Consider the following 72,089-nt stretch of genomic DNA (forward strand, 5'->3'; position numbering starts at 1 on the left):
AAACACGCGACCAGTTCGACCAGCCTATCACAATCAAGAAATCAACCTGCTGCAAAGAAGGATGCAATCACAGAGGATGTGGGCAACAGAGAAAATTTAAGGGTTGTATCTTTCTTTGACTTTTTTTATTCCAAATTTTGCACCCCCGCATCTTATTTTAACATTGGTAATTTTATCATCGCATCCTCTTTAGTTTGGCACAATCATTGAATGTTGATTACTTTATTTAATCATCGCATTTTTTTCCGTACTAATTATGATTTCAATGATGAAATTCATGTCTTTATTTCTCATCGCATGTACTAGAATCAACTTAAATTCAGGACAGTCAATTCATGAAATATTTCTAGAAGTTAGCGGTCCACCAACTTTCTTTCAAAATGATTTTTATGAAATTTTCCAACAGCATCGCATGAGTCATTTCAGTCTATCAGCAATGAGAACAATGCTGCGTATAAATTTGGGGGTGCCAATATTTATTTTCAACCTTGCTACTTTTAGAGATATTTTTAAAAGAAAAAAAAAAGATAAGAAGCCCGACGTTGAGATCGAATCCTACTTGTAGTTGGATTTTTGCATTACACCTGTGGGGGCAAGCCAAAACGAAGTTAGGAATCGTGATTAACGCATAAATCAAGTGATCGCAACTCCACTGCCAAATAAAATGGGCATGAGTTTAGACTAAGAAAAAGCGCCTTGCTCGTAGTTGGATGCTCGCATGACACCCGTGGGGGCAAGTCAAAATGAAGGCTAGGCACTTAGATCAGTGCAAGGTCACAAAAAGAATATCTAAACCGCGTAAGGATAAAAATCATTTGGAAACACCCCGGTTGGAAAAAGTTTTGAAATAAATCATGCGATGTCCTGGAAACAAGTAAAGTCTTTTTGAAGGTTAAAATTGCAGTCCCTAAGTACTAGAAATATTTTAATAAGAGATCAAGATAGAAATTAAGAAGATTTTGGTTCATAAAATTTGAATAAGGCACCTCGAGAAATCTAGGTAGGGAAAAGGCGGCTGACTCTCTAAAGAAAATCTTTAGTTTATGCTTGAGGACAAACATTGTTTTAAATTTAGGGATGTGATAATGGGCGGAAATGCACGTTATTATAGTGCAAATAAGTAAAAAAAATGAGGGAATGCAACGGTAAAATATACAATATCATGTCCAAAAGTGTTAAACTGAGAAAATCGCGATCGCATGCACTAAACACATAAAAACAACTAATTTACTTCTTTTGTGCAAGAAAAATGTGTTAGCGCAAGTAAAATTGCGATCCAAGGAATTTGGCGTCCACGCACATTATAAGATTGCGATCCCAAAGTCATGTGATCGTATGCAATCGTAAGAAGTTGCTCAAGAAGGTGGTTGCATAAAGACTGTGCATCAAGGTGACAGCATAATAAATCATGATGGGACGGAAAGCTGATGACGGTCGAATCCAAATTTAGTTGACAAGTCGTTAACGACACACTGTAGCAAGTACACTCAACTTTCAATGACCATTAATCGGTACATCAGAGCAGAAAATTTAATGACCGCCCATCATTGCAATCATTAGAGAGAAAAGCTTCTTCACCTTGAGCTCTATAAATACCAAAGGCCATCATCGTTAAGAGAGGATCGCCACATAGAGAAAAAGTGAGATCATATACAAGATAGATAGTCGTTAGTCTATTCATAGTCATTCTTATACTTAGAAGACGGAGACGAGCGAAGAGAAGAAGACGCTGAGAGATCATTCCGGACAGCTCGAAAGACTGCCGGGAAGCTCTACAAAAGGAGAGAGGGCCAACACTTGCGAAAGCAAGGATATTCATCTGGGCAGAGTTTGAGTGAAAAGACAGTGTAGAAGGCCACGGGAAGCAAGGCATTGCTACCAAGCTTCTTATCTCTACATTCTATTGCTATTCTGTATTCTGCACTTAATTTATAGACAATGGAAATCTCATTTCAACTTATGCCTTACTTCGCATCTCTCCTTACTTCGCATGAGTAGCTAAATCTCCGAATGGGTTAAGAAGTACTTAGCTAGCATGACCTAAGATTTACACTTTATGCGATCATCTTGTCTTATGTATGCGTCATTCACCCTTTAGAGATACTTGAGAGAGTAGTCTAAAGAAAGAATCTAGGCTTGAGAGAGTCATATTAGAATCTAGGCTTGAGAGAGTCAGATTAGAACCGCATAAGCAAGAGATAGAAAATTAGGCATAAGTTCTATTTGCTATTACGCATCGCATGCACCCTAGAAATAGGATATGATAGTAGGCAGTGTGTATGCATTCATCATCGCATACACAAGAATAGAGGCTTATACATAAGTCCTATTGACATTTTCGTATACATCGCATGTGCCCTAGAAATAGGATCTATGGCATTTGCATTGAGAGATGACATGCTGTTGTTTGTGTGTAGCATGATTGCATCACTTGTACGCAATCTTAGGAAGTGTTAGCTAAACCCCTTCTCAACTTGTTCATCGCATACTCATTCTAATTCTCGATTTCATAAACTCTTTATTCGAACTCCGTCACATAGGAAATATAGTTAAAACAACACACCATCCAACTTTTTTAAGTTTGCCACCGCAAAGGAATCAAATTTACTGTCGCATAATGACTCAGTAGTCCCTGTGTTCGACCCTGGACTTACCAAGAAACCTAGTAAGGCTTATACTTGGGTTTTACTAGGAAAAATTGCATGTAAAGCACATATCACATCACCGCAACTTCACATCATAATCGCATCACATTTACAATGCATCAGTAGACGATCGAGTAAGTGGCAGATGAAGACTGTCTATCGTATAGACGATGTACTCAATCGTTTAGAAGATGAAGCCTATCGTATAGACTTTCTACTCGATCGTGTAGCAACGATCCAGTGAATAACTATCGTATAGTCAATTCGTAGCTCGATCGTGTATGCTTTCAATGCTATCGCTTATTAAAAACACTTTTTACTTGATAGTCTTTTTCGTGAGATTAATTCTAAATGAATCAACTAATAATTTTAAAAAATAATTTTCCTTTTTATCTCACGGTTACCATAAAACTTCCAATAACCTCCTACTCAATTCGGTTATTAGAGAAAAAGAATTAATTATCATATAATTAATATATTATAAATAAATACGATAACCAACTTATCATATTATAATTATAACTTATAACTTTAATATTTTATTATATAAAACATATAAACCATAGTTCTTTTTCTTTTTTGTGGTATTTAATATAAATCATATTTATATTAATTTCTTCAATTAATATATCTAATACATCTTATCAATTATATCACATATAATTAAATTTCCTCTTGTTAATTTGAACAATTCAAATCAACCCAAAATCTGATTCTCAACTTGAACCCATTGAGCTACCAAGGGGACTTTATGGACCTATAGCTTGAAGCTCCAACGGTACATGCTAATTAAACTCTTTAATCACGAGATCCACCATCCGTTAACTGTTGGTCACTCCACTAAAGACCGAAAGCTACACTCTTCGCGCTACAGATATATTTCTGTGTCCATATAACCGATCAACAGTGCGATGACCTCTTCACAAATCGCTCATAAGTATAATTGGGCCAATTTACCATTTTGCCCCTGTAGTTACATCTAACTCCTTAAGTTCCACTGATTCCTCTAATGAACAATAAGTCATAGTCTACTATGACGGAGTCTTCTCTTCCAAAGAGAAAGTGTGGCGACTATGTTCAAGACTTGGAATCATCCCTTAAGGGAGCAATTTATCTACTTACCCCTGCTTTGGGGAATGAGTGAATTTCATCTTATGTAGCTGAGTTCCTAGCTCCCCAATCAAACGAAACCCCGAAAAAGTAGGCTTGTTGAGTTGGCAATCTGGCCACTCCCACCCATACTAATCAAATGACCGCCCTCATGAGCAGGAGTTCCCAACTCACTCAGGATTAAGGTCATGTCACCTATGATCATTTTAGTGAAACGTAAGTCTCAATTATCAACGACGTTATATAAAGCGACTAATCATCTCGTGGTCCGATCTTATACAAACTCTTTGTACAGGATACCCCCGCTTGCATGTCTCCACATGAATGATCAGGATTAGACAATTTGTAGCACTTCACAACATTTGTAACATCTACAAAGCGGGTCGTATCCGTAATGTCACCAGGATAAGGTATCCCTCCTTTATCCATCTACTATATACCGTTTAGGTTATTACTTAAGGCATGATCCACTTGTATGTCTCATATACATGCTTAAGTTACATGAAATAACCACATATCTTAGTTTATTGGATTTGAGTAAATGCATATAAAATAACATTTATTTTATTAATAACAATGTGTGTACAAAATGTTTACAAACTATGAGACCACCAGAAGAATTAAGACACCAATCCCAACAATCTCCCACTTGTCCTAATGCCTCGGGAGACTAATGTACAATATATAAAAATAGTACAATATACAATAAACTAGGGCATACTCTATACTTCAGTATCATCTCCCACTTGCACTAAACAAGGTACCGTATGTGATGACCCTCGAACATTTTAGCCGTAAGAGCCTTTATAAACGAATCGGCAACGTTATGCTCCAAAGCGATCTTCGTGACTATCACATCACCGCGGTGCACAATCTCCCTAATCAAATGATACTTCTGTTCAATATGCTTGCCTCTTCAATGACTCCAAGGTTCCTTAGAATTTTCCACAACCCCGCTGTTATCACAATAGAGTGTGATCGACAAAGACATATTTGGAAAAACTTCCAAATCTGTAAGGAACTTCCTAAGCCAAACAACCTCTGTAGCAGCTTCACAAGTGGCTGCGTATTCGACTTCCATAGTGGAGTCCGTGATACATCTCGGCTTGATGCTTTGCCAAACTATAGCCCCTCTATTCAGAGTGAACACTGACCCTGATGTCGATTTCCGAGAATCTCTATCAGTCTGAAAGTCAGAGTCTGTGTATCCTGTAAGGATTAAATCCTTATCTCTATACACGAGCATATAGTCTCGTTCTCCGAAGATATTTGAGAACCGTTTTAACCGTCATCCAGTGATCTAATCCTAGATTGGACTGTTGACTAACAATCCTTAATGCATAGCAAATGTCAGGTCTAGTACATAACATTGCATACATGAGGCTTCCAACAGCCAATGCATAGGAAATCTGTCTCATTTCCTCAATCTCTTGAGGTGTCTTAGGACATTACTCCTTAGACAAAATAATTCCATGCCTGAAGGGTAATAAACCCCTCTTGGAATTCTGCATCGAGTACTTGATCAACATCTTGTCAATGTACGATGCCTGAGACAGGGCCAACCTTTTGTTCTTACGATCCTAAATGATCTAGATCCCTAGAACATATTGCGCCTCTCCTAAATCTTTCATTTGGAATTGGGTGGCTAGCCACTTTTTAATGTCAGTCAGAAAACCTACATCATTCCCAATGAGTAGGATATCATCCATATACAGCACTAGGAAAGCTACTAGGTTGTTGATGATTTTCTTGTAAACACAAGGCTCATCAATATTCTAATCAAAGCCAAATGATTTGATCGCATTATTAAATCTAATGTTCCACGATCTAGATGCTTGTTTCAACCTATAAATGGGCCTATTAAGCTTGCAAACTTCTTGCTCTTAATCTGGAACAATGAACCTGATAACGGGCAGAAATGCACATTATTACATATCTAAGTTATTAAACAATGAAGGTTTGCATTGATAAAATATGTTAGATTGCGTCCAAAAAACATTACATTCATAACATTGCAGTCGCATGCGTTCCTCGCATAAGAACAGTTAACATTGGTATTTTTATGCAGAATATATGTTAAAGCAGAGCGAAAAGCGCGATCACAAGAAATCAATGGTCGAGCGCAACATTACCGCAAGGCTTTGCGGTGATTTATGTTCGAAAACATTTTCTCAAGAAAGATTGTCGCATACAGCCAGCGCAACTTGGTGGGCGCATCTGGGTGAAAGGCATCATTAATCACGATGGGATAGAAAGCTGATGACGGTCGAATCTGAATTAAGTTGACAAGTCGCTAACGATAACAAGTACACTCAACTTTTCGGTGACAAATATTCGGCGCATCAGTCAGAGAATTAAAGCTTTCTCATCTGTGCAATCATAAGAGAGAAGCCGCCCTTCACCTCGAAGCTCTATAAATACTGAAGCCATCCTTCAGAAAAGAAGTTCGGAGAGTTAGAGAATTTTCCATAGTAGTTCAGCCTTGTCCATAGTTTTCTTTTATTTTTAAGAAGGCAGAGCGAGAGAAGGGAAGAGACGCTGGAAGATCGCTCAGGGCAACTCGAGAAAAAACCCGGAGGTGCAGAAAGCAGAGAGTGGGCCGACTCTTGCGAGAGCAAGATTATCTTTTGAACAATAGTAGAAAGACAGTGTAAAAGCTGGGAAGCAAGAGATTACTACCAGGCTCTTTATTCTCTTCTTGCATTATTATTTTGTACTTCATATTTATATTTATACAATCAAAGTTCTTATTCTATATATGTTCACTCTCTTAGCACGTATGAGTAGCTAAACTTGTCGAATGGGTTGAGAAGAACTAAGCTAACATGACCTAGGATCTTCATTGCTTGCGATTGTCTTGTTTTATGCTATGCCCAACTCCTCTTTAGAGCTACTTGAGAGAGAGTCTAAAGAGAGAACCTGAGACTTAAGAGAGCTAGGTTAGAATCTAGACTCGAGAGAGTAAGATTAGATCTGCATAAACAAGAGATAGAGACTTAGAGATAAGCTCTGTTTAAAAACACGCATCGCATGCACCCTAGAGATGGGTTATGATATTATGTGGTCACCTTATTTGTGTGTGTTTGTCATCGCATAAATAAGGATAGAGGCTTATGTATAGGTTCTATAGACTCATTGCATATATCGCATGCGTTCTAGCCTTAGAAACCGTAGCATTCGCATCGAGAGATGGTTTACTATTGTATGTGTGTTGCATGGTTGCATAGTATGAACGCATCCTAGGACGTGTTAGCCGAACCCTTCTCAACCCGTTCACCGCATACTCATCACATCTTCCATTTTATCAACTCTTTTCAAAACTCCGCCGCATTTGTTTATTTTCATTACCGCAACAACAACATCAAACAACTATTTGAGGTACCGGTTACCACAAAGTTTTCTTGAAAATTACCACCGCATATTGTTTTCCCAAGTCTCTGAGTTTGACCCTGTACTTACCAGGAAACTCAGTGGGGTTTATACTTGGATTCCAGTGAGAAAACTTGATTGCTCAACACATTTCATCATCGCATTTCATCCATAATTCTACCTTATAAAATAGCGCATCAAGTTTTTGGCACCGTTGCCGGGGACTTTGGCAAATCAGTGTGCTAAAGGTAACTTTCTTGATTTCTTTGCAGACTCTCAATCTCTGGCAAATTAGACCTGGAGATTGAGAGAACGATTCGACGAAGAGTAAGAAATAGTCGCCAACAACAACAGCCCGATAAAGAAGATATGGCAGAGTAACATAGAAATGGAGCACCAAATGAGAACAACGTTATGGAAAATCCAATCCTACTGGCAAACGATCATAATAGGCCCATTAGGGACTATGCATCGCCAAACCTCTACAATTTCTCTCCAAGAATCATGAGTCATGCCCTTGATGGAAGCCGATTCGAAATAAAACTGGTGATGCTGCAGATAATCTAGACTACAGGACAATTCAAAGGACGGCGTGGCGAGGACCCGCACGCCCACCTCCGTTAGCTTTATAGAAATCTGCAACACTTTTGTGTTCCCGAACATCTCTGCCGAAGAAGTTTGACTAACTTTGTTTCCATTTTCTCTATGTGATCAGGCAATAAAATGGGCGTATTCCATCAAGCCCGGATAGATCACTTCATAGGAATAGGTCGTAGAGAAGTTCATGAAGAAATATTTCCCCCTACTAAGAATGTTAGACGAAGGAAACTAATAACCAATTTTGAACAAGACATAGACGAATCGCTCAGCGATGCCTGGGCGAGGTTTAAGAGGTTGGTCAGGGACTGTCCACACAATGGATTACTAGACTGCCTGCAGATGGAAATCTTTTATCATGGTTTAAATCCCACTTTGTAGACCGCTGCCAATGCGGCAGTCGCTGGTGGTCTGCTAGACAAAACGTATGACGAGGCTAAGAACATCTTGGATCGCATCTCTAAAAACCACAAGGATTGGAGAGAGAGTGATCAAAGACTGAGAATCAAGGATAACGACGCAAATAATGGTGCTATTGCTTCACTACAGAATCAGATGACCGCAATGATGAACCTGATTCAAGAAATTGCAATCAACAGTCCAACACTACAAACTGGGCAAGTAAATGCAATTAATCAGAACACCGCAAGTTGTGCGACTTGCGGTGACAGACACGCAATGGAAGAATGCCCACAGAACCCACAGTCCATTTACTTTGTGAAAATAAACCATTTTCTAACACCTACAACCCGGGTGGAGAAACCACACTTACTTTGCATGCAGTAGAATTTCCAATCTGTGGTGCAAAAAGAAGGGCCACCTGGATTCTTCCCGTGAAATAATGGTCAGACAAGCAGTCAAGCCAGTAGCTCGCAACCGCCGCAATATTCCTCCTTAGAAAGCTTGTTGAAGCAGTATAGAGAGAAACGAAACAGTGCTTCAAAGTCAGGTGATGTCTATCCGCAATCTAGAATTACAGATGGGCTAAATTGCGAGCGAGCTAAAAAACAGACCGCAGGGGGTCTGCCGAGTTCGACAAAACTCCCACGCAACCCGAGGGGATTAGATAAAGAGCAATGTCAAGCTGTGACATTGCGGAGTGGAAAAACTGTGGAGGGAGAAAGAAAGGAGCCTAGCTGGACTACTCCCATTGCATTGGAACCTGAAATTGCAGTGACTCAAGAAGAAGAAGGAGAAAAAGAAGTGATGGAACTAGAAGTTACGTCCACCTCAAAGCCAACAGAGAAGGGGACCGTGAGAGTGCAGTTACCACCTTTCCCGTAGGGACTCAGAAAGAAAAAGAATGACGAGGTACAATACCAACGCTTCATGTCTATGTTAAAACAATTGCATATTAATATTCCATTCAGTGAAGCGATTAAGAAGATGCCTGCATACGTGAAGTTTCTGAAGGATATGGTAACCAAGAAGAGGGGCACTGGTAAGTTTGCCACAGTGGCATTAACATAGAGCTCGAAATCAATAATTCCACCGAAGATGAGCGATCTAGGGAGCTTTACTATATCTTGTTCCATTGGAGGACTGTACATCAGGCAAGCATTGTGTGACCTTGGAGCCAGCATCAACTTAATGCCTCTGCCGATCTTTAAGCAGCTGAATGTGGGGCAACTTGCACCCACGACCATGACTCTCCAACTTGCAGATAGATCTTTGGTGCATCCAGAGGGGAAAGTGAAGGACGTGGTGATCACCATCGACAAATTTATCTTACCAACCGACTTCATCATCTTAGATCATGAAGCCGACAAAAATGTGTCCATCATCTTAGGGCAACCATTTTTATCAACAGTTAGTGCCCAGATTAATGTGCATAAAGAAGAGATCATTTGAGCATAAATGGACAAAAGCTCAAGTTCAACATCATCCGTGCCATGAAGTTTCCTGACGAAGAAGACCTACATGAATCTGACAACGACCAGAGTTTAAATGAAGAAGAAAAGCTTGAAGAAGAAAATGAAAAAGAGGATGCAAGCGCATCCATTGTGACATGTAATACGATCATAGAAAAAACAAGTAAGGAAGTTGAGATGATCGCAACCCAAGAAGAAGAGCCAATAATAAAAGATGAAAGAAAAAAAAACGCAACCATCCTTAATAGAACCACCAATAATGGAATTGAAGACCCTACCGAATCACCTAAAGTATGCATTTTTGGGGCCGAATGAAAAGCTGTCAGTCATTATTTCCTCTGAGCTTAATGAAGACCAGAAGAATGCGTTGATGAGCATTCTGAGGAAACATGTGCGAGCAATTGGCTGGACGCTCACAGATATTCGAGCAATTAGCCTCGCATATTGTATGCACTACATTCGCCTCGAAGAAAACCACAAGGCATCGATCGAACATCAGCACAGACTCAACCCTGCGATGAAAAAGGTTGTTAAAAAGGAGATCATTAAGTGGTTAGATGTGGACATTATTTATCCGATAACAGACAGCACGTGGGTTAGCCCCATGCAGTGCGTGCCAAAAAAAGGCAGCAGGATGGTAGTCCCCAATGAAAATAATGAGTTGATACCGCAAAGGACCATCATTAGGTGGCGTTGCATGGACTACCACAAGCTGAATGTGGAAACGAAGAAAGATCAATTCCCTCTACCATTCATTGATCAAATGCTAGATCGTCTAGCTGGAAATAACTTTTACTGCTTTCTAGATGAATATGCCGACTATAACCAGATTATGATTGCTCTAGAAGATCAGGACAAGACCACATTTACATGCCCATACAGGACTTTTGCTTTTCGTCGCATGCCATTCGGCCTTTGCAATGCGCTGAGCACGTTCCAAAGGTGCATGATGGTCATCTTTTCAGACTATCTTGAGGACTCTGTTAAAATCTTCATGGACAATTTCTCTATCTATGGGCATACTCATGAAGTCTGTCTTGTCAACCTGGAGAAGAGACTGAAAAGATGCGAGGAGATGAATCTCGTTCTTAACTGGGAAAAATGCCATTTTATGGTAAATGAGGGCATCGTGTTGGGGCACAAGGTTTCTCGGGACGTGTTGGAGGTGGATAAAGCAAAAATAGAAGCAATTGAAAAACCCCCACCTCCAACAAGTGTGAAGGTTGTAAGAAGTTTCTTGGGGCATGCCAGATTTTATAGACGCTTTGTCCAGGACTTTTCGAAAATAGCACGACCACTGAGTGCGTTGATGGAGACTGACAGAAAATTTGACTTTGACGACAATTGCCTCAACGCATTCAGGATTTTGAAGAATGCACTGATGACCGTGCCCATGTTAATTGCATCTGATTGGACATTTCCTTTTGAAGTAATGTGCGATGTAAGCGGGTATGTGATAGGAGCAGCTCTGGCACAGAAGAAAAGACAATCTTACATCCCATCGCATATGCGAGTAAGACACTAAATCCTGCTCAGACTAACTACACCACCACAGAAAAGGAGCTACTTGCAGTAATTTTTACGTTAGAAAATTTTAGAGCATCTCTGCTGGGAACAAAAGTACTAATCCACACTGATCATTTATCGATAAAGTATTTAATGACAAAGAAGGATTCGAAGCCGAGGTTGATCAGATGGGTTCTCCTCCTCCAAGAATTTGATATAGAAATAATTGATCGCAAAGGGGATGGAGAACCAAGTTTCGGATCACTTGTCCAGATTGGAAAACCCTGAGGTTGACTCCAATGAGTCAGAGATGAGTGTGGTGTTCCCAGATGAGTAGCTGTTCCATATTGAAGAATTGCCATGGTACGCTGACATAGTCAACTATCTGGTTTGCGTGAAATTTCCATAGGATTATACTAACCACTAGAAGAGGAGGCTCAAATATGAATGCAGATCATATTTGTGGGATGAGCCGAATCTATACAAAAGGGTGGCAGACAAGATTCTGCGACTATGCGTACCAAATGCTGCTCAACAATGCATATTATCGTAGTGTCATGACTGATGGGCACTTTGGAGGACAGCACACCACAGTTAAGTTTTTACAAAGTGGATTCTTTTGGCAAACATTGTTTAAAAATGTAGCTGACTACGTGATGAAGTGTGATCGGTGCCAACGCATAGGTAACATTTCATGGAAACATGCAATGCCTATGAACATCATCTTGGAGCTTGAGTTGTTTAACGTATGGGGTATCGACTTCAAGGGACTACTCCCTCCCTCGAATGGTAAAAATTATATTTTGTTAGCCGTCGACTACATATCCAAGTGGGTTGAAGCAGTGGCATGCGCCTCAAGCGATGTGGTGGTAGTTTCTCAATTCCTGAAGAAAAACATTTTCATTCGTTTTGGTACTCCACTTGCCATAATAAGTGATGAAGGGTCTCACTTTATCAATCATACTATCAAGGAACTACTGCGCAAATATAACATTCTCCACAAAGTGGCCACCATACCATCAGCAGAAGAATAGTCAGGCCGAGGTGTCCAATCGAGAGATCAAGCTGATACTTAAGAAGGTAGTAAGGCCTTCGCGAAAGGATTGGGCAACAAAGCTCGACGATGCGTTGTGGGCATACCAAACTGCATTTAAAACACCCATAGGTATGTCCCCGTATGCATTGGTATTTGGTAAGGCGTGTCATTTACCTCTGGAGCTGGAATGATGAAACACATGTTTCTATTCTTTCGTATATACTAGAGCCAACTTAACTTTAAGATAGTCACCTCAGGAAATATTTCTAGAAGTTAGTGATCTACTAGCTTTCTTTCAAACTGGCCCTTTACCAAACTTCCTAAGAACATCGCATGACTTCTTTCAATCTTTTGGCAATGAGGACATTGCTGCATTTTAAATTTGGGGGTGAGGTATTTATTTTCAACCTTGCTATTTTGAAAAAAAGAAAAAGAAAAAAGAAAGAAAAAGATGAAAAATGGGGAAATTTTGAATAACAACTCCACTGTCAATGAAATGGGGAAACCCTTATTGATAAGAGTTAAGTTGTGAAAGGCACTTACCCGTAGTTGGATGTCCGCATGACACACGTGGGGGCAAGCCAAAACGAAAGTAAGTTGCCAGGATCAACGCATAAATAAATGACCGCAACTCTGCTGCCAAGTAGGTATGAGTTTAGTTTGAGAAAGAGCGTCTTGCTCATAGTTGAATGTCCGCATGACACACGTGGGGGCAAACCAAAATGAAGATAAGGCACTTGGATCAGCGCAAGATCAGAAAAAAATAACCATGTCAAAACTATGCAAGGATAAAAATCATTTCACACCCCAGTGAAAAAGTTTTTTGTGAAATAAATCATGCGATGTCCTGGAATCTAGTAAAGTTCTTTTGAAGGTTAAACTTTCATTCCTAGGTCTTAGAAATATTTTAAAAAGAGACTTGAATAAGACTTAAGGAAATTTTGGTGTATAAAATTTGAAGGAAGTATCCTTGAGAAATCTAGGAAAAGAGAATTGCAGCCGCTAAAGAAAATCTTTAGCTTATGCTTGTGGACAAGCATTGTTTAAATTTGGGGGTGTGATAATGGGTAGAAATGCACGTTATTACATATCTAAGTTATTAAACAATGAAGGTTTGTGTTGATAAAATATGTTAGATTGCGTCCAAAAAGCATTACGTTCATAACATTGCGGTCGCTTGCGTTCATCGCATAAGAATAGTTAACTTTGGTATTTTTATGCAGAATATGCGTTAACTCAGGGCGGAAAGCGCGATCACAAGAAATCAATGGTCAAGCGCAGCATTACCGCAAGGCTTTACAGTGATTTGTATTCGCAAACATCTGTTCAATAAGGATTGTTGCATAGAGCCAGCGCAACTTGGTGGGTGCATCTGGGTGAAAGGCATAATTAATCACGATGGGACAGAAAGCTGATGACGGTCGAATCCGAATTAAGTTGACAAACCGCTAACGATAACAAGTACACTCAGCTTTTCGGTGACAAGTATTCGGCGCATCAGTCAGAGAATTAAAGCTTTCCCATCTGTACAATCATAAGAGAGAAGCCACCCTTCACCCCGAAACTCTATAAATATCGAAGGCATCCTTCAGAAAAGGAGTCCGGAGAGTGAGAGAATTTTCCTTAGTAGTTCAGCCTTGTCCATAGTTTTCTTTTATTTTTAAGAAGGCGGAGCGAGAGAAGGGAAGAGATGCCAGAAGATCACTCAGGGCAACTCGAGAGAGAACCCAGAGGTGCAGAAAGGAGAGAGCGGGCCGACTCTCGCGAGAGCGAGATTATCTTTTGAACAAGAGTAGAATGACAGTGTAAAAGCCTGAGAAGTAAGAGATTGCTACCAGGCTCTTTATTCTCTTCTTGCATTGTTATTTTGTACTTCATCTTTATATTTATACAATCGATGTTCTTATTCTATATCTGACGCATGAGTAGCTAAACTTGTCAAATAGGTTGAGAAGAACTAAGCTAACATGACCTAGGATCTTCATTGCTTGCGATTGTCTTGTTTTATACTGTGCCCAACTCCCCTTTAGAGCTACTCAAGAGAGAGTCTAAAAAGAGAACCTGAGACTTGAGAGAGCTAGGTTAGAATCTAGACTTGAGAGAGCAAGATTAAATCTGCATAAACAAGAGATAGGGACTTAGAGATAAGCTCTGTTTGCAAACACGCATCGCATGCACCCTAGAGATAGGTTATGATATTATGTGGTCGCCTTATTTGTGTGTGTGTCATTTTGTCATCGCATAAATAAGAATAGAGGCTTATGTGTAGGTCCTATAGACTCATCGCATATATCGCATGGTTCTAGCCTTAGAAACCGTAGCATTCGCATCAAGAGATGGTTTACTATTGTATGTGTGTTGCATGGTCGCATAGTATGAACGCATCCTAGGAAGTGTTAGCTGAACCCTTCTCAACCCATTCACCACATACTCATCGCATCTTCTATTTTATCAACTCTTTTCGGAACTCTGCTGCCTTTGTTTATTTTCATTACTACAACAACAACATCAAACAACTATTTGAGTTACCGGTTACCGCAAAGTTTTCTTGAAAATTACCACCGCATATTGTTTTCCCAAGTCCCTGAGTTCGACCATGGACTTACCAGGAAACTCAGTGGGGTTTATACTTGGATTCCACTGAGAAAACTTGATTGCTCAACGCATTTCATCATCGCATTTCATCCATAATTCCACCTTATAAAATAACGCATCAAAACCCCTTTAGTTGAGCCATGTAAATGGTCTCCTCAAGATTACCATTCAAAAAGGCAGTCTTGACGTCCATTTTTCATATCTCATAATCATAAAATATGGCTATGGATAGGAGAATCCTGATAGACTTCAACATGACAACAGGTGAAAAAGGTTCCTCATAGTCCACTCCCTCGACCTAGGTATAACCCTTTGCCACGAGTCTAGCCTTAAAGGTCTGCACCTTTCCATCTACACCTCGTTTTCTCTTATTAATCAACTTACACCCTATAGGTTTCATCCTCATCAGGCTAATCCACAAGTTTCCAGACGGAATTGAAGTACATAGACTCTATTTCCAGATTCATGGCTTTAATCCACTCAACTTTGTCAACATCCTCCATTGCTTTCTTATAAGATAATGGATCGTCAACTCCATCATCATACATGATGTTGTGGGCTTCAATCAAACCCATGTAGCATTCCGGTGTGTTCACAACCCTTCCACTATGTCGAGGCAATCTCAACTCTTGAGATGGTTGACTAGATGAACCGACATCAACAACTCTTGTTGATTTATTAGTCTATTCAACAACTCTTGTTGAACTCTCAGTAATCTCACCATAACTCTCATTTAAAACAAGCTTACTTCGTGGCTTATGATCTCTAATGTGGTCTTCTTCCAAGAAGATAGAATTTGTCGATACAAACACCCTGTTCTCACTCGCATCATAGAATTATCCACCCCTCGTTTCTTTGTGGTAGCCTACAAAGAGGCAAACTTTCGAACGCAGTTCCAACTTTTTAAGGTTAGCCATTAGCACGTGGGTCGCACATCCCCAAATCCTAAAGTGGCGTAAACTACCTTTACGGCCTCTCCATAACTCAAAAGGCGTTTTAGAAACACTCTTTGAGGGAACATTGTTCAAAATGTAACATACAGTCTCCACTGCAAATCCCCAAAACGAGTCTGGAAGATGAGCAAAAATCATCATAGACCGAACCATGTCCAACAAGGTTCTATGTCGCCTTTCTGATACACCATTCTGCTGAGGTGTACCTGAGCCCAAGAGTTGGGATGTGATTCCATGTTCTATCATATAGTTATAGAATTCTAAGTCCATATATTCTCCACCACGATCAGATCGTAGTGTTTTTATCTTCTTACCTAACAAGTTTTCAACTTCAGCCTTATACTCCTTGAACTTTTCAAGAGCATAAGACTTATGTTGCATTAGGTATAGATACCCATATCTTGAATAATCATCTATGAAAGAGATGAAATATTCATACCCATCTTAAGCTCTTACACTCATCGGACCACAAAGATCTGAATGTATAAGCTCCAAGGTTTCCTTGGCTCTATAACCTTTTCCAGTAAAATGTCGTTTGATTATTTTGCCTTCAAGGCATGATTCACGTACACGCAAAGAGTTTTCTTCTAAACCATTTAGAAGTCCACATTTCACCAACTTCTCAATCGTATTGAGGTTGATGTGACCTAATCTTAGATGATGTGCGTTTTCCTTAGGAGAAACCTTTGGTCTTTTTGCAGTTGTCGTTATTTTGGACATTTCAGTATTAAGCAAGTCTTTTATGACTAACAGCCTTAGTACATACAAGTTATTTTCCATTGAACCAAAACCAATCTCCATACCATTCTTGAAAATAAACACTTTATTCTTAGAAAACGAGACAGTATAACCTTGTTCAATCAGACAAAAAATTGAGATTAAGTTCCTCTTGATATGAGGAATTACATAAACATTATCCAGTAACAGATAACGTTTCTTGTCCAAAAATAACTTCAGCCTGCCTACAGCAACAACTAAAACAACCTCATCAATACCTACTCGAAGAGTCAACTCTTTATCTTCCAACTTTTTCTAGGAACTAAATCCTTGGTAGGAAGAACTTATGTGATTAGTAGCACCTGAATCAAGTATCCAGGCAGAATCATCATTCTCTACCAAACACGTCTCCAAGAAAAATAAATCATATTTACTGTCTTTAGACTTCTTCCTCTTCTAGAGAGTAGTGGGATCAGTATCAGAACATAAATAAGCTCCAAGTTTCATTTCAGAGAATAATTCTCGTCGATGAACTTCATTTAATTCAGCATCCACAAACACATTTAACTCTTAAACGCATTGTAGAAAACTTAAAAACCTACCACGACTGTAAACGAAGTTCAATACAACAATGGAATTTGGAATATCAGAACAACCTAGCTCTGATACCAATTGAAGGAAATCTAAATAAGGATCCTTTGAGCAGTGGAAATGGAACATTCAAAATCCCATTCAAAATGAACACAAACAATTACAGTCTTAAACGGAAACGAACAGATTATGCATAATTAGAAATTACAGCATGCTACAAGAGATACAAGGGATAGAGTATGCGTACATTTGAAGAACTCTTCTTCAAATATCCCTTGATTGTTCAGAAAATTGTTCATTCAACACGAACACGAACACAACGAACGAAATAGCGAACAGCACGAAAACTGGATGTACCTCGAACCCAATCGAGTCCAACTCGATCCTCGAACTGAAATAGAATACCACCACAAGTGTTACCTTGGTATTCTCAGTATGAGAATCTAGGAGTTATGGGCTCTGTATGATCTTGGATTGAGGAAAACAAGAGGTAGACGATCGAGTAAGTGGGAGATGAAAATTGTCTATCAGTACTCGATCGTTTAGAAGATGAAGCCTATCGTATAGACTTTGCTACTCGATCGTGTAACAACAATCAAGCAAGTAACTATCGTATAGTTAACTCGTAGCTCGATCGTGTATGCTCTCAACGCTATCGCTTAGTAAAAACACTTTTTACTTGATAGCCTTTTTTGTGAGATTAATTCCGAATGAATCAACTACTAATTTTAGAAAATAATTTTCCTTGTTATCTCACGGTTACCATAAAACTTCCAATAACCTCCCACTCAATTCAGTTATTAGAAAAAAAGAATTAATTATCATATAATTAATATATCATAAATAAATATGATAACCAACTTATCATATTATATTTATAACCTATAGCTTTAATATTTCATCATATGAAACATATAAACCATAATTCTTTTTCTATGGTATTTAATATAAATCATATTTATATTAATTCATCCAATTAATGTATCTAATACATCCTATCAATTATATCACATATAATTGAATTTCCCCTTGTTGATTTGAACACTTCAAATCAACCCAAAATCTGATTCCCAACTTGAACCCATTGAGCTACCAAGGGGACCTCATGGACCTGTAGCTTGAAGCTCCAACGGTACGTGAATAACTGATAAAACTCTTTAATCACGAGTTCCACCATCTGTTAATTGTTGGTCACTCCACCAAAGACCGAAAGCTACACTCTTCGCACTATAGATATATTTCTGTATCCATATGACCAACCAATAGTGCAATGACTCTTCACAAATCGCTCGTAAGTACAATTGGGCCAATTTATCATTTTGCCTCTATAGTTATATTTAACTCCTTAAGTACCATTGATTCCTCTAATGAACAATAAGACATAGTCCTACTATGACTGAGTCCTCTCTTCCAAAGGGAGGGTGTGGCCACTATGTTCAAGACCCGGAATCAGCCCTTAAGGGAGCAATTTATCTACTTACCCCTGCTTCGGGAAGGAGTGAATTCCATCTTGTGTAGTTGAGTTCCTAGCTCTCCAATCAGACGAATCCCCAAAAAGGTAGGCTTATTGAGTTGGCAGTCTAGCCACTCTCACCTATACTAATCAAAGGACCGCCCTCATGAGCAGGAGTTCCCAACTCACTCAGGATTAAGGTCATGTCACCTATGGTCATTTTAGTGAAATGTAAGTTTCCTTTATCAACGACATTATATAAAGAGACTAATCATCTCGTGGTCTGATCTTATACAAACTCTTAGTATAGGATACGCCCGCTCGCATGTGTCCACATGAATGGTCAGGATCAGACCATTTGTAGTACTTTACAACACTTGTAACATCTACAAAGCGGGTCATCTCCATAATGTCACCAGGATAAGGTATCCCTCATTTATCCATCTACTACAGACCATTTAGGTTATTATTTAAGACATGATCCACTTGTATGTCCCACATACATGCTTAAGTTACATGAAATAACCACGAATCTTAGTTTATTGGATTTGAGTAAATGCATATAAAATAACATTTATTTTATTAATAACAATGTGTATACAAAATGTTTACAAACGATGAGACCACCGGGAGAATTAGGACACCAATCCCAACACCCTATGCATCTATCGTTGGCAATTTGATGTACGCGATGTTATATACTAGATCTGACATCTGCTACACTGTGGGGATGGTCAGTAGATATCAGTCTAATCCAGGATAGGGTCACTAGACAACTATAAAGAACATCCTCAAGTATCTTCAGAGAACAAGGGACTCCATGCTTGTGTATGGTTCTAAGGATTTGATGCTTACAGGATACACGGACTCTGATTTTCAAACTGATAAGGATTATTGGAAATCCACTTATGGATCAGTGTTCACTCTTAATGGAGGGGTTGTAGTGTGGCAAGCACCAAGCAGAGGTGTATCACTGACTCCATCATGGAGGCCAAGTATGTAGCGACTTGTGAAGCTGTTAAGAAGGCCGTTTGGCTCAGAAAGTTCCTAACTGATCTGGAAGTTGTTCCAGACATGTCTAGGCCCATCACCCTTTATTGTGATAATATTGGTGTTGTGGCGAATTCCCGTGAGCCTTGGAGTCACAAGCACGACAAGCATATTGAGTGAAAATACCATCTCATCAGAGAGATTGTGCATCGAGGGGATGTGATTGTCACGAAGATAGTTTTCAGAGCACAACGTTGTTGATCCGTTTACGAAGACTTTCATGACTACAGTGTTTGAGGGTCACCTGCAGAGTATGGGTTTACAGGATCATCCACGGTTGGACTAGGGTAAGTGGGAGATGTTTTATTGGGCCTTAGTGCCCTAGTTTATTGTTTTGTACTTGTAATATGACTACCTTGTACACCTCACTAGCTTTAGGACAAGTGGGAGATTGTTGGGGTTGATGCCCTAAATCTCGTAGGGTCCTGTAGTTTGTAAATATATGTATGAACAACATTTGGTGATTTATAATATGAAATCTTGTATTCACTTCAGTCTATGAAATATGAGATATTTTAGTTGCATTAACCACAAACCAATAAACTAAGATCCCTGGTTGTCCTTGTAACTTAAGCATGTATGTGGAGACATACAAGTGGATCGTGCTTTAAGTGATAACCTAAATGGTCTATAGTATATGGATAAATGAGGGAAACCTTATCCTGGTAACGCTATGAGTGTGGCCTGCTTTGTAGATGTTACAGATGTTGTAAAGTGTTATAAATGGTCTGATCCTAACCATTCATGTATTAGACATGCGAGTGGGGATACTCTATACAAAGGAGTTTGTATAAGACCGGACCACGAAATATTTAGTCTCGTTATATAACGTCGTTCATGATAGAAACTTTCATTTCACTAGGATGACCATAGGTAACATGACCTTAATCCTGAGTGAGTTGGGAACTCCTGCCTATGAGGGCGGTCCTTTGATTTACATGGGTGCGAGGGGCCAAATTACCGACTTAAACCTACCACTTTGGGGATTCGTCTGATTGGAGAGTTGGGTACTTAACTACACAAGATGGAATTCACTCATTCCCCGAAGTAGGGGTAAATAGATAAATTGCTCCGTTAAAGGCCGATTCCAGGACTTGAACAATGTGGCGTCACACCTTCTCTTGGCTCAAGAAGTGTTTACTCATAGTAGGACTATGATGTATTGTTCATTAGAGGAATAATTGGTACTTGAGGAGCTAGATGTAACTACAGGGGCAAAACAATAAATTGGCATTGTAACGACCCGACTCCCTAGGACTTAAGTTAGGTTGTTACTAAACACATGTATGTGTGGAACTTAAAATGACACTCTGTTGTGGTGAAATAAATGCTAATTAAATAAGGTAAATTTAAAAGACTTATGCATTTAATTTCAAATATTAAAAAAACAACGGTAGGGTATATGATAATAAATAATTCTGGAAGCGATTCTAAATAGTAAGTTTTAAACATCAACACTGAAAGCTAAGAAAAACATGAAAAGAAGTTTAAATCTCATGAGCGGAAGCATAAAACTGGTACCAGTGGCTCGATCATAGATTTCGCTTGTCACTTGCCAATGCGTCCCTACTCTTACCTGAAACATAAACATGAGAAAGAGTGAGTATAAAAATACTCAGTAAGTAACCCCACTACTGAGATCAGGTTAGGCATCTATGTCCTCTAGATGCCAACCCTAGTGGAACATATAAACTGTCCTAGTCCTCCTGGGACTCATACATACATGAAAAGTTGATCTTTACCCTACTGTAGCTAAATATGCCCATTATCTCTAGTAAGTCCTGTAGGACCCACAACCTCTGGTGAATCCCGAAGGAAACAAAATCTCTTACGTACGCATGATTATGCATACACCTCTTTCGTATACACATAACCCACTGAAGGTGTACCTCTTTCATATACCTAGTTAAGTATACACCTCTTTCGTACACACATAACCCACTGAGTATGTACCTATTTTGTACACCCCAGATCCTCTTTATAAATGTAGGGATGTGTACCTCTTTCGTACACATGGTTATATATACACCTCTTTTGTATACACGTAACCCACTGAGCGTGCACCTCTTATGTAAACCCCAGTACCCTCTAGGTATGTATCACTTTCATATACACCAGCCCTAGTACATCTCTTTCATGTACTAGTGCCCTTGGACATGCATCAATTTCATGCAATCACATAGTCTGGAAAGGAAAAGATGTTGCATCTAACATCATATTACATATGACGTTCACATGATTATGAATCCTCAAAAATCTCCTGATCAAGGTCATGTTAATTAACCTCAACATACGTAATTAATCTACCATTAATAGACCCACTCTAGTACATCACTTTCATGCACTTACATCAACAAAAGTTCCAACTTTTGCCTAACTTTAAGACATTCCAGTAGTAGTGCCGCTTAACTCATAAGCTAGGTCATGCTCAATCGTCCTTTTCATATATCTCATAAAATTCTAAATCATGCCCATACATTAACATGCTTCAAACATATTATCACATGCTCATATATCTTTTCTAAACCTTTCATTCAACCTCAAAACAATCAAAATTATCCTTGTAACTAGCCTTACAACCCTCAACATAAATCATAAATTTATCAACACAAAGGCGGTTCTAGTAGTAAGATTACTTATTTCGATGTCAAAATTCACAGCTAATCAGGCAACCAAAATAATACAGCAACTCAAGGTAACAGTCCTATCACAAGAATACAACCATTCAATTCCAGCCCAAACAATTAAATTTAAATCCTTAGACCGCAATCCAAAATACCCAAAAAGGCTTACCTAAAAATTCGCCGAAATTTCCCTTTCATGATGTTGGACAACGCCTCAGAAATCTCTCAAAACTTCAATCTAGCCCTAAACGTGATGGGTATCAACCAAACCAAAACCAAAAGTTAAAGGAGCAACAATTTAATCCACAAAATTCACCCAAAATGTGAAAATCTTACCAAAACACTCACTGACAGCAGAGGCACGACGAAGAGGGTGAACGAACGGCAAACGATGGCAGCGAAACGAGCAGGGTGACGCGCGACTAGAGACAACGTTTCAGATCTGGCTTCGCAGACGGGAAGGTTGGTTAGGTGCAGTGGACGGAGGTGGTGTTCTGACACAACGCTGGGCTGCTCAGTTTAATGGTGAGGCGAGGAATACGGTGGGCAAAGGATGGCTAAAGAAGCCGAAGTCTGGGCCTAGTTCACGCACGAGGGCCGACGCAGTTGAACTGGAGGGAATCGATGGCGGCACAAGCTTTAGTTGGCGTCGACGATGATGGATCGAGCACCAGTGGCGGACGTCTGGGCTAGGCGCGGTGGCTGGTCGCACGATCGGCTGGAGGCACGGCACAAGTGCTAGCGGCGGCGGGGTCAGGATATGAGTAGAGAGGGAGGTGGCGGCGAAAGAAATTTTTGGATAGTGAAGAAGGCGGCTCGTGTGAGGAAGATGGGGATGGGTTCTTTATTTTTATTTTAAAAATAAAAAAAAAATAATAATAATAATAATAATAACTAAAAAAGGAAGCATAATTACACTTAAATCATTTCCTTAATCCACTTTATACTATTTATTTTTTATCCTTTTCAAAAGAAAATTAATTCATGTCATTACTTTTCAAATTGAATTTCAAAATTGAATAATTTTCACATCAACACTTAAATTCCCACACTTATACTTCAAATCCAAAATTCCAAAAATGCCCTCCAATAACAAAATTACTGAAATTATATAAAAAGTGAAAATTCGGAGTGTTACATTCTTCCCCCCTTAAAGAACTTTTGTCCTCGAAAGTTCATTTCTGGAAAAAAAAAAAAAAAAAAAAAACTCTTGTATAGGGATAACGAAACATACATGGTCTCTTATACTAACTAAGCATAGAAAAGAAGGCAGCCAAACATAGTCTCGAACAAACCTAGAGTGTCAAGGTCTAAAACGTAAATTTATCTATCACTACAGCGTTCGACCTCTCCACCTCATGTCAGGTTGTGGCACTGTTCCTGTTCCATTGCTACTGTCCCCTTGAACCCATCTGATCTTGATCTGAAGGTTGGTCCCTACCATCTGTAGTGCTCCTACTAAGGCACTCATATGCCATATGCCCTTTCTGTCCACAATGATAACACACCCCTACTCCAGCTAAGTAACGACCCCAGTGACACTTTCTGCATGAGTTACAGATCGGCTTTTCCTCTTTAATAGTTATAGGTTTCTTTTGCTAAGATTCAGAAGTCTTCTGGTCTGCTTTCCTTTTCTGACCTGCAGAGGTCCCAATCCCAAGCGACCTCTTGTAATCCTCTCCCACCTAGCAGCCAGCATCAATCCTCATGACGGCCCGTAGTGCCGCAACATACCTCTTGAGGTCCAAGGCATGTACCATGCCTCACAGTCCGCTCCTCAGACCCTAGATGAATCTCTCAGTCCTCGCTGCCATGGTGGCTATTAGTTTAGAAGCGAAGTGGGACAGCTTATCAAATTCTTGTTCATACTCCTCCACTGACATAACTCTTTGTTTCAAGTTCAAGAATTCTGCCTGCTTGTTGTACCAGGTGTTAGCTGAAAAATACTTCTCATAAAAGCGCTCCCTGAACTGCTCCTAGGTTGCAAGCTTCCCACCGGTATCAATCATCTTCTCTGCTGAACGCCACCAGATTTTCGCGTTACCAGTCAACATGAAAACTGCGCATTTAAGCTTGTGCTCTTCCGGACACCTCATAAAACGGAATATCGTCTCAATAGATGACAACCACATCTCTTCTTTGGTGGGGTCCCCTAACGATCCATCAAAGGAGCGAGGGTCATACTTCCTAAAATCCCTCAGATGTTTAGCCTCAAAAGACAGGCCCTGCATGTCTCTATTTTGCAGTCGGGTCTGCTGTAACTGCTCGGGTGGCACTGGTTCCTCCTGAGCCTGGGTCTGGGCAGTTTGTCCTGCCATCGCGCTATGGATTAACTCTTGTAGTTTCCCCATTAGGGAAGATGCAACAGCTTCACTAAGTTTGGCTTCCATTACCTTCTCATCGACTTGAGCCATAGGTGGATTTGGAGCTGTCGGGACAGTCTGGCTACTCTCAGCTCCCTCTTCCTGCACCTCTTCTCTAACTGTCTTTCTTGTTCCAGGTTTAAGTGCCATGTCCTATCATGAACTCGTACATTAACTATCTCTGGGTCTTTCTCAGAAATCAAGAATTTAAAACACTACATCATTATTCTCACATATGCATTGAAACTTTCATTAGTAGGACGTACCTGGCGATGACGAGGGATCCGTTACTGGGCCAAAGGGACTATCTAGACTTACATAGTAAGTCAGTCTATAGAACCCAAAACATGGGCTCTGATACCAACTGTAACGACCCGACTCCCTAGGACTTAAGTTAGGCCATTACTAAACGCATGCATACATGGAACTTAAAACGACACTCTATTGTGGTGAAATAAATGCTAATTAAATAAGGTAAATTTAAAAGGCTTATGCATTTAATTTCAAATATTAAAAAAACAACGGTAGGGTATATGATAATAAATAATTCTGGAAACAACTCTAAATAGTAAGTTTTAAACATCAACACTGAAAGCTAAGAAAAACATGAAAAGAAGTTTAAATTTCATGAGCGAAAGCATAAAATTGGTCTCAGTGACTCGATCACGGATTCCGCTTGTCACTCGCCAATGTGTCCCTACTCTTACCTGAAACATAAACATGAGAAAGGGTGAATATAAAAATACTCAGTAAGTAATCCCACTACTGGGGTCAGGTTAGGCATCTATGTCCTCTAGATGCCAACCCTAGTGGAACATATAAACTGTCCTAGTCCTCCTGGGACTCATACATACATGAAAAGCTGATCTCTATCCTACTGTAGCTAAATATGCCCACTACCTCTAGTAAGTCCCATAGGACCCACAACCTCTGGTAAATCCCGAAGGAAACAAAATCTCTTACGTACGCATGATTATGCATACACCTCTTTCGTATATACATAACCCACTTAATATGTACCTCTTTCGTACACATGGTTACGTATACACCTTTTTCGTATACACATAACCCACTTAATGTGTCCTCTTTCGTACACATGGTTACGTATACACCTCTTTCGTATACATATAACCCATTTAATGTGTACCTCTTTCTTACACAGGGTTACGTATACACCTCTTTCATATACACATAACCCACTGAAGGTGTACCTCTTTCGTACACCTGGTTAAGTATACACCTCTTTTGTATACACATAACCCACTGAGTATGTACCTCTTTCGTACACCCCAGATCCTCTCTATAAATGTAAGGATGCGTACCTCTTTCGTACACATGGTTATATATACACCTCTTTCGTATACACGTAACCCACTGAGCGTGCATCTCTTATGTACACCTCAGTACCTTCTAGGTATGTATCACTTTCATACACATCAGCCCTAGTACATCTCTTTCATGTACTAGCGCACTTGGACATCATCAATTTCATGCAATCACAGTCTGGAAAGGAAAAGATATTGCATCTAACTTCATATTACATATAACGTTCACATGATTATGAATCCTCTAAAATCTCCTGATCAAGGTCATGTTAATTAACCTCAACATACATAATTAATCTACTATTAATGGACCCATTCTAGTACATCACTTTCATGCACGTTACATCAACAAAAGTTCCAACTTTTGCCTAACTTTAAGACATTTCAGTAGTAGTGCCGCTTAACTCATAAGTTAGGGTCATGTTCAATCATCATTTTCATATATCTCATAAAATTCTAAATCATGCTCATATATTAACATGCTTCAGACATATTATCACATGCTCATATATCTTTTCTAAACCTTTCATTCAACTTCAAAACAATCAAAATTATCCTTGTAACTAGTCTTACAACCCTCAACATAAATCATAAATTTATCAATACAAAGGTGGTTCCAGTAGTAAGATTACTTACTTCGATGTCAAGATTCACAGCTAATCAAGCAACCAAAATATTACAGCAACTCAAGGTAACAGTCCTATCACAAGAATACAACAATTCAATTCTAGCCCAAACAACTAAATTTAAATCTAGACCCAAATCCAAAATACCCAAAAAGGCTTACCTAAAAAGTCGCCCAAATTTCCCTTTCACGATGCTGGACAACGCCTCAGAAATCTCTCAGAACTTCAATCTAGCCCTAAACATGATGGGTATCAACCAAACCGAAACCAAAAGTAAAAGGAGCAATAATTTAATCCACGAAATTCACCCAAAATGTGAAAATCTTACCAAAACACTCATTGACAGCAGAGGCACGATGAAGGGGGTGAACGAACGGCGAACGATGGCAGCAAAATGAGCAGGGCGACGCACGGCTAGAAACAACATTTCAGATCTGGCTTCACTGATGGGAAGGTTGGTTAGGTGCAGCGGACGGAGGTAGTGTTCTGATGCGGCGCTGGGCTGCTCAGTTGAATGGCGAGGCGAGGCAGCCGGTGGGCGAAGGATGGCTAAAGAAGCCGAAGGCTGGGCCTGGTTCGCGCACAAGGGCCGATGCAATTGAACTGGAGGGAATCGATGGCGACACAAGCTTCGGCTGGCGTCGACGGCGACTGATCGAGCACCAGCGGTGGATGTCTGGGCTAGGTGCGGTAATTGGCGCACGATCGACTAGAGGCGCGGTGCGAGTGCTAGCGGCAGTGGGGTCCGGATCTGAGTAGAGAGGGAGGCGGCGGCGGATGAAATTTTTGGGTAGTGAGGGAGGCGGCTCGTGTGAGGAAGATAGGGATGGGTTCTTTCTTTTTATTTTAAAAATAATAATAATAATAATAATAATAACTAAAAAAAAGAAAAGTATAATTACACTTAAATCATTTCCTTAATCCACTTTATACTATTTATTTCTTTTTCTTTTCAAAAGAAAATTAATTCCTGTCATTAATTTTCAAATTGAATTTCAAAATTGAATAATTTTCACATCAACACTTAAATTTCCACACTTATACTTCAAATCCAAAATTCCAAAAATGCCCTCCAATAACAAAATTATTGAAATTATATAAAAAGTGAAAATTTGGGGTGTTACAGGCATAACTGTACTTATGAGTGATTTATGAAAGGTCATCGTACTATTGATTGGTTATATCCAATGGACACAGAAATATATTTGTAGTGCAAAGAGTGCAGCTATCGGTCTTTAGTGGAGTGCCTAGTAGTTAACGGATGGTGGATATCGTGATTAAAGAGTTTAGTCAGTTATTCACGTACCATTGGAGCTTCAAGCTACAGGTCCATAAGGTCCTCTTGGTAGCTCAATGGATTCATGTTGAGAATAAGTTTTTGGATTAGTTTGAAGTGTTTAAATTAACAAGAGTGAGTTTGATTATATATGATACAATTAAATTGATTCAATTATATATGATATAATTGATTTGATGTATTAGATACATTAATTGGAGAAATTAATATAAATTTGATTTATATTAAATGCCAAAAAGGAGAAAAAGAACTGTGGTTTATATATTAATATGATGTTATATTAAAACTATAAGTTATAAATATAATATGATAAGTTAGTTATTATATTTATTTATAATTAGATCAATTATGAGATAATTGTTTTTTTCGGTTTTTCTCTTAATAACCGAATGAGTGGGAAGTTATAATCAGTTTTTGATAACTGATGGATAAAATGAAAATCATTTTCATTTTTTCATAATCGGGCGCGCATAAAGAAAAGGATATTCGATAGCTTTAAGAGAAAAAACGATCAAGCATCTAGTTTTCTAAACGATAGTTACTCGCTGCTAAACGATTGAGTATCCAAGTCTATACAATAGACTTCTACCTTTTCCTACTTACTCAATCGTTCAATTACTCCTTCCCTCTACCAAATCCATAAAGAGCCCACACCTCCTGGGTTCTCACACCGAGAATACCAAGGTAGCCTCGTGGTAGTGTCAAGTTGTTGTTCGAGGGTCAAGGATCAAGTGCTACTCGGTTGTGTTCGAGGTTTTTCCAGAGGCGTGTTGTGTTCGTCTTATTGTTCGCCTTGCTGGTGTTAATCGAGGAAATACAAGAAGAAAGGTTCTTCAAAGGTATGTTTACTCGATACTTTGTATTTTATTCTTGAAGCATGCTGTAATTTAGACTTGATGCATAACTATTCTATGTTAGATTGTAAATATTGATGTTCTGTCACAATAGGATTTGGAACGATATGCTTCCGCTCATTGGTTCTCTTTGTTAAGAGTTTCTTCAGCTACACAATATAAAATTCATTCCTTCCCATTTTTAGGGGTAAGTAGATGAACTACTAGATGAATTGTTTCCTTAAGGGCTAATTCTGGGTCTTAAACAACGAAGCCTCGTCCTCTCACTAACTTGAGAATGATTAGTTTGTAGTTGGACTAGAAACTATTTGTTTATTAGATGGATCAATGGTACTTAAGAAGTTAGATGTAATTACAAGGGTAAAAAGGTAATTTGATCCAACTGTAATTACAAGCAATCTGTGAAGGTTCAGCTTACTGTTGACTACTTATATCCATGGACACAAAAATATATTTGTAGTGTAATGAGTGGAACTATGAGTCTTTAGTGGAGTGACTTGTAGTTAATGAATGTTGATTAATTTAATTAAAGAGTTCAATTAATTAATCTCGTATCATTGGAGTTTCTAATTTGTAGGCCCATATGGTCCCCTTGCTAGCTCACTAAGGGTAAAACCAGAATTAATTAATTTTAGATTAATTTGGATTGTTGAAATTAAATAAGGGAATTAATTGTATGAGATACAATTAATTGTGATGTACGTTGATACATTATATTATAGAGTTAATTTTGAATAATATTCAAAATTATACTTCATAAGAGTGGTCAATATTTAAATAAAATTCAAATAATATTTATATGAATGAGATTTATATAAAACTATAGATTAAAATTAACAAGAATAAGATTCATATGAAACTAGAGGTTACGTGAGAGAATATTATTTGAATATGATTCAAATAAAATTAAATATGTGATAATTAATTAATTAATATTATTTAAATATATATATTAAATTTGATTTAATATATATATATATATATATATATATATATATATGTAACTCCCATTGGGAGTTATTTGTGAAGTAGTGGAGGGGAGTTATAACTCCCTTTCTAACCACTTCATCTTCTCTAACGTAAAAAGAGAAATTTTTTTTCTTGTTGATTCATTCGAACACATCACAGAAAGAGATCAAGAGTTTCTCTCTGCAAAAATTCTTTTTCTCCCTCACAAAAACGCTCTCTTTCACAGGAACTCTCTTTACCAAATTAAGGATCCCACAATCCTTGATCCTTGTCTGGAGAATAGTAAGGAAAATGAGTGGTGGTGTCTTGTTACGCGTTCGTGAGTTCTGGAAGAAGTTTCAATATTCGTGAATTCAGGAAGAAGTTCTGGTGTTTGTGAGTTTGCAGCGGAAAGAGAAGGACTACATTAAAGAAGGGCTTCGGGAGGTATTTTCTTCTCCTTGGACGCATGCTTATTATTATGTCGTCCATGTATGTTTTTATTTTTTTTTTCACTATGTTTAGGTGGTTTCTAAAACAGATTTCAAAGACACACATGTTCACTTGCTTTCGTTGAGGAATTCAATTCCTTTAAGATTACCAGTATCACCAATATCATTTATTTAATTGATATATATCTAAGTCATATCATTGATATACAAATATCACTGATAGCTTCTATTAGTGGCTAGGGGTGTACATAGTCCGGGTTGGAAGATCTTTGTAGACCAACCCAAAAATTCGGGTGGCTAATAATGAACCCTATTAGTTCTTTTTTGGAGGGTCAACCCAACCCAAATCAACCCAAAATTTTCGAGTTGGGCCGGGTTGGGTCACCCGTTCTATTTTTTTTTAATTTGACTTTTTTTTTAACTCTTATATATATATATATTCGGGTTGGGTCGGGTTGACCCAACCCTAAAATGGGATAACCCGAGACTCAACCCGAATTTAATATTTTTTAACATTTTTAACCCAACCCAACCCAACCCAACCCTTGCGGTTTGGGTTAGGTAGTCTGGGTTGGTCAGGTTACCGGGTTTTTTGAACACCTCTATTAGTGGATATGACTGATAGCTTCTATTAATGGCTATCATCGATAGACTTTCATCAAATAGAATCCGCTTTTATATCATTAAAATCATCAATATATGGATATCACCTAAGTTCTATCACCGATATCACTTATATCGTGGTTATCGATGATAACTTCTATCACTCATAACATGCTATTAGAGATAGTTTCTGTCATTCATTTTTTACCATCAAAAGTTTCTGTCATTCATTTTTTACCATCAAATAACATGCTATCTTTGATAACTTCTATCACTAATAACATGCTATTAGTGATACTTCTAGGCATCCCACTTATACTTTAGTTTGAGATTCAACTTTATTAATTAAATTCACTAGGTTAGCTATCGCTGATAAACCTCTATAAGTGGCCATTAAATGTGAAAGAAAACCATCAAAGATTAAGCTATTAGTGATAGAAAATATTAGTGGCTATCACTGATAGACTTTTATTAGTGACTATCAAATTTGAAAAATTAACATTCAAAGCTATCAGTGGCTATTATTGAGAAACTTTTATCATAATTATCAATAATAGACTTTTATCACTAATAGACTTCTATTGCTGATATGTACCTAAATTTGATATCACTGATACATGAGTATGATTGATATCTATCTAAGTTATATCACTAATATCACTTATAATTGATATTATTGATACACAAATATTATGATATCTACATAAGTTATATCACTGATTCACGTTGTTTGTTAGTGATAGGAACCTTATTTCCGATAGACTAAGTCTATTATTGAAGTGACTATCAGTGATAGAAGTTTATTACTGTTAAATTTCATATTTTTAAAGTCATACAAAAAAAGGGGTTTGTTTGTAACGTTCCCGTTTCTCATTTCGTTTCTAAAAAAAATCTCAAATTTCAGAAATTGAGAAAAATAGTTCTTTGAGTTCCTTGGTTTAAAACCCAGCTTTTTCAATTTTTTTAATTAATAATTTTTAGTTAAAAAGTAACAGTAAATAATAAAAAAGACTAAAGATAGAAAATCAAAATTAACAATGAAAAAAGAAAGAAAAAATTAACAAGCAAAAGTAAGCAATGAAAAAAATTGAAGTCAAATAAAAGAAAGAAAAAAAAGGAATGAAGAACACACAACAAGAGATGAGAAGAAATAAGGAAAGAAAGAAAAGAAAGAATGAAGAACACGAGGGAAGAAGAAGAAGAAGAAAAAGAAAAAGAAGAGGGAGAGGAATAGAGAAGAAAAAATTTCAAAATTGAAAAAAAATTTAAAAGATGGTTGGTTAGCGTTTGTATGAAACCCGGATTTCTATTTTCCTTACTTAAGCAAGTGATAAAAGAAATTAACTAAGTGAAAGTTAAATCTTAAGTTAAGGGGAAGGGAATTTCTAAGTGTTAAGTATATTTTCCTTGAATAATTTAAGTTGAGCTTTAATTGGTAAAATTGCAATGAAATTTGTATAATAAATAGGTTGTTGAAAACAGTTAGTGTGATTGGTGAAAGAAGGAATGGGGATTTGAAAAGAAAAATATGGAAATTGAGTTTGTGAAAATTCGGCTAAGTATGGAGAAATTAGGTGAAGTACGGAGTAAGGAATTAAGAAAAAAATATAGAAAATATTATTTTGGAATTATCCTGGAAGATCCGTGTAAAAATATCATTAAGTGGTGAGTAAACGGGTAATATATATATATATATATATATATATATAGGGAACATTTGTCACAGTCACTAAAGATGGAGAGAGCGAGATCATTGAGATCGAGACCAGCGAGATTGGAGAGGAAATGGGAGAGAGCGAGATTGGATAGAAGATGGGAGAAAGCGAGACCAGCGAGAAAGCTGGAGGGAGCGAGAGTGGAGAGAAAAGTTGGAGAGAGCAAGTGAGAGAGCGAGATTGGAGAGAGCTGACCAGCGAGATTGCTGGAGAGAGCGAGACCAACGAGAAAGTGGGAGAGAGCGACACTGCCGAGAGCGGAAAGAGCGAGAGCGCCTATGTGTTAGCCTTGCTTTGTCCGATTCAAACATCACGCCCACGCCTCGCCTATGCATTGAACGGCCGAGCAAGCTTTTGGGCGATGTATTTGGACGTGTTGGGGTGGATTATGCTTTTAAAAACCCTAATTTGAATACAAACAAAGCTTGAAGATGTAAGGACAAACATCAATTAAAATCTAGGTGTCCGATTAAGAGAAATTTTTAAACTCTAAGAAATTGTGTTGGATGTGTTTAGGAAGAACACATTGAACCAAGATGAAGTCAGCTTACATTGATCAAGGGAGGATTAACATTTGGCCATACAGCCAAGTAGGTGCTGTCAATCCCACGAGCAATTTGAATGCCTATAAATATGGAGTTGGGATTTCATTTTGAAATCACACAAAAATCATAAATTTCGTAGAGAAAGTAAAGGGCAGTGAGGGTTCAGAGGAATGTGTCAACTTTGGACGAGGAGATCTTCCAATATACTCGTGCGTTTGGCGTGATTCCAAAGCCATCTGAAAGCTCTGAAAGTCTAGTTTTCAGAGTAGGGCTGCCGGAGGAAAAGACTCAAAGGAACTGGGTTAGAGGTTGAGAAGAAGGCAGAAGGGTCAGACTGTCGGATCAGTCTGGGCCAGTCTTGAAGATTTTGAGATTCCGGTAAAACCACGAGGAGTTCTGAGCTGAAAGTTTAGGGTAAGATTCAGAATAAGTTTGTAGAAGGAAGTATTTCCAAATAAGGTTCGGAACTATAAGTAATCTAAGTTGTAATTTGAATCTGGATTCTAGGGGTGAAAAAGGGACCCGAGGAGCTACTAGAGTGAAAAGTTCCTAAGAGTTCGAGGTGAGCGGCTAAAATGTTTTCGAACTAAAACGTTTTTAAACTATTTTGATTACAAACATTTTACAGAAAGCATGTTTGCGAAAATAATTCTCATGCCTACTAGTTTTATAAAGTGGTTTCCAAGCAAGTTTGAATTGTGATTTGAACGCATGCATATTGTTGAAAAACTATTTACATATGTATATGTATTGATTTTATCCAGCATGTGTTACCATCTTTAAAGCTATGTTGTATATGTGTTATACTGTACATGCTTTAAAGAGAAAAGTTGGTTATAAATAGTTTTGGTAAAATGAGATGCCGAACTACAAGGAGAAGGCATCCACCCAACTAGATACTGAAGTACAAGGAGAAGGCATCAACCCAACTAGATACTGAAGTACAAGGAGAAGGTATCTGAGCAGTAGTACCTAATGTGTTAAGGTACTTAGTGTAGCCACAGGTGAATAAAGTCAGAGATTGAGCAAGAGGGTTCTCTCTGGACTAGTAGTTGGTGTTGGGATTATTTTACCAGCTATACAGTACTTTGATTTGAGAAATGATTTTACTGTTTTATGTTTAAAACAGTTTTATATACATTACGCTTGGAAAATATTTATGCTGCAAAAGTTTATATTTCAGATAAAACTATTTTCTGAAATTATGCATGAGAATTTACTATGTTTTCTCGGTCACTCACTGGGCATAAGCTCACCCCGTTTTCAAATGTTTTTGTTTTTCCCCCCCACAGGTAGCGGTCAAATTCTCTGAAGACAGCTCAGTATCTACTCTGCCATTAAAGGACCAAAAGACTTGTAACCGTTTGCTAGGTGGTTACTGTTAATATTGTACACATGTTACTATTGTTCATATAGGGACTAGGGTTTGTGGGTTTTGGGACTTGTAAATCTAATATTGTAAATACTCTAAACATATTAAGTTTCTAAGTTAATAAATTGTGAGCCTACAGCCGTCCCGTTGCATATAATTTGTATTTAGTATCAGAGTTATTCCTCAAGAGTTTTTAGGCAGTAAGTGTCAGCCTAAGGGTTGATAACTGCTGCAGTCACGCCCTTCTATAAGTTAAGAGGGTGATCTGGGGTGGGGTGTGACAATTTGCCATATATGCAAATATTTTTAAATGGTGCTATATTGGTAGACATTTTGTCTTATTTTGTTTCATACTATAATTTTCCTGGTTAGTAAACGTGTCCTAAACGGAAAAGAGAAAAGTTGATTAAGTTTGCAACATTTTTTAAACTTTCGGGTTAAGATTACAACTTTATCTAGTTTGAGGTACAATTTAATGGGAATCTAGAGTTAAAATTAACATAACTCGATAATTTAAAAGTCAAAATTTAATCTAATTTAATTTAATTTTTAAAAAAGCTATACAAGAAGCAAGCAACTAAAAATAGAGAAGTAAAATCAAATAAACATATATGGGGTGTTTGAGACAAGGACTATCCTAAAACTATAATAACCACCTATTTAAAAAATTTTCATTTGCGATAATATTTACTATTTGCTACAGTTTTTACTATTTTACATTTATCATTTTTATTATTTATTATCGTTTTTACTGTTTTCTCCTTAAACTAAAATAATTTTTACTTCAAATACAAACTATTATAACTCAATTATAATAATTTAAAACTATAATAATAACTTTTTGCCTCAAACGTCAGACACTGAGTAAAGCCAAAATAGGATCCAAGAGATGAAATGAACTGCGTGGCCTGACAAATGGCTTCAACGTTCATGATTGGGAGAGAAGGGAAGGAGAGAAAAATAATGTGGGAATTCGCTGTTGGACTGACATACGAAAAAAACGTGTACCAATTTCTCAAATACAAAATTCCTCCTTCGCCTCGAGGGAGCTGCTGGCTCTGTTCACACTGTGTTTCTTCTTCTTCTTCTTTCGCCTGCAAAATTTGGAATTAGATGAAAATCTGCAGCAATCCATGACCACCCATGAGCCTTCCATCTCCCCGAATGATAACCTGAAAGGTTTTCTTCTTGCTATGTTGTCCAGCGCCTTTATTGGGTCCAGCTTCATCATCAAGAAGTTGGGTCTTCGTCGGGCTGGTGCTTCGGGTTCACGAGCGAGTGAGTTTTTCTCGATTTCATTTCTTCGATTTTGATTCGACCCATCAATTTTTGGGTCGTTTTTTGATCTGGGATACGTTCAATTTTGTTTTGTTTTGTTTTGTTTTGTTTTTTAATTTTAGCTGTGATATGGATGGGGTTATTATCCTTGGTTTGGTTGATATCGTTGAATTTACATGTTGGATAAGTTCCTGTTTCTGGGGGTTTGACATTCCGATGATTTGATTTTTTTTCTTTTTCTTTTGTGATTATTTTTAGTTGTTCAGTTCGTGGAGAATTTGTTTTGTTTATCTTGCAAATGGTTATAATTGATGGCTATAGATTGTCGTTTCTCCTTTTTGTTACTAATTGGCAGGCTGCACTGTTCACAGTGTTCCGCTTTGGGTTTATGCTGATGGAGTTTGTCTGGTTAACGAATTTTAGGTTCTGGTGGATATGGGTATCTATTAGAGCCCCTTTGGTGGATCGGCATGATTACCAGTGAGTTTTGAATTCAAACTGTGTGGACTTCCAGTTTCTTCATTCTTATTTGTTTATTTGTTGGCGTCGTCGGACTTAAGGACAACCTCGAGAGACGATAATGGTTTTAAGTTAATTAGGATTTCAAGGCTTAAACCTAAGTCTAAAGAGTATCTCCAAACATTTCAACTCTTCTCAGAGCATCTTTAGGTATGCACATGGAGTTTTTAAGCTACGAAAATTGATTGATTACTTTGACTTGTGTACAATTTACAGTGATTGTTGGGGAGTTTTCCAATTTTGTGGCTTATATTTATGCTCCTGCTATTCTCGTGACGCCACTTGGAGCAATAAGTATAATTGTTAGGTAAATTCTTACTCAAACAAGCTTCAATGAGATGTTGATTTAGGTTTAATTCATTTGAATTTCTGGTCTTGTAGCGTCCTCTTGCATTTAATTATTCTTTCTTTATGCTTCCATGTCAAAATGGGCTTTAGCCAAATGATTTTCCTGTGTTTATCGTGTTGGCAGTGCTGTACTTGCACATTTTTTCTTGAAGGAAAAATTGCAGAAAATGGGTGTATTGGGGTGTATTTTATGTGTTGTAGGGTCTACAATGATTGTGCTCCATGCACCTGGTGAACGTACTCCGAGTTCAGTGGATGAGATATGGGAACTAGCAACTCAACCAAGTAAACTATTGAACATATCTTGATGTGTCTTACTGCGTGGAGCTTCTTTTTGATTATTTTGATGTGTTTGGTTCAGCTTTCCTTCTCTATACGGCCTCAGTAATAGCTATTGTGTTGTTCCTGGTGTTGTATTGCGAACCCCGCTATGGACAGACAAACATACTCATTTACATTGGAATATGTTCCATAATTGGATCCTTGACGGTCAGTCTCCATTAGCCTTAATTGAGAAATTTTCTCCATGAAGGACTCCGTTCTATTTAGTTTAATGAAACTTATAATGATATTATTCTCTTCATTTATACTTCGAAGGAGTTCTATGTTAGAGATCAACTTTCTGCATTGGTTCGCAGGTAATGAGCATCAAAGCTATTGGCATTGCAATAAAGCTCACAATGGAGGGTTGGAGTCAGGTTGCTCACTTCCAAACATGGGTCTTTGTAATGGTTGCAATCTCATGCATAATCATTCAGTTGAATTATTTAAATAAGGTAATAAGTACTTATATTTTGTTCAAATCTTTTCAGGATAATAATGGTGTTGATGAATATTGAATATAGAGCTTTTCTTGCCCGTTTGGGGCCGGATACTCTTTTTGGCTTGTTTGCAGCTCTCCTATAACGGATCTATAGTTCTGTTATGATTATTATTGGGTTATTTATTTATTATTGTTGTAATATCATTTTTTATCATGCCATGGCTATAGATCAAAAGCTTATTTATAATTTTTAATCTCTTTTTAACCATAATCGGTCTCTAGTCCTCTGTAACCCAATAGGAAGGATACATTTTTAGCCATAAGATCTGTGGCCGTCCAATTAGAAAGGATACCTTTTCTTGTTTCTTCACAACTTTCCTATGCATGCATGTGCTTACCAAAATGTCATATTGCTTGATCTAATCCAACCGTATGTATCACTTGTACATGTATACGGTGTATATACTTAATGAGCTATTCTTACCCATTTGGTTGGCTCAGCCGATAATAGTCAGACCAATACTTCAAGAAACCATGTGATTTTCATGTGATCATTTGAGCCAAGTGTTCATCTTCCTCCTTCATCACTTGGACAGAGTCATATATTTTAAAGGAACACATCCACCGACCCTACACATGCTTGAGCCGAGTGTTTTGATTGGAATTATGCAGCATGCCGCAAAACCTATCAGCTATGGGTGTGCCTGGAACGTCCTTCAGAGTTGCCAATTTTGCTAGCTTGATTTGAGATTGATTTTTGGAGTCTCTTGGCATTCAATTGGCTCAGAAAAAGTTTGTTGGTTTATGATGGATGAGATAATTCCCATCCACCCTTTTGTGATAAGGGCCATGTCCTTTGGTACTCTACTTTCTTTGCTATACTGTGGAGGATTTGGCTTGAGACAAAATAGGAGAACTGAGAGTTCTTGGGAGAGGTTTCATTTTGCATTAGATTTAATACTCAGTCTTCAAGAAATCTTGTAACTATACTTTATGACTTGTTCTTTTGAAATTAGGTCATCTTTTACAAGGTTAGTTTCTAGGTGGCTCTTGTTACTGGCTATACTTGTTTTATATGCTCCTTTTGTATTCTTTCATTTTTCTCAATGAAAAGCTGGTTTAATATGCTTGGTTCACATTAAGTACAACTCTGCTTGGCTAGATACTCCTCTCTAGATAAATTTTTTTATTCCCATGTGTTCTAGTCAAACCCAAACTTTTCGTTCAGAGTTCAATCCTTGTCACGAATCTTCCTGCAGATAACTCCATTTTTTCTAAAATATATTTTATCTTATGTCTGTCAAACTTTTCTTTCAAGAGGTTTTGTTATGGTTTTTTCTTCAATCTTTCGTCCTATGGGCAGTGATTCTGTCGCTGATTATGCTTTCCTCTGGTCTAGCTTTTATGGCTCTTCACTGTATGGTTTTTCTTCCAGAATTTTGGTGTCTGTTTCTCCTTCAGGTGCTTTGTTCTTCATTGTTATCTGGGTTCATGGTTTGGTTCTATGTTATTTTCATTCCTTGTGGGAGTTTGTTTCCTTAAACTTTCTTTTCATATATTCATATATCAATTAAAAGTTTGTTTCTTGTTTTTGTTTAAAAAAAGCCCCATGAGTCTTGAATACAGAATGTAATTCCAAATTATTTCTAGGGTCTATAATTAATAACATTTCTGTCGAGAGAGCTTGAATCCAGCATAGTCAATCAATACTAGGCCAGTCATCAATCTTCCATGAGCTCTTGTCCTTCAACGATATATCATGTTTAAGCCTCAAGGAAACAAATACCAGCCTACATGAGCACATAAGTACGAGCATAGATCAGCGATTAGGCAACTACTTCTGATCTCAGGTCAGAAGTTCATATCTCCCCTCAACGTTAATTCTACTAAAAAGTTTCAATATCAAATGTTAATTGTACTGAAAAAGAAGAAAACTAAAATAAAATAATAGAAGATAAACGAAACAAACAAATACCAACATAACATGTACTAGATAATCTTCCTCAGCAAAATCCTTTCTTATCAGGTTATAATCCTTTCTTGGGAAGGGCCCATAGATGAATTTGCGCATGGTTTGGTTACGGAAGTGTTTATGGAAAAAGTGTTTCACGTGCAAGCAATACTACCAGAAACCATCCCAAAACTCATGTATTACTCTAGTCCAGTGTAGTTCCTCTTATTGGATAGGGTTAATCTCTTTTCCTTCACAAGAACCCATTACTAAGGAACTATACCAACACAATATCCTCTTGGGCTCTTATATCAAGGGCTGATTATTGATCCTGTTACTATTGCAATGATCATAATTGTGGCATCTTTCATGAATCTTAGTTTGCCAATCTGATGTAATATTATCTGCATTATTTCAACCTCATTTTCATGTTCAACGATATAATTTTTTTTATCCTTATTAATCGCAGGTTAAAATATCATTTTGGTCTCTGTACTTTGGATTTCATTCCAATTTAGTGAGTGTACTTTCAATTGTCCAATTTTAGTTCATTCCCTATACTTTCAAGAAATCTTAAATTAAGTTATTCAAAATTAATTTTTATTGAAAATTGTTTAATAATAATAATAATTTTATGCGAGAAAAACCGCTACGTGGTTATATTTTCACAATCTACAAAGGAAATGCCAACCGAGACTTTTTTTTTGTTGAAATAATCTAGGATCAATATGGAAGTACTATAAGCTAAAATTGGATGTTTGAAAGTATAAGGATCAATATGGAATGAAACCCAAGGTACAAAGACCAAAATGGTATTTTAACCATCATTCTTATGTTTTTCATCAATGCATGACATAGCTTAATGTCTTATAAGCATAACCAGAATCATATAAGACAAGGATCACATTAGTAAGAATAGGGATAAATATTGTGAAACATTATGATAGTAATGTATGTTTTGGCTTAGTTCATCCATCAGGATTTTCTTGTAGATTTTATTTAGAGGGATTTTTGCTTTGTATTTGAGCATGGTTCTTTTATTGCTCTTTGTTTGGGTGGATTTTGGTTTCTGACAGTATTGGGACGGGAGAATTGTTCCTGATGGGTGATGCTTTGTAAACTTTTCAATTTCTGCTTTTGTTTTTTCTTTCAAGAATGAGAGAAAATATACTCATCACTTGAGGCTACTTTAAAACATAAGCAGGAAAAGTTTTTTTTTTTTTTTTTTTTTTTTTTTTGAGGGGACGGCGTGGGAGTGGGAGAAAAGACAGAATAGTAGAATAGAACTTTAAGAGAAAGAATAGAGAGAGAGAGGCCATCGAAGGTAGTTTGAGAGTACTCGAGAGGCTTGATTTATTGGAATGACCTACCCCCTTGAGGAGGAATGGTTAAAGTTGGGAATGTACTTTTCTATTCTTTGTGGGCACAGAAAATGAGAATTACTTGGTTACTCCCAAGCCTGTAAAGGAAAATTAAGAAAACATTTATGAGAAAAGATTCATATTATATATATTTTTCTCATCAATGTTTATTTCGTTCTTTTGAAAAACCTTCAGTGTTATGATGATGCAAGTTACTCCATAGTTTGCAAAAGGGAAAGGGTGGCAGTATGTCTGTTTTATAACGTACAAAAATGCGACTATTAATGGTGTAAGATGCTTAATAGAAATAAAAAATTTCAAAGAGGTTGGTAATTTAAGAGAAAAAGTTATAAAGTGCTAAGGATCATACCATCCCTTCAGAAAAAGTTGGGAGATGACGTTACTTTTCATTTTAGTTATACGAGAGTTGATGAGATAAATGAGAATGGATAAGATGGGGGATTGGGAAGGTGAATATTGACAAATATACTGAATTTGACATCCCCGGTTCCATCTTACACCCAAAACTTGTTGCAAGTCCATACTTTTTTTGGTAGAAATATTCCTTCCAGTCTCTTAATTGTAAGTCAGTGCTAATTTTGAACATTGTAAATCGATGGCCCAGGCTTTGGACACATTTGACACTGCTGTTGTTTCGCCAATTCATTATGCAATGTTCACATCTTTCACGATCTTTGCCAGTGTCATAATGTTTAAGGTATTTTTGCTAGAATTTAAACAAATTTTGTATGGTCTTTAAGAGAGACTGATTTATATACGTATTGTCCAATTAGGATTGGTCTGGTCAGAGTGCTAGCAGCATTGCATCAGAACTCTGTGGATTTGTAACCATACTTTCTGGGACCGTGGTCTTGCATGATACAAGATCACCTGATCCTGCTTCCGTTTCAGGTATTTATTTAAGTGGAAACTTTTAAAGCTGACCGAATGCATAGTTGATGATTATTAATTCTGTTCATTTTCTGCTATGACATTAATTTTTCATTTGCTTAAACGATACACGAATACATAATCTACAATTCTAGCAAAAATTGAATTCTAGAAGATTGGCAATAATCAACAAATCAATGACACTTCAGTTTGGGCTGAGTATGAATGTTCAACACATATATTGGACATGGGTAGGAAACTTCATATGCACAATAGATATTTTTTGAACAGTCAAGCAATTTGAATACGTATCATCAAACACTTACTAAAACACAATAGACGATGCTTACTTGCTATTAGATGTTGAATAGTTTTCGGTTGGGTGATTAATTATTCCCTATTGTTGCGAGCATTTGTCATACTATCATATTGTTGCCAACTTTTGTTTGTACATACTTTATAAAATTGTTAAGGTCATGTTTGGTAACTATTTAATTTTTTATTTTTGAAAGTTAAGCCTATTTCCTTTCCATTTCTTACTAGGATTTTCATATTTCTTTAGCAAAAGAGTTAGAATTCTTAGCCAAATTTCAAAGCAAAAATAAGTTTATAAAACTTTGCTTGATTTTTGAAAACATTGGTAGAAAATAGATAGCAAAACAAGAAATTTAGAGGTAGGAGATGTGTTTATAAGCTTAATTTTTAAAAACTAAAAACCAAAAACCAAATGGTTACTAAGTGGGGCCTATGATTTTAGCTTTTGTGCAACAATGATTTCTTCTGCACAGAAAACACTGAAATGACCTTATTTTAGGTCTGGGTAATGTTAGTCCTTGAGGCTTGAACTTTTATGTTTATTTCATTTTAGTACCTAAACTTTCAAATAGTCTATTTGTGTTTAAACTCATAAAAAATCATTTTAATCCTTGCCATTAAATTTTTTAAATTTAATTGAAACTAGTATAAGCGTATCTTTTTGTTAATTTACATGACCATTATTCTAGACGAACAAGAATTTGAAGCCATTCATGTAGTAAGTTAGGTGTTTGGGCTTTCAAACGTCTCGAGTTCAGGTGGGGTACATGAAAGAATCGATATCATATCCTATGTTAGATGACCTCATGGGAATTTTCCTAGGATGCATGTGAATGAGGACAAAGCATGCTAAAAGGACTAGTATTGATTTGTGGGAATAGTCTTCAGTCTTAGAAGCACAAAAGGATAATGTGTCAGGTTGCAATAGAGTAGGGGAATGCCGGGGAAATAAGGTGTCGAATTCGGATTCCGAATCTTCATCCGAATCCTAGGTCTGGGGCGTTATAGATGCTATTAGAGCGGAACCTCTCCCAGTAGGATGTGGTTCGAGGACGAACCAAGTGGAAGCTGGTAGGCATGTAACACCCCGAGTTCAGGAGTGGTACATGAATGAATCGATATCACATCCAAATGAGAGGGATCCTGAGGTCATTGAAGTATGGTTAAGAAAGACTTAAAAGAACTGAAAGTTACTATCTACCAACAAGATACACATTCTTTTTTGGTGGCTCAATCATAAGAATTCCAAAGTTAAGCGTGCTTAGCTTGGAGCAATCCTATGTTGGGTGACCTCCTGGGAATTTTCTTAGGATGCATGTGAGTGAGGACAAAGCATGTTGAAAGGACCAGTGTTGGTTTGTGGGGATAGTCTTCAGTCTTTGAAGCACAAGAGGATAACGTGTCAGGTTGCAGGGGATGCAGGGGAATGTTGGGGCAAATAAGGTGTGAAATTCGGATTGCGAATCCTGATTCGAATCTTGGGCGTGGGGCAAGACATATTTAGATTTTTGTTCATATATACGATCTTAAGAAAGTTAGGAATCAAACAGAAATTAAGTCCAAGTACCGACATAGGATTTCAACCAAAATAAATCAAGTTTATGTAGTTAGACTCATGACCAACTGCTCTATTGTCTTTAGCAATTATTAATATCTCCTGTGTGCACTCCCATTATGTCTCTTGATTTTTGGGGTGAAGGGATGAAACATAAGAAAAAGGGTTTTCAAAAACCATACCGGCAGTTAATAGATGTTTAGTTACGTAAATATCATATTCTCAAATGCAAAAACCAATAAATTTCTCTGCATATTTCTTCTTGTCAATTTTGATACAGAGATGTACATGTCTGTCTCTCCTCAAGTGTCGTGGTATTTCCCTGCAAATGGCGATACCTGGAAACGGAAATCTGAAGAAATACTATTGCCAGATTTTGATGCAATCCTCAAACAAGACCATTTCACATGAAATGAAAGGTAATTTATGCACATTACTACTGCATCTCCACTGCATACCACCCAGATGCAACCAAATTTTGGGAGAAATCTGCATATAGTTAGTTTTCTCACATTATTAATGAGTTAATTGGTAGAGCGGTTACTATGGAGTTCTGTTTTCTTTCTCCACTAGGCCGCTTGAGATTGAAGAACAGGTAGGGCTTGTGTGACGTAGTATGTTCGTCGTAACAATTCATTTTGTTCCTAAATAGGTAGCTGGAATTGAAACACAGCTTCTTCCCCTTTCTTTTCACCTTTAGGCCTCACACCCCCCCTCTCATAACATTATTTTGTAAAGTAGAACAAAGCTTGTGGATGCAAAATGTAATCTGCTTCGTGTGTATTTTTTTCCACTCATTCCCTTAGCCAAGGAAATGTGAGATATTTTGCTGCTAAAGCTGACTTTTGTAATGCAATTTCTCTGTTGAAAGTTTTGGTTTCCCACTGCTGATATGCACAATTTTTTCTTTAGAGATTTAGACAAATGTTTCAATTTTGGGATCTTGGAACAACATGATGAAAGCTTTAGAAAGGTACATAAACTGATAATGTTACTACTTACTAATAGCTTACAAAGGTAAAACATAGTGATAAAGATATCTATATATTGGCAAGGTGAAGAACATTAGTGGGATAAACTTCAGTTTCAAGTTGAGAACCATAAGCTTTGGATGCTATAAGGACATTGACAGCTTCTGTTGGATGTAACCCGTCAAAGTAGACATGGTTGGTTCTGTTTGGGCAAGTTTTTCCTCCATTTTTGCACAAAATTCCATTTCCACCTTCATTCAGAGATGGCACTTCACAACAGGGCATAGCTGCCTCAATAAAACCTGAAAAGCACTCATCATGTGTTAGTTTTAGTTCATTGAAGGGGGTTTTCTTTTTTTGTTGATATGTGGGGTGGGAGGATGTAAATCTCAGATCTTGAGATTGATAGTATAAGTTCGTGTCCGTTGCATTATGTTCATGTTGGCTATTGAAAGTGTTTTCAAATGTTTTGAAGGATATATTGTCATGAAAATTTTACTTGGTAAAATTACATTATATGTTACTAATAGACTAATGAAAGTGTAGAGAATAGTTAATAAAAGAGTTTATTGCAAGAGATTAGGTAAAAAAATATCTAATAAAACATTTATCAATTATCTTCATGGGGTATACTTTTGAATGCTTGACTTGTTTGAAAAGTGCTTTTAGATAGTGGGGAAATATTTAGTTAGAAGTGTTTTTAACCATTTAAATGCATTCTAAAAATACCATTAGTAACAATTCAATTGAAAAAAAATCAAATGACAAATTTAAATCTTGGGTCTTAACAAGTCTTTGTATTTTCTTCCCTGTTTTTTATTTTTATTTTTCTAAAATGAGATCTTACATGAAACGCGTATATTATGGATGATTAGAATATTAAAAAATATTTATATATACAGAAAACAAGGATAAAGAGTACAACAATTTTAAGTTCCTATATACTAAATTAAAATAACATTAAATATGAATCTAAAAGAAAACAACTTTTTCCATAATAGTTTTTCAGTAAGAATTTTTTTTTTATTTATTTGAGTTCATTCTAAGATATATCCATCTTTATGCATCTTTTTTTTGTCATTCACACAAATAAAATAAAGTAAAATATTTCAGAAGAGAAATAAGATGAATTTGCTATATATCAAATTATGATTGAACAATTTGATGGGATGTACAAAGATAGGTGTTGGTCGGGATGTATCTAAGTATTTTTCATCATTTTTAACTTTTGAATTTAAAATGGACTTAAAAGTTGAGGAACCATGCCCTTCAAATAATAAGTGAATATGGACAAATATGCATATCCTATCAATAATTAATGATTGTTTTTAAATATAGGAAAATAAATTAAAGATTTTACATCTAATAGCAAAATACTACCGTTTATCTGTGATAGATCGCGATAGACTACTATCTGTATCTGTCATGATAGACACAGATAGTAGTCCATCTATTGCTATTTATCGTAGTCTATCTATCGTTGTTTATCGCGGTCTATCTATCGCTGTTTATCGTGGTCTATGATAGATAGACTGTAATATTTTACTATTAATTATAAATATTTTTGTCCTTTGAAATAATTTTTCAATAATAAATTCAGGCAGACACCATCAGACACTATTAATGATATTCAGCCCCTACTACTTGTCTCTATTTTACAAAACACAATTGATTATTCAATACTAGAAAAAAGAAATATCAAGTAATAAAATATCTTCATTTTAGATCTTATATATTTATATCACTTAAATTTCGGGTGTGTTTGGAATACATTTTTAAATATTTAATTTAAAAATAAGTCATTTTAGAAAAAAATTGGAGTGTTTGACAACCACTCAAAATAGCTTTTGAAGAGTATTTTCAACCATTTTTGTCAAAAATGTTTAAATAAAAATGAGTTTTTTTTTTTAAAAAAAATACTTTTTTTTAAATCAATCCAAATGGGTCATCAATGTATTTTATTTATTAACTTACAGAGGATGAAATTTTATTATTAGTCACCCATTGTTATATGTAATAATAATTAAAAAAAAAAAGACTTTCACCATATTTAGGAACGATAAATAAAAATTGAGCTTTATTTCTTAGCTTTTAAATTCGACCAAAGGTTTTTAGATAGTAACAAAGGGATTAAATAAAAAAAAAAAAATTGTTAGTGAGCAAACATAATTTCTTATTAAAAATAAATAAATGTAATTATCAAGTAGAATGGAAAATTTTCACATATTGAAAATATGTCAAACTATTTATAGAAATAAAAAAAAAGAAAAAAGAAAAAAAAATTGATAGATATCGATAGACTTCATTTAACTTTTATTAGTGATAGATTTCTATCAGTTTCTATCAATAATAGACACTTCTATCAATCTCTATTAAAGTAGATTACAAATTTACTATTTTGTATAAATAATTTTCCTTACTTTTTTTTATTTTTGAAAATTCCCCTGAAATTTTCAATCCCTCCTCTTAGACTTTTTATTAATAATAATTTTTAAAATTAATTATATAATAGATTTGAAATTTATTAAAAAAATATATAGTTGTTTAGCAAATTCTTGTATTTTCAAAATGGGAGGATTTACAATTCTTTTTACAAATCCTCACACAAATTGTTTGATCAAAACAAAAACCTCAAATTTACATGTACTTGGAAATTCTTTCAAATGAGAGAGAACAACTTATTTATTTATTTATTTTTAAATGTCTCTTTTTCTCCCAACCACACACTTCTCTAAAAAATATCTCCTTAGCTACCTTGCCTTCTTTTAGTTCAACAAATGTGATAGATAGAAAACCAAACAAACTTTAACCTAAAAAAATCATAGCACTTTTAACCAATATTAATTAACCACCTATAGTGTGGGGCACATCAAGAAAGACAAACTAAAAAAAAAAAAAAAAAAACAGAAGAATAAATATCAATTTATACTCCTAAATTTTAGAGATTGTATCAATTTAAACCGAGATTGTATCAATTTAAACCATGAATTTTGAGGTTTGTATTAATTTGAACTCAATCTAATAACTCTAACAATTTAAACCCTAAACTTTCAACACTGGACGTTCATAAATCTATCCAAATAAAACATAATGGAGGGTTTAAGTTGATACAAATATGAAAATTTAGGGTTTAAATTGATACAATTCTCAAAATTCAGAGTTTAAAATTGATACAATACTTAAAATTTAGATATATAAATTGATATTTTCCGAAACCGAGGACGAATCGAAACAGATGAGGGGGTATTTATGATTTATAAATGATGATAAATATTTTGTAGTGTACCTTTGGAGGCAGGTTGTGAGATGATGTCATTGATAATGTTGTATGAATTGAGGAAGACAAGGTTGGAGAGGGGCATTTGTGGCTTTATGATATCCACTAATGTCTTCAAGTTGAAATTGAACATTTGAGCTGCTTGGTTTAGTATCTCAATGCATTGTCCTTTGTTGTTTGTTCTCACCATTGGACTACACCCTAATGGATTTACTGAAATCAACACCATTTTCCTTGCTCCCAAACTATACAACTTCTGTCATTTGCATAAAAATTACTTATTAGTAACTTTCAAATGCTATGCCTTTCTAAATTATCACAAATAATATGTGGGGTTAGAGTTAGGTTACGGTGTTAAATTTTTTTCGTCAACATGTCGACATTTACTTCAATATTTTCACATTTTCGTGAGGGGTGAATTAAAATTTCCATAATAACATATATACAAAGAATCCATGCAAAAAAACTATAAAATGTCACTAACGTGAATATAATATAAATAATTTATAGTTTGACTTGTTTAAAAATTATAAAATATTTATTTATTAACTCTATCTTATATATAATTTTAATAATTTTTGTTCTAGAAATATCCATTGACGTTGGTAATTTATCAATATTTTCATAAAATTGAGATATCACCATTTCAACCGATATCAACCTTTGATATTTATTTGATAGCTAATTCAGTTTATGTCAGTCGAACTATGTTTTGATGCTAATGTTGACTTAAAAACTCTATTTCGTTGGATCATCATATATACATTTTATGTGTAATTATTTTAAGTTTATTATGTCATTGTCAAAGTATATTTTAAGGTCATAGATTCCATTTTTCGCATCCCATATATTAAGTATATGTTTATTTCTATCTAATTTAATTCTCTTTTTTATCTTTAAAGTCCTTAAAGGACAAAACACCTATTAATTGCTTCATTGAGAAAGCCCTTTAAAGCACTTTTTACCTTTTTTTTTTTTTTTTTTTTCAAATATACTTTTTAAAGTAATTTGAATACATTACTCTTAACTAAACATGTCCTTAATTAGATTTTTTTAATAAAAGTATTTCCTTTTTTCAAAAAAAAATTTACCATCACTATTTGAAAATTCATTTCAACTTCACTCATCAAATGCAAAGATTGACAACAAAAAAGGGAAAGATAACGAACTACTTGACGTTTGGTTTAAATATTTATCTAATTTTTGTACTTTCGACATAGATTCATTTTGGTACATATGCTTTAGAAATATTCACTTTAATCTCTCTACTTCACTTTTGCTTCATTTTGGTCTCTATACTTTATAAAAACGGTTGATTTAATTATTTAAAAATGAAATACCGTTTTTAAAATTATAAAGATAAAAAGAATCAAAATATATCAAAATTGAAAATAAAAAGACTAAAATAATATTTAAACGTGGAAGTGTTAAGAATAAGAAAGGAAACAAACCTTGAGTTGGGTAGACAAGGTGGCTGTAAGATTGGCAGTGAAAGTTTGGAGATTGATTTGAGGGTCAGAGTTGGTGAGAAAATAGTTGAATGAATAATCATTTCCACCTGATCCCACCACAAATAAATAATTGTCTAATAATGAATCCTTTTTTCTACCATTTCTCCATGCCATCAAGCTTCTCAATTCTGGTAATGTCACCTCCTCAAAGTTTTTTATCTGTCTATTCAAACTTATTACATTTCCCTACAACAAAAAAGGACAGTATTAAGATGATAATCAGATGAAATAGCACAATATTACTCTCAACTTTTTATAAACGTTTCGAAACTATTTATTCTTGAAGTAGAAATTGGTTAAAAGAATGTTGGACGAAAATTAAGATTTGAATTGTATGGAGTGATTAAAAGTATGTTTGGGAGTAATTTTGAGAAGGTCAAAATCACTTGATTGTGTTTGGCATGAGCTAAAATTGATTTTAGAAAAATTTAAAATCATTTCAAATTGATTTTGGAGGAATTAGGTGATTTTTGTTAAGTGGTTGATCGAGAATCAATACCAAAATGACTATCTAATTCAGTTTTCATTTAAATATATTGCTGGTTAGTTATTTGTGATTTTTTTTTAAATTTTAAATATTGAAACAAAAGATGAGGAGCATTGCTTGTCATTAAATTGTTAATAAAACAAAAATTTATATATTTTGATTTTTTGTTCAATATTTATTATAGACATCCACCTTATTCAAAATATCAACCATGCATATAAAAATTTAACAATAAAATAATTAAAAATAGATATTTATTATAACTATTTAGTAAATACTAATTTCTTAGAAAATACAATTTTAAATAATTGGGTAATCTAAATTCACGTTTAGAACCAAATATAATAATTCAAGATCGCTTTTAAGTATTCGAAAATCACTTAAAAAAATTTGGAATCAAACGTAAATTTGATTGGTTAGGCCCCGTTTGATGACTATTTGGTTTTTAGTTTTTGTTTTTGAAAATTAAGTCTATTTCATCCACATTATTTGCATCTTTTTTAAGTACAATGGTTGAATTCTTAATCAAATTTTAAAAAAAAAACAACTTTTTGAAAATTATTTTTTTAGTTCTCAAAATTTGAGTTAGTTTTTTAAATCTTTGGAGAAAAGTAGATAACAAAGGAAGAAATTTAGAGATAGAAGTAGTGTCTATATTTTTAATTTTCAAAAATAAAAAATAAAATAGTTACCAAACGGGACCTTAAAAATCAATTTTACCTAAAACTCTTCTAAGAATGCATGACAATTTAAATCACAATACTGCCTCACATCATTTCAATTAGTTACCATAACACTCATTTCAATTAGTCCAAATTTCTATTCAAAATTTTAACTGGTTTTTATTTTTAGAGTAGTTTAGAAAATTTATGAAAAAACAAGGTAATATTTCAACTTGATAAATAGAAAAGTTGAGATTTTTTTGGGGGTAAATTTTGCCTATTTATGATTGTGTTTGAGCAATATCTTTATTTCTGTTTGATTTGAGCATTTTGGTGTTTCTTTTGATGTGTTTTTTTTTTGTTGTTTGGGCATTTTTTTAGATTGGTCAATGGTGTTTGTATAGCCAAGTTTTGGTATTTTTTAGATAGTTTTTGAAAAAATATTAGGAAAAAAAAAGGTGGTTTTGTTAATATTTAGAAACAAACACAAAGTACCATTTAAGGATATTTAATTTCAAAATAATAATAATAAAATAATAAAATATGCATTTAACCATCTTCTTAAATTTCATTTATTGAATTTGAAGTTGAAACCTTCTCTGTCCTCCATCTCCTTTTTCCCTTAAAATAAAATAATCTCTTTCACTCTTTAAAATATTATTCTTCATCTCATCTATCTCTCTTAAGGGTGTTCTTAGGTTGGATTGAGTTAGGTTTAGGGATATTTTAGACCTAACCCTATGATTCGATTTGTGTATTTTTCTAACCCAAACTAACCCTGGTTAAATTATGAACCTGAACTAAACCAACCCATAAAAAATGGGATGAGTTGGTTCAGTTCCATCGGTTCCCTTAAAAAAAACTTGGAATCATCCATAAAAAATATATAATTCCACAATCCACAAGAACGATATCCAAAATCTATTATAACAAAACAAGTCTCCAGAATTCACAAGAAAGACCATAATGTCTACAAAATTCAAAATATAGATAACAATGTTTTCAAATGTCTACAAAATTCATAAGTAAGATTCTGTCTCACAAACCAAAACCCTACCCTTTTTTATTCTTTATTGGTAGTTTCTAACCATTTAAAGGATGTTGCTTCAACACACTATTTTTGTAGCTTAAAAAAAACCCAACAAAATTAAGAATAAAAACAAAGCCATTTTCAAATATGACCTTCAAATTACACCAACTCTAAAACTTCTTTCATAATACCAAAAAAAAAAAAAAAAAAAAAAATCCTCTTTACCGCGATAGAGCCGGTATCGTCTAGAATTCCCGAGCCACCGGAGGCATAGTCGACGCCATGAATAATCTTCTTTCCTTTCGTCGACGGGTCGAAAAAAGGCGGAATAGAAGAAGGAAGGCCAAGATAATGTCCAAGAAGGTCAATCACATTCTTCCCATTTGTAAACCTTCCTGAGGGACCAAGAGAAAAATCTATCCCATAAGGCAAATAATCAGCCTTAGCTCTTGAGTTCTCTAAGAAGTTATTGTTTCCATTGTCAACTAAAGAACTCCCAAACACAAACATTCCTTTTATTGTTCTTCCTCCATCATATCCCTTTCTTTCTCCTCCTCCTCCACCTTCACAGTATGAGAAGAAAAATAATACAAAGAAAGAAAGGAGCAAGATGGTTCTTGGATTATTTGTGTTTGTCATTGTAATCACATAACAAGTTCAACAAAATGGAGGGTATGGAAGCTCTTTTATAGCAAAACAATGGCAGCTTTTTTCCTTTTTTTTTTTTTTTTAATGGATTCAAAATTTAACGTTTAAACCAATATATACATTCATTAGTTGGGAGTTTTGAAGTTTCAAAATATGTTTTTTTAACCTTAAATTTTGAGTCTAGTTTCTATTTGGTCTCTAAATTTCAAAATATTACAATTTTATCATTGAAATTTTGATTTAAAATAAATATGAAGTAAAATTTTAATAGTGAAAAAAATAATGAAACTTAATTAATTATAATTATTTTTTTTAATAAATTAATATAAATATTAATCTTAAAGTAAATATTTATCGAGGGATTGAGGTTAAATTTGTAAATCTTAAAATCTAAGGGCCAAATTGAAACAAAACTTAAGTCTCAAGGATAAATTTGTAATATTTTAAAATCTCATGACTAAATTGATATCAAACTCAAAATTAAGAACTCAGAATATAAGTTTTGAAATCTAAGGAACCAAATAGAAAGTAGATAAAAAAATCTAAGGACGGAAATATAATTTTTTCTGTTGTTGTATGCTTATGTCATCTTTGACTTTGACTTTATAATCTTCAATAATTTGTTTTATGTATTTAATTTCACGGTGGTTTATGGCCTCCTACACCTACCTTACTGGTCATTGAAACTTGTTCAACTTTACAATGACATAAATGATAGACACCTTTGTTGAATGGAGAGACTTCATTTTCAAGAAGAAATTTGGATTGCAGTGTTTTTTTAAAGGGAAAAGTCATTTTTGACTATGAATTTGGTAGGTTTTTATCAAATTTAATCTCAAACTTTCGATTTTACTAATTTTAAATTTAAAACTTGGATAATTAGTATCGATTTGATCCTGAACTTTTGATTGTATTAATTTAAACATTAAACTTACAAGTGTATATCAGTTTACATCTTCGGTTATGCTCTCATCTTCAATTCCCATAAAAAAGTTTTCCATACATGTCCAAGCCAAGTGTTGCTCCTCATGGACTACATATTTGTTATTTCTAAAAAAGAAAAAAAAATGTTGATAAAACTTATAATAGACTCATCGGAGTATTTTTCAATTTCAATGTTGGTTTTTCAATTTCAAGGCATAATTTTAAATTTTTTTTAATTACTTATCTTTTATGATTATGTTGGTTTGTAATTTCATTGGTGGAGTGTTTTTAAATGGGAAGGTAGGTTTCTACTTGGCCCATAAATTTTTGGTAGAAACAAAGCTTATTTGTACAAAGTTTTTCTTCAATGGAATATTTTCATTCTCAAATCGATTGCTAATATTTGGTTTGTTGTCCTAATTTTTACTTCTCGTCAACCTTTTAGCTTGATTTGTCCTTCATTTGTTATAGTGGGTGCAAGGCTTTTGGAATCGCCCTCATCAAAATATTTATCCCCCTTTCTCTCTAGCATTGATGTTGCCTTATTTTCTTAAACCATCGACGAGGTCGATAAGATTGGCTACAATTAATTTATTGTATTTTTGTCATTGCCTATTCACTATGATCTCAATCACCCGTATTTTGGCCAAGCTCAAACTCCTCATCACCAAAGTCGTAAAATCGCCAACGATGTCACCACTTTGGATCTTCCTCACAGTTGTTGTTGTTGTTCGTAATACCACCAAAAGGGAGAGGGAACCCAATAGTCTATATATTTATGTGTGCATCCTACTTTCGAAAGCCAATAAAATCGTGGTTTTCATGATTGATGATCACTCAATATGGAATGATTTAGTTATTCTTTTACAATTTTTTTCAATAACGAACAACCCCTAGAATATTTGAGTTTGTACGTGTATAGTTACCATGAAGTTAGAATATTAAGAGAGAGACAACCACTATATATTGACTTACTTTCAAACCATCGCAACCATCTATCTAACATTTAATATCTTACTAAAATTTGTAGGGATTTATGTCCTAAGGCCTCGTAGTTTGATAGTTATTTGATATAATAATTGATTATTTTTAATATATGTAATAATTCGTTATCCATTATGGAAAAACTCCAAGGTTATTTCATAAGATTTGAACAGTATATTGCAAACATACAGGTAGATCATGTTCAACTAATAACCTAAAAAATCTATAGTATATGGATAAGGTTGGGTGACTTATCCTGGTAACACTATGGATACGACTCACTTTGTAAGTATTACAAATTTTGTAAGTGTTACAAACAATGTGATCCAAATCGTTCGTGCAGAAACATCCGAGTAGAGGTATCTTATACAATGAGATTGTAAGACCAGATAGTGAAATACTTAATCTTTCTTTGTTACACTGTTGAGTGAAGATATTAAAATTTCATAGGATGACCATATGTAATTCAATCTCAATCTTGAGTGAGTTATGAACTCCTGTCTATGAGGGTTGTCCTTTGATTTGTATGAGTGAGAGTGACTCAAGTCGCCAACTCAGTAAACATACCATTCTAGGGATTTGTTCGAGTGAGGAGCTGAGAATATAATAACACAAGATGAAACTAATTCCTTTCCACCTTTAGGGTAAGTAAATAATAGTTCCTTTAAATGCTAGTTCTGGGGGACTTGGTTTATGGTAGGACCATAAACAAATTTTTCATTAGAGGGATCAATGGTACTTATGGAGTAAGAGGTAATTACAGAAGTATAACGGTAATTTGACCTACTTGTAATTACGAACAACTCGTGAAGAATCGACTTATTTGTAATGGTTAAATCCATGGACGCAAAATAGTCTATAGTGCGAATAGTGCAACTATGAGTCTTTAGTGGAGTGATTCATAGTTAATGAATGTTGATTAACGTAATTAAAGAGTTTAATTAGTTAATCTCAAATCATTGGAGCTTCTTATTTGTACATCTATTAGGACCCTACTGTAAACAAGGACCAATAGTTTTAAAAGAATTTGAATTGTTCAAATTAATTAAGGAAATAATATTAATTGTATATAATACAACTAATATAATGTATATAGATACATTATAATATAAAGTTATTTTTGAACAAGATCCAAAAATAAACTTTATAATAAAAAGAGATTTATTTGAACCTGATTCAAATAATAATTAATATGAATTAGATTCATATTAAAACTATAGATTAAAATTTATTGTGAATGAGATTCCTATTAAAACTATAGATTATGAGAGAGATAAATATTTGAATAAAATTCATAAACTTAACTAATTAAATATTAGATATTTAATATTGTAAATTATTTTTTTAATTTAGTTATTCATTATTAAAATTAATAGTTAATGAAACTCAATTCAGTTGATTAATTTAGTTAATTTTGGATTGTTTAATTTAATTTAATTAAATGTGAAGTGGGTGGTTTCTTTCGCAGTTCACTTAAAAAATTAGTGGGGAGAGAAGTCAGTTTTTGATAGGAGTTCATTTTTTTTTATAGAGAGAACGAATTCTCTTGCTACTATCTTTTCTCTTTCAAAAGGTGGTTTCCACAAACCGATCCTTATCAAGAGAATAGCAGGAAAGACTTTTTGGTGGCATCTTATTACTATTTGTGAGAGATCGATTGTTGAAGACCTGGTGAAGATTTGAAGAATTGTTCTTCAAAGGTGAGTTCTTCTTTTCTATATAGTGTATTGAATTATTCAAAACAAAGCGATCACTCGCCTCCACTATGAGAATGTTTCCCTCCAAAATTTATCTAGTAAATAAAAATATTAAGATTAGATGAGTAATATGTCACAAAATTAATCAAAATATGCTTAAATTAGCTTGTTGGAGAAAATTTCTAGTACTCTCGTAATCCTTGCTCCTATGCCCTAGAAACTTTTCTTTTATAAAGAGTTATTTAATGATGTCGGACCCTACGTCATTTAAAAAAATTATTGATGTGAGTAATATCCATACTAGATAAGTTATATAGAAAAAAATTCCATAAGATTTGTGGATATGAGGGAAGAGAAATGTGACATATGTGTATTAAATGCATAAAACTACCCCAACTAAACTCCTGGCTGCTTGCAATTACTGCCCAATGGAGTGAGTCAGCTTAAAAGGAGACATCCCCATTGGGTAGAAACACAAACAAAATCTACTGCCCTTCAATCCTTTATCCACATCCACCACCGCCCAATGTTTTCTTTTTCCGTCTTCCACTCCCTCCAATGTCTACTTTTTTATTCTTTTTCCTTCCCTTAAATGTAAAGCCTCTTTCTAGAAGTGATTTTAATTTTTTAAAGGATTTGGAAGTTAATTAATTCTCACAAATAATCTTAAGGGATCCTTCGTTTTTCGAGAATCTTAATCCAAGATTCTCAGAGTATTATTTGAATTACCATGTTTATTTTACGATAGTATAAGATATCTTTGTATCTAAAATTTTTCAAACATCTAAAAAGCTCTTATGGAGTCATCTCGAAAGTTTTTGATGCTCTATTAAACATGAGTTTTCTAGATTTTCACATTAAAGACATCCATTTTTACTTTTTTATATTTTATATTTTTATTTTATAATTAAAATAAATAGTGTCAACTATGTATTTCACTCTCTTTAGTTATATGGTAGTTTTTCCTTTAATATTTTTTTTTAAGAAAGATGTTCAAATAAATTTAAATTAATATTTATTTCATAAAAAGTCTTAAATTAATATATATATTATTTTGTTGAAAAAATGACAAATAAAATAATATAACTATATTAATTAAAAAGTTTAAATTAATAAAACAAATCTATTAGATAAGTTCAATTTGTATTAAATTAATTATAAATTAATGAATAGTCGTAAGGGCATTCTTGAAACACTATGTAAATTTAATACATTCTTAAGTAAATCATACAGAAATAAACACAGTTATTTAAGTATTCCTATAAATCTTTAAAAACATTCCTACAAAAAAAATATCTAAGGATGCTAGATGTCACGGTCATGCTTGTCCAGGGCCTGTTGCCCATGGTCGCATGCCCGATCCAACTCCCTTCTAGCATACTTTCATATCTTGTATTGTACTAGCTTAGTTAGCTCTTTACATTTTCATTGTAAGTGACCACTCACCCTTTTGCATATGCAAGGGCGCCAGTTGGCTTTTTGTTCAGAATGCACTATATGGGGATAAGACTAACCATCACTTCCTCATACTCAGAGTAGTACTCTATAAAGCTGTTGTTGTTGCTTATTGCTTTCTAGTCTACTACAATCTTTCTTTCTTTATTCACACTCACAAAAACTTCTTATGAAAACCTTTTCTCCAAACTCGTTTTCCCTAAAACGGGGGTGGAGGTTGCGAGAGACACTCGGTGTGCCACCAGCAGTCCGTATTTGAGTTGGCTGACTTGTTCGTGAGCGGGAACAAGTGCTGCACAATCGCTAAGAGAAGCTTCCGAAAGAGCGATTGTGACACTAGACATCTGTAATTTCGACAATTTATAATTTTGGGTGTCTAAAGATTTCGATTATTTATGTTCTCGAAAAACAAATGACCCTAACAGTTTTTCAATATTTCACAAATAGCATTTTTTTTTACCAATTGTTTAAATGGCTCGTCTATGTGTGTCTCAACCATAATTGATATCAAGACCAAAACAAAATTTAGCTTCACATATTCAAATCATCGATTTCTAATTTTAACTTTATTAGTGGTATTTCAATCGGGACAAAACACAAAACTAACTATTATTATGTATATCTTCCCCATTCTCATGTAATTTTTTTCTCTAAATATTATCTATGTATTCTTTTTTCAAATTTTCTATTACAATATCCATTCAAATGATGAAGAAATAAAATACAGGATTGAATGAATATTGAAAATAAGATTTGTGGAAAAATTATGTTAACTTTGAGAAAGATTACATAGGAATAATAGTAAGTTAACCACTTAATCTCTAATCCATATTATATAACCATTTAGGCGCAATTTGAATAACTATTTGATTTTTATTTTTAACTTTTTAAAATTTTGTTGTTCTCTGCCCTCATCATTTATTTACCATGATTTTCATCCATTCTAAGAAAAGGTAGATTTTTTAAATCAAATTTAAAAAAACAAAATCATTTTTTTTATTTTTTTAAATTTATTATAATAATAATAATAATTATTATTATTATAATTTTTAATTTTCAAAAATAGGCTTAGAATTTTGAAAAGATAACAAAAACAATAAAACCAATAGATAAAGTCATGTTTATGAGTTAAATTTAAAAAACCAAAAACTAAAATATGTTAACCTGTTTGGTAACCATTTGGATATTTTAATAAAAAAAAATAAACCTATTTTCTCTTGATTTCTTACTAGTTTTCATATTTCTTAACTAAAAGAGTTGAATTCTTAACCAAATTTTTTAAAAAAAAATAATAATAATAATTTAGAGACGAATGTATATATACAAATTCTCAAAATTTAGCTTAAATTTTGAAAACACTCCCTAAATTGTAGATAACACAAATTATAGAAATCAATAGATGGAAGTGATGTTTATAGACTTAGCTTTCAAAAATAAAAAATCAAATAGTTAACGAGTGAGGTCTAAATGATTAGTAAACATGACCTTAGTTTTTATTCATTTTCATATGATGATATGGTTCGTGTACTTTCATTTTTTAAACAATTTTGTCTCCAGATTTTAGTAGGCAGTATTTTGATTATAATAATTTAAAATTTGCTAGTATTTAATTAGGGTAATTTTTTTTTTTAAGATTTAACAAAATTTCTTAAATGATAAATAAACTAATTGGGACTCGATGTGTTTATAAACTACGTCAAAATTTAAGTTATTAGATAATGAGAGCTAATACTTGATTTTGATTATATTTTTCATAGCAAAGAGAACAAATTGTTATAAATTTCAAAATACAAAAATTATTACATATAAAAATAAAAATAATTGATTAGGATCTTATTTGCCAACCATTTGATCTTTGATTTTTAGTTTTTGAAAAATTAAGCCAATAAACATTTCTTCCACCTCTAAATTTCTTGCTTTATTATATAATTTTACTAATGTTTTTAAAAATCAAGCTAAGTTTTGAAAATTAAGAAAAGTAGGTGTCGTTTGGTAACTATTTGATTTTTTTATTTTTTATTTTTAAAAATTAAGTCTATAAACACTCTTTCCACTTCTAATTTTCTTGCTCTGTTATTTACTTTTTACCAATGCTTTTAAAGCCAATCAAAGTTTTGAAAACTAAAAGAAAGTAGTTTTTGTTTTTAGAATTTGACTAAGAATTCAACTCTTTTACTTTAGCAACCCATGAAATTTTTTACCAACTCAATGTTCGACCCACCAACTTTAAATGCTAGTAGGATTGAGTTGGTTATTTTACCAACTCACCCATACTCACCCCAACTCTCCCAACTCTCCCTCTCTCCAATGTTTTTAGTGGTTACTCTCATTGGCCATTACCGCTACCATATTTTGATGACATACTCCAATGACCACCTTCAGCCAACCAACTCTGAGCTCTGACAGCCACCTCTGACGACAACACCAACAACCACCTTCGTACAAAGCAACTCCAATGACATACTCCAACTTCCACATTCACATGACTAACTCTGATGACGAACTCCAGCCTTTGCCAACCACCTTCGACGGCAACTCTAGCAACTAACTCCAACGACTACCTTCGCACAAGCAACTCCTATGACATACTTCGACTAACACCTTTGCATGGTCAACTCTGACGACCATGATAATAAATTGAGAAAAAATAGATTTAATTTTCAAAATCTAAAAATAAAAAATCGAAAGATTATCAAATAGGTCATAACTTCTAAAAAATTATTTTTATTTTTGGAATTTGACTAAGAATTCAACTCTTTTATTACGTTCTAAACTGGCTTTAATCAATAAATTTTAAAATGTAAATAATTTAGTCCTTTACCTTGAAATTTATAACAACCGCAAGGTATGATTCCACTATTTTTTTTAAAAAAATAAGACAAAGAGAAATCCTAGTAGATTATAAGCATGATTTTCAAATGCAATACATAATTAGAGTGTTGTCATATGGTCTTAAACAACCTTATTTTATATAAATATCTTATAGTTAAAAATTAGGTTAAACCTAGTATTCTCCAATAAATAGTTATTTAGAGAGGAATCATTTTATACTCTAAACTTGACAATCCCTTTCTTTTATATAAATAAATATGTAAAAAAATTTCAAAACTCAAGAATATCAACAAAAATTAAGTCAAACATAGAATTGAAAGTTTGATTAATGTTTAAACTCAATCATTAAAAAACCTCTTAAAACTCTTTCAAGAATATACATACTTATAATAAATTTTCGAACAAAAGTCTAATAGAAAAAAAAAACATTTATCAAAGTCGTTACGAATGCAATTTGAAAATCAAATTAAAAGTTTAGAGTAAAAATGGATATAAACCATACTTAAATTCAAAAATATAAATGGATTTTTCTCCACTAATATATATGATTGGATCAACCAATTCAATCAAATTCATAATATCTCATAACTAGAACAACCCTACTAACCCATCCATTTCATGAAGATCCCATTGTACCAAACCCACTTGAAAGGATCATTAAATTAGGCAGTTTTGTTCATTGATTACAAAGTCAAAGTCAATATAAAAAAATGACACCTCTATTTTTTATTTATATATAATAAATGTATTGCATGGGAAGAATGAATTTTTATTGTTTTCAAGCTATTTTATAAGATTAGGTGCATGCATGGATGAGATTTCCTTATCTTCACACTAATTAATTTCAAGTGTAGTTTGTTCATTGTTGTAAGGAAGAATATTAAATGATGGGATAAGGTTTTAAATGGTATGCATACATTATCAATTATTATGTAATATTTTTAAATTCAATTTGTAAGTGTGAAAAATTGAAAAAGTAATCGACTTTTAAGGATAGAGAACTATACTCAAAATTTTAAATAACCTTTCGTGAAAAGAGAGTATAGTAATCGATCATACATCGTTGTCGTAAAAGTAATATAAGAAAGAAAAAAAATCTAGACATAAGATTTCATTTGACTCACTCATAAAAAAAAAAAGTTGAATAGATGTTAAATTTGATTTATGGATATCAAAATAAAGAATAACGATTAAATTTGATTCATGTTGCTAAGTATTAGTTAGTTAGGATAGATTGTGGGTACAATTTGATCTCATACGACTTAATTTCTCTCACTTAAAAAAGAAAGATGTAGACACATCTAGATGGTATACGAGATTATGTCTGGTCTAATTGAGTAAAAAAATTGTGGGCAAAATTTTTCTTTCCTAAAGGTTGCAATGGTTTGAATTTCATTAATTTTTTTTTTGTCATTATATTTCTAAATCATTTTTTTCCTTACAGCTTTCCCATTTTTCTAGAACTTTATTTTTAATTTACTTTTTAAAAACACTCACCAAATTATATTCAATTGTTTTCCTTTTTTTGGTTACCTTTGGCTATAAACTTTGAAGTCTGATTAAAGTGTCTTAAACTCTGATTAAAGCATTTTAATGACTATGCCTAGGATTGTTGGTGTAACTTGCTAACCTTCCTACTGAATAGACAATATTAGGTCTTATACAATTCATTATGTACATTAACCTTCCTTTGATTTGTATAGGTGAGAGTAGTTCAACAACACTGCTCAATAAGCCTCCCATTTTGGGGATAAGACCAAATAGATAGCTGGGGACATAACTTTGCAATATAGAATTCACTCCTAACCAATTTAAGATTAGTAGATGGGTTGTTCTCTTAAGCGCTAATGTCTTGTCTTGAACAACGGGGCCCTGCCCTCTCATGGAAGAGAGGCTTATGATTTATAAGTTGGACTATAAATCAATTGTTCAATGGAGAATCAGTGGGAGCTTAAGGAACAAGATGTATTTACAGGGGTAAAACAGTAACCTTTGACCCAGTTGTAAATACGAATGACCTATGAAGGATTGACTTACCAATTATAGTTAAAATGAACAGAAATATATGAGGAGAGTGCAACTATCGAGCTATAGTGGAATGTCTTGGTAGTTAACGAATGGTAATTAATTTGGTTTAAAGAGTTTAACCAATTAATTACAAGTGTTGGAGCTCATGATCTGTAGGTCCATAAGATCCCTCTACTAGCTCGTAATTTGAATTAGTAAATTGAGTAATCTTGATAAGATTTGAAATTAGGGTTTAGAATTTGAAATGTTCAAATTTAATTGGGGTTTCTATTTATTGTATTCGATACAATTGAAATATTTAGTTTTATCGAAATTAAACAAAATTGGAAAATCGATTAATGTTTAAAATATGATATATATATATATATATATATGTATGTATGTATGTATATATGTATATATGTATGTATGTATATGTATATATGTATGTATGTATAACTAATAATACAAATAAAATAGTTTTATTTGAAAATTAGTTTCAGAAAATAATTTTGAAAACAAAAACCAAATTTGATAGATACAAAGTGAAGATTTCCAAAAGTTGAAAATCTCCAATATGGTGCAAGGCACCTTATTCACTCAACTCCATCTTCTCCATGAAGTAGGAGATGACCTTCACGCAAGCTTTAAATTTGCATGATGAAAGCTCTATAAATTGAAGTGCTAAGCTGAATAATCGATTCATGCTTACAAGAACTTCTTGAAGAACTCTACAGAAATCAATAACCCTCCAAACCCTCTTCATATCTTTTATATATCCAGCTCAATTTTGTGTTTCCACCACACAATCCTTACAAGAGAATAGTAGAGAAGATCTTTGTGGTAATCTACTTGTAGATTGAAGCATTTTCACGTGGAACTCAGCTGATATTGAAGAGGATTCTTTAAAGGTATTGTGTTCAGCAAACCCTCTTATGTAATAGTTATTTTGAAGCATGTTTTAAACTCAAATTAAGTATAACTAGAGTGCTTATTGATCCTGATTTTATCCGCGGCATATTAATATACTCTAATATCCTAAGCCTACATTTCAAGTACAAACTTCTTAAATCAAAACTTCCAAAACCTGCACTCTAAAGATAGTTTTCTTAAATCAAGACTACCTAAACCTCCTAGCCTAATCCCTAAGCTTACATTTCCAAGATTAAGATTCCAAACGTGTGCATTAAATCCCCTCAAAGAGATTAGGAGAAATTTGAATATTTGAGTTTTTTTTAAGGGAAGAAGATTAGGATTGCTCAAGTTACTAGTTTTTGCTTCCAAAATTCGTTTGTCTATAACTTTCTCCATTGAACTCTAATTTAAAGGATTCTAGATACGTTAAAATCGTCTTTTCGAATTCTATAAGATGTGTACTTTCAAAACCTGAAAACTCCAATACAAAAAAATTGGTTTGTTATTGTCAAATTAAATATTTTGTTTCCTTGAAGCCCTAAGAGCTAGTATCATCATAATAACTTGGATATGAACAATAATAAGAACATCTATATTAAATTTGACATAGCTTCATAGAAAAAGAGCTCGAAAGAAGGTTACGTTATGTTCTATAATACCATGACAAATATTAAGAACTAGTTCTATACTCGACAATAAACTTTCCACACATGTAGATCAAACTCGTTGGAATAATGTTCAAACCTTGTCACCTTAGGTCAAGAATGGCAGACCAATAATGGGAACATATAGCTCTCGATTACCGAGTGTATGTTTTAATCTTATTCAAGATGATTATTCATAAATGTTATTACGTCAAAGGAACTAAAGACTTTGTATAGACAATAATTCACAACATAATCAAAGAATAATAATCTTATGTGTTAGGGGTGTACCTGAATTTAGTTGAGTTAGTTTGAGGGGTATTTTTTGGACCAATACGAATGTTGACAACTCAAAGGACCTAAATAAAGTCTCCAACCAAACCCATCAAATTCAGGTCATGTCGAGTTATATAATTTTTTTTTTCTTTTTAATTAAAAATACGTAAATTTATCTATGCTGACTAATAACTACTCATACAATTCAAATATTAAATATCAAATATCTATGATATTTATTACAAACTTTAAACAAAGACAAATATCTTAACAATTTTAAATGAAAATTATTAAAAATTCAAAAATTAATCAAAACAAAGTAATTCATTTAAACAAAGAGAAATATATATATAAAACTCGGGTTGGGTTAGGTCAACCCAAATATTTTTTAGTCTAGCCACTCAATCCAACCCAATAAAAATAGAAAAAGTTTAATCCAATTCAAGCAAACAACAAAACTAATCCAACCCAACTCTTATATTTTGGGTTGGATAGTCTGAATTGTTCGAGTTGTCGGATCATTTAAATATCCTACTATGAGTAACACAAGAGATTAGATTAAAGGAGAAGAAATTAAACACCATTAATTAGTTTAAAGCATAATAATAATAAAGCGTAGTAACACCCTTGAACATTTCTAGAACAGTAGAATTGAAACCCTTAAATATAACAAAAAGCTTCATAGTTTGAAGAAAGCTTCGAATCCTCCCAAATTTTAGCATCTTCAAGAAATTAATAAACATAAGGGTTCCGTAATTTCCTCAATTTCTAATGCCTTAAATGTCTTCTCACCTATTTTCTTCTGCCCTTCCATCTTTTTCATTCTTCGATGAGTATGCCGCCAGGGTTCGAGATTGAGGACGATACAAGTTGTAGCTTCTGGGCCCTTGAACGAATGATTAGTCCTTAAAGTATGGTTAGAGCATTATCCTTGTCCATATTAGCTTCATTTTCATGCTTCGAAATTTTCGCTTCTTGCAAGTTCCACCATTTTCCGACCATTAAATCATCAATATCTTTCTCGACATCCGTCTACAAAACAATGAAAAAAAATCATCTTCAATGCAATTCATTAAAGTTAGAAAGGGAAGAAAAGTCTAAAGATGAAATTAGCTAATCAAGGTAGGGTTTTCCGTTTGGAATTACTTTCTTAGTACTTAAAAATACTCTTTTTAAGTATTACTAAGAAAATAATTCCAAACAGGTCTGTGATGTGAAAGATTATATGGAAACAAAACTGTGTACGAATAATGTTACCTTCCAACTAGATATTACATTGGCCAAGTCCTTATCTTCATCAGCATGGAAGAAACAACCACGGTTCTAGGCATAAAAAACTAAATCTTCCCAAATAGAATCACTCTTTGATAGTGTATTGAAGTTCCCCAAAATCCACAAACAGTGTCTATTTTATAGCATTTCAATATAAGGAAAAGTTATCTTAAAACCAAATGCTGCAAAAAAAAAAAAAAAAATAATAATGAAATAATAGCTTTTGAATGTACAAACCCTATCTATTAGAAAAGCCTACTATTCCGACCGCGTCGAAGTTTGGTAATATTGTTGGTCTAGTTCGCGGCTAGAGTTTTGATCAACATGAACATACAAAAGGAAAAAGTATATCAAGTTATATTGTTACCTAGCTCTAGTAAGAGCGACATTGTTCTCTGATTACTGGATAAGAACCTGATCGATGAACTTCTATTTGATCGTACGGTAGAAATGATAATGATATCCTCCTCCCCACCTTGGAATCCATCAAGTGAGCTCACTCTTACTTTAAAGCTATTACAGTTATTATAGTTTCTCCCAAGTTTGTGTTCAATGGAAGCTACTTAAGCTGAATAAGGTGAGATCACACCAATGCTAATCTTTTCATTTGAGTCCACACATGTTGCTGCAAAACATATAAATAAATATTTTTTTTTTTTAAAAAAAGAGATTTTCCTTTCTCATTAAGCAACATATTATTTTGTCCCAGTACAACAACAAGAATGCGTCAAATCAAAGTAATTGGAATATATATTAATCTATAAAAGGGAAAAAATAGAGAAGAAAAAAACGGTTGATCATTATATAAAGGGAAAAACAATACATATTTGGTCCTAGATTTTAGGTTTAGATTTTAGGTTTAGCTAGTTTTCTTTTAGTCCGTAGATTTCAAGATGTTACATTTTTAGTTTTTAAGTTTTGAGTTCATAGGTTTAGTCTCTAAATTTCAAAATGTTACAATATTACTTTTAGGTTTAAGTTTCTTTTTTTTTTTCGATTTGGCCCCAAATTTCAAGATTTATGTTTTTAACCTTAAATTTTTACTAAATACTCACTTCCAGTCTTTAGTGTTAATATATATAATTAATTTAAAAGAATTATAATTAATTTTAAAACTTCACTTCATCCTAATTTTTCATTAATTAATTATTGACATCAACGCCAAAGACTGGAAGTGAGTGTTACATTTATTAAAAAATCGAGGTTAAAAATATAAATCATGAAACTTATAGATCAAATTAAAACAAAACTCAAACCTCAGAAGGTAGAAAGGTAACTTTTTGGAAGTTAGAGACTAAAATGAAATCAAACTTGGAACTTAAAAAACTAAAAGTGTAATATTTTGAAACTTAAGAACCACATAGAAACTAAGTCCAGCAAAAACCTAGGGACAAAAAAATTGTTTTTTTCTCTTGTATATATGTGTACCTTTTGTTGTTCAATTTGTGAATAATTTGCAGCACAACATCAACCTCTAGCATATTTTTCCAACTTTGTGTAATGCCATCCCTCTCTTCTCTTCCCTCATTTATATCTATGAAAGAATATGAACCAAACATGTGACCATGAAGAAAATTCTTCACATAGGCTTTAGTTTTGACATTAGGGCCATCTGAGATTTGGCTTGAATAAAACTTTTGAGTTTGGAAAACAGCTTATAGATGGATGCATTCTACACTGTACATTCAGAAGATGCTTTTGATGGCCCAATGAACTCAACCTCTCAAACAAGCTTCTTCCAAACTTGGCTTCATCTGCAACCTTACAAACATATAGGAAGCAAAAAAAAAAAAAAAAAAGAAAAAAAAAAAAAGAAAAGAAAAGAGAGAGAACTAAGAAAAATATATATAAAAAAAACGAGTTACACAATTAGTTCTTGAACTTCAAAAAATGTCAAATAAGTTCGTTCCTATAAACTTTTGATGTTGTGCCTTGATAGATCTCTTGAGTTTTTGAACTTTCAAGTTTTGTTATAATAAAAAGCTTTAGTTATTAAACATTTTTAGTTGTCAAAATGAGCACAACTCAATTGGTATCAAGTTTATACGATAACTTTGAGATATGAGATTTGATCCACTAACCCACAATTGTCAAAAGGAAAAAAAAACACTTTTAATTAAGTTTAGATCTACTAGAAACAAAATAAGAGTACTTCAATAGTAACAAATATATTTTAATGTTCAAGAATTTATTAGACATAAATCTAAAGAATAGTTACAATGTTTTAAAAAGTTAAAAGTGGACTTGAAGTTTTTTCTCTAGAAGAGGTAAGGCAATACAAGGTGTATGCCTCAAATGATGAATTAAGAACATTTTTCAAATCTTAAATTAGTATGACCAAGTATTGCCTAAACAAGAATGTCATAAAAGTGCGCACAAAAAAAAATAAAATAAAATACACCACCGCAATTTTCACTTAATTAAAAAATTCTGAATGAATGTATTTATCACCACTACTACTATCATTGATAAGATATGTTTATAAAATAATTTTTTGCCTTCAATGTTTTTAAAGTCACAGTAAAAATAGTTCAAGTTCAAATTGTCACAACTTAAACTTTGATATTTTCAAAGAATTAAACAAATCGCTATTACTTTTTAATTATTAAATAGAAATTTTAAGGCTCGGTACATTATCGCCACAAAAGCATAAACTTATTCTACAAGAGATATAAGCCTACGGTTCAAAGATGGCATGAGTGTCAAGGTTAAAAATTAAGAGTCTTGTCTTGAGGCGAGCCTCAAGGCATAAGTAAGCCTCAATAGCATTTTGAAACATTTAACATGTTCTTGGAGATTTAACCAAACTATAAATACGAGCACACATTCGAGGTAAATATTACTTAAAATTTTAAAGTTTAGAGAAAAAAATGTGTCCTTACTTTGCTTTCAACCATAGCAGGCAATTGGCATTCATCACCAATAAGGCAAGGAAATTGCAAAGGAATTGCAGCCTCACACTCGAGTGCAGCTTCATCCATCACCAATGTCTCCAATGGCGCCACATTCTGCATCGAATATGTAACGATCTGACCCTTACATAATAAGGTCCGATAGCTACGATATGCATACTTAGACTTTTCTATCATGAGATGAGTTTTAGTAAAAATTTCAAAAGAACGTATCTAAACTTTTATTAATTAGGTAGAAAACTGTATAAAAAGTTTATTTTACAGAACACCAAGATCCATAAAACATTAGCGTAGTGGTACAAAATGCATATATAGCCATAACAGTGAGTTTGATGGTTAGCCCTTTGAGCGACGTCCAGTCCTGCCACCTATGTTGTGTTCTTATCTACAAAGTCTGTAAAATAGGATGAGTATATATACCCAGTAAGTAGTTCCCACTTAAGGTAGTGACCAAATACACAGTCACATGCAACATGTCATAAAAACATATGATTGGGATCCAAAACATAAACTTATAATAGCATGAGGTGGTCGGTTATGCTTCCAATGTAAGTTCCTTCGCCCTAGTAAGAAGATGAATACTTAAGCGAAAACTAACCCATCAGATGATTAGTGGGTCATGCAGTCAGTAGGGCTAGAGTCGCATCCCACATCAACCATTAGCATAAACGTAAGGTTGGACTAGAGGGGTGCAACCATACATACCCTACTAGTCCCTAGCATAAACATAACCTAAGATTGGGCCTAGAGAGGTGCAACTATACATGCCCTGTTAGCTCTGTAAGCATAACCTATACCTAATTAAAACTTGATCTTAACATAATCATAAACAAACATAATGCATGGGGTCCCTTGTCAAGAAATGTGTTTTAAACATATAATGCAACATAACAAAGGTACACTACCATAAAACACTTAAAAGAAGGTGAAATAAATTATTTACCTCGACTGCGCTCCTAATTATTCCTTCTGATTTGGTCCTATAGATTTTATAAAGAACACTTATGATTAAATCTAGTTTTAAGACTATTTGATTAAGGAATTTGATGAACATAACTTATTTATTTACAAAATTATGATTGTTAAATATTGAGAGTATTAGTGTAATTATGTTGAATTATTTAATGATAATGATGATGACGACGATGATGATAAAAATAATAATAATATTATTAATATAATAAGAATTGTAATAATATTATAATAATAATAATAGTAGTAGTATAGTAGTAGTAGTAGTAGTAGTAGTACTAGGATAATAATAAAAACAACAATAATAGTAGTAATGATAGTAATAGTAGAAAGATAATAATAATAACAACAACAAGAATAGTGATGATGACAATAATCATAATAATAATAGTAGTAGTAATAGTAATAGTATAATGATAATAATAATAATAGTAATGGTAGTAGTAGTAATAATAGTAGTAGTAGTAGTAATAATAATAATAATATTAAAAGGAAGAAGAAGAAGAAGAGAGAGATGGAGAATGAAAAGTTAATATTTAGCGTTGTATCAGTAATAATATTATTAGTAGTAGTAATACTATGTAATAATAATGATTATGACAATAATATTAACAAAATTGGAAATCAATAATACTATAATCAAATTAATATTGTTAATAACAATAGTAATACCAACAATAAGAATTTTAATAATAGTAGTAATTTTAGTGAAACTTCAAACTTTACTAGGTAAAGAATATGAAAGTTTAATATCAATCTTTCAATTACTAAGGTCTTGATTGTAGTTTTAAATTATGTGAGTTTAAACTTGATATTCAACTAATTGCCTAAAAGATCTTAAAAGAAAGAAACAAAACCTCAAAAGTAAGGAAACTTACTTGTATGAATCCCAAAATTCAAGAAATGCTTCAAAGGATTTTGATCCCTCCATTTTCTTGTTGCAAAACATTACATCAAGCCTATTTATAGCCATCTCCCCACTGCCTTTCATTTGTATTATTATTGTTATTATTTATTTATTTATATATTTTTTAACCGACTTAATATCTTTCTTCTTTCTTCTTTATTTATTTATTATCTCTTACCTATTAACCGTCTTTATTACTTGTTGTTGTTGTTGTTTTTTCATTATTACTATTTTAAACTATCTTCATATTTTAATAGTTTTTATTATTAATAAAATCATTTCTTATAATCTCTCTCTCTTCTTTTTTGTAAGTGTCATTATTCTTATTTTTATTTTTTATTATTTTCTTGTTATCTCTTTTCTAACCAATTCAATTCAACTTTTATTATTTGTTATTATTGTTATTATTATTTTAACTTATCTAGATATTTCTCAAAAGTTCTTAATTATTTTATCTATTTATTTTGTTCTTAAATTTACTAGATTTTTCTACTTAAAAATCATCCCATATCATCATTATTTTATTTCTTAGAAATTTTATTACTTTGTTATTTATTTAATTACCAAACTAATGTTTTGTATGTTTTCCTTATTATTTATATACCACTTTTAATCTTAACGTATGAAATTTAAAATTAATCTTCTCCAACTAGTCTTAGAATTAATTTTAAAATTAAAACTTATAAATTTCCGTAATATTTATATATATACTTGGGTTGTTACATTCTCTCCCCCTTGAGAACTTTCGTCTTTAAAAGTTTCTTGGTTCTTAAATAGATAAGGGTATTTGACTCTCATCTCTTATTCTCGTTCCCATATAGCTTCTTCTTCTTCCTGATTTCTCCAGAGAACTTTCACTAAACTTATTTCCCGATTACGAAGTGACTTCTTCTCTCTTGCTAGGATGCAAACTGGAGTCTCTTCATATTCCAAGTTTTCACTTATTTATAGAGGTTCATAGTTTACTACATGTGGTGGGTCAAACACGTATTTTCGAAGCATTGATACATGAAAGACATTATGTATTGTAGAAAGGGTTGGTGGTAACGACAATCAATAAGCTACTTGGCCAACACGCTCCAATATTTCAAAAGGTTCAATAAAGCGGGGGCTAAGTTTGCCTTTCCATCCGAAACACATAACGCCTTTCATTGGTGCTACATTTAGAAATACGTGATTTCCTACTTTGAATTTAAGCTTTTTTCGACGGTTATCAGCATAACTCTTTTGTCTGCTTTGAGCTGTTCGCATTCTTTCGAATTAGCTTAATTGCCTCCGATGTTTGCTATACCAATTCAGGCCCTAGTAGTGCTCGCTCTCCGACTTCATCCCAATGTACAGGGGATCTGCACTTCTTTTTGTATAAGGCTTCGAAGGGAGCTATACCAATTGTCGCCTGATAACTATTATTATAAGCAAATTCTATAAGGTGCATTTGTGAATCCCATGCTCCAGTAAAATCCAAAGCACATGCCCTCAACATGTCTTCTAGGATTTGATTAACTCGTTTTGTTTGGCCATTAGTTTGTGGATGGAAGACTGTGCTGAAATTTAGTTGTGTGCCCATTGTTTTCTGCAAACTTTTCCAGAACTTAGAGAAGAAATGAAGGCCTCGATCTGAAACAATTGATACTAGGACTCCATGTAATCGGATGATCTCTTTTAAGTACATTTGAGATAGTGCTTCTGTAGTGTGAGTAGTCTTGTAGGTTAGGAAATGGGCCGACTTGGTGAGTCACTCCACAATCACCCAAATCATGTTGTGGCCTTTAACAGTTCTTAGGAGTCCTGAGATGAAGTCCATGGAAATATGCTCCTATTTCCATTCTGGAACATTTAAAGGCTGGAGGAGTCCTTGTAGTCGTTGCCATAGAGCTTTCACCTGTTGACAAACCAAACATTTACTTACATAGTCGGCTATATCCTTTTTCATGTTACACTACCAGTAATGTGCTTTCAAGTCTCGGTACATCTTGGTACTCCCAGGATGTATTGAAAAGCATGATTCGTGAGCTTTCTTCAGTAGTTCTTTCTTGATTTCTTCATCATTTGGTACACATAGACGTCCACGGTAGAGGAATGCAGAGTCTGGAGCTGTAGAGAATTCACTGGTTTCTCCATTCTCTGACTGCAGTTGTTTGTTTAGGTATTTATCTGTTTGTCGTGCATCAATTATCTTTTGCCTTAATGAAGGACTTGCAATTGGCTGTGTTATTCGAGTTATGATGGTTTCTGGTATTAGTGAGATCTCAACTCTTTCAAGGTCATCCATTATGTGTTTGGAGATGGTACTTAGAGTTGCCGTGTGAGCTGACTTTCTACTAAGAGCATCAGCCACAATGTTAGGTTTTCCTAGATGATAGAGGATCTCACAGTCATAGTCTTTTACCAATTCTAGCCATCTTCGTTGTCTCATAATTAACTCCTTCTGGGTAAAGAAGTACTTAAGGCTTTTATGATCTACATAGATTTGGATCTTTTCCCCATATAAATAATGTCTCCATATCT

At 34.1% G+C, this 72,089-nt stretch overlaps 4 protein-coding genes across 25 annotated transcripts in view; 1 reads left to right on the forward strand and 3 right to left on the reverse strand.

The window, feature by feature from the left end:
- Positions 1-20,832: 20,832 nt before the first annotated feature.
- On the reverse strand, positions 20,833-27,232 carry LOC150033844 (uncharacterized). The gene is made up of 2 exons (XM_090317489.1): positions 26,760-27,232; positions 20,833-26,667 (listed from the first exon to the last, which is right to left on the reverse strand). Exon 2 carries the CDS (start codon positions 24,628-24,630, stop codon positions 24,094-24,096), a length of 537 nt encoding a protein of 178 aa, XP_090173615.1. The 5' UTR covers positions 24,631-26,667; positions 26,760-27,232; the 3' UTR covers positions 20,833-24,093.
- A 7,908-nt stretch (positions 27,233-35,140) lies between these two features.
- LOC120085452 (putative magnesium transporter NIPA6) lies at positions 35,141-44,704 on the forward strand. 15 transcript variants are annotated; one of them, XR_005483940.2, is made up of 12 exons: positions 35,141-35,495; positions 35,919-35,975; positions 36,231-36,321; positions 36,487-36,647; positions 36,724-36,851; positions 37,001-37,138; positions 39,546-39,593; positions 41,063-41,155; positions 41,232-41,349; positions 43,479-43,617; positions 44,111-44,171; positions 44,254-44,704. XR_005483940.2 is itself a non-coding variant. In XM_039041413.2 (11 exons), exons 1-10 carry the CDS (start codon positions 35,351-35,353, stop codon positions 43,607-43,609), a joined length of 1,110 nt encoding a protein of 369 aa, XP_038897341.1. In that variant the 5' UTR covers positions 35,141-35,350; the 3' UTR covers positions 43,610-43,617; positions 43,772-44,068. The 15 variants fall into 15 exon arrangements, 8 of the variants coding, with proteins under 8 accessions (XP_038897341.1, XP_090173775.1, XP_038897340.1 ...); XR_005483941.2 differs by having other exon boundaries at positions 44,260-44,704; XR_016532021.1 differs by lacking the exon at positions 39,546-39,593.
- On the reverse strand, positions 44,114-51,870 carry LOC120085451 (GDSL esterase/lipase At4g16230-like). The gene is made up of 4 exons (XM_039041411.2): positions 51,362-51,870; positions 48,898-49,143; positions 47,456-47,702; positions 44,114-44,471 (listed from the first exon to the last, which is right to left on the reverse strand). The coding sequence occupies exons 1-4, from the start codon at positions 51,773-51,775 to the stop codon at positions 44,239-44,241; spliced, it is 1,140 nt and encodes a 379-aa protein (XP_038897339.1). The 5' UTR covers positions 51,776-51,870; the 3' UTR covers positions 44,114-44,238.
- A 12,206-nt stretch (positions 51,871-64,076) lies between these two features.
- LOC120087358 (putative helicase MAGATAMA 3) overlaps positions 64,077-72,089 on the reverse strand; it is a 12,973-nt gene continuing 4,960 nt past the window's right edge. The window contains exons 1-8 of one of the 8 annotated variants that reach the window (XR_016532027.1): positions 69,553-69,669; positions 68,646-68,682; positions 67,673-68,096; positions 66,474-66,544; positions 66,219-66,324; positions 65,158-65,415; positions 64,776-64,972; positions 64,077-64,550 (exon numbers count right to left, since the gene is read on the reverse strand). Coding sequence is in view for 4 of the 8 variants with exons in the window: in XM_090317655.1 (XP_090173781.1) it covers positions 66,393-66,551; positions 67,673-67,798; positions 68,646-68,682; positions 69,553-69,665 (435 nt within the window). In the remaining 4 variants the exon portion in view is untranslated. Of the gene's footprint in view, positions 64,551-64,775; positions 64,973-65,157; positions 65,416-66,218; positions 66,552-67,672; positions 68,097-68,645; positions 68,683-69,552; positions 69,795-72,089 lie in introns of those variants that run through there. The other 7 variants (XR_016532026.1, XM_090317658.1, XM_090317656.1 and 4 more) reach the window with 7 other exon arrangements.

Source organism: Benincasa hispida, chromosome 9 (assembly GCF_027475165.1).
Source record: "Benincasa hispida cultivar pf3 chromosome 9, pf3_genome.v1.1, whole genome shotgun sequence".
In the NCBI taxonomy this organism is placed as follows: Eukaryota; Viridiplantae; Streptophyta; class Magnoliopsida; order Cucurbitales; family Cucurbitaceae; genus Benincasa; species Benincasa hispida.

What these genes read in the sequence shown, in the direction of transcription:
- LOC120085452 (XM_039041412.2), top strand. Translation starts at nt 35,351, where the DNA reads ATGACCACCCATGAGCCTTCCATCTCCCCGAATGATAACCTGAAAGGT. An exon ending in TTGGATTTCATTCCAATTTA is followed by an intron (nt 39,594 to 41,062) that starts GTGAGTGTACTT and finishes TCGATGGCCCAG; the next exon opens with GCTTTGGACACATTTGACAC. An exon ending in TGATCCTGCTTCCGTTTCAG is followed by an intron (nt 41,350 to 43,478) that starts GTATTTATTTAA and finishes ATTTTGATACAG; the next exon opens with AGATGTACATGTCTGTCTCT.
- LOC150033844 (XM_090317489.1), bottom strand. Translation starts at nt 24,630, where the DNA reads ATGGCACTTAAACCTGGAACAAGAAAGACAGTTAGAGAAGAGGTGCAG.
- LOC120085451 (XM_039041411.2), bottom strand. Translation starts at nt 51,775, where the DNA reads ATGACAAACACAAATAATCCAAGAACCATCTTGCTCCTTTCTTTCTTT. An exon ending in ACGATACCGGCTCTATCGCG is followed by an intron (nt 49,144 to 51,361) that starts GTAAAGAGGATT and finishes TTTTTGTTGTAG; the next exon opens with GGAAATGTAATAAGTTTGAA. An exon ending in CCTTGTCTACCCAACTCAAG is followed by an intron (nt 47,703 to 48,897) that starts GTTTGTTTCCTT and finishes TGCAAATGACAG; the next exon opens with AAGTTGTATAGTTTGGGAGC.